We start from the raw sequence: 71,373 nt of genomic DNA, 5'->3' as shown, positions 1-71,373 counted from the left end.
CCAGTCCTGGGTGTCCCCATCCCTCCTCCATACCTCTCCAGCCATACTGCTCTATTAGATGTTGTCTTCCTCTTTGTGTGTCTCCAGTAGGAAAAGGCTATTTTAGAGCATTATAATCTGGTTGAATCCACCACAGCCCAGAGCAACTCTTTAGAGCTACCTCTGCAAATCCACTTTAACTCTGGTTGGGACAATCCCAATGGGTTGTAATCTGCACATGTTTGGATAGTATATGATCTGCACATACATACTCCTTGCATGAACTAGAAACAGTTTCTTCTGCTCCCCAGCATCCTGTGGGGAGAGCACTCCCCTGGACTTTCGGGCTTCTGTGTAGGGGGAAGGGAACAGGGGAGAATGTAATTGGCAATTCTCAGACCCTTCCTCCCTTTCCAAGTCCAGAGCCATGCTGTCTGGTCTGCCACCCCCTGCTGGCAGGAGGTATTAGTACCATCACAGTCCAGGAGTCTAGCCTAGGAGCACTGAGACCCTGATAGCTCAAACATCTCTTCCACTTCTGCCTGTTTTTAAAGGTGTATGAGACACTAAAGAGAGTCTGATATACTAGGCTGGTAGTTTATATTAATTTCTTAGGTGTTTGATTATATTTTTAGCCAATGCTCAAAGTTTTGGAAAAAGTTACTTTGTTAAATCCATAAATAGCATGGGAATGTTCATTCAGAGGTATCTTGGCCATTTGCCTTTTTAGAATTATTATTATTAAGCTGAAAATGTCCTTAAACTGGAGAAGAAAATAGACACCCAACTCCAAGGAGCACAGAGTTTCAAACAAGATTAACCCAAGGAGGTCCACAACACTACACATAATAATTAAAATGCCAAAGGTTAAAGACAAAGAGAATCTAAAATCAGTAATAGAGAAATAGAAAATTACCTATAAGTGAAATCCTATAAGGCTATCAGCAGAAACTTTGCAGGCCAGAAGAGAGTGGCCTGATAAATTCAAAGTGCTAAAAGGAAAAAGTCTACAACCAAGAATATTCTTGGTTGATAGAATATTCTTAGAAGATAGAAGATAGAATATTCTTATCCAGCGGTTATCATTCAGATTTGAAGAAGAGATTAAAATTTTCCCAGACAAATGAAAAATAAAGGAGTTTATCACCACCAAACCAGCCTTATGAGAAACGCTGAAGGGACTTCTTTAAGTGGAGAGAAAATGACCATAATTAAGCATAAGAAAGTAATGAATAAAAAGAAGTACTATGTGATAATATATACATAAAATGTGGAGGGAAAAGAGAAGGGAAAAAGAAAAAGAAGGGTTTTTTCTTCTTTTAAAAATGTATTTGAACTTAAATAACCATCAAATTAATACAGACTGCTACTAACATAGGATTACATATGAACCTCATTGTAACCACAAACCCAAAACCTATGATAGATACACAAAAAAATAAAGAGAAAGAAAGCAAAACCTAACACTATATAAACTCATCAATCACAAAAAAAAAAGAGCAAAAAAAAAGGAAAGGAACACAAAAGAACTATACAAACAACCAGAAAACAAATAGCAAAATGGAAATAAAATACATCGGAATAAACCTAACAAAAGAAGTGAAAAACCTGTACTCTGGAAACTATAAAACACTGATGAGAGAACTGAAAATGACATAACAAATGGAAAGATATTCTATGTTCATAGACTGGAAGAATTAATATTGTTAAAACATCCATGTTACCTAAAACAATCTACAGATGCAGTGCAACCCCTATCACAATACCAACGGGGTTTTTCACAAAATACTAAGATTTGTATGGAACCACAGAAGACCCTGAACAGCCACAGCTGTTCACTCTTTTTTTAAAGATTTTATTTATTTGACAGAGAGATCACAAGTAGGCAGAGAGGCAGGCAGAGAGAGAGAGGGGGAAGCATGCTCCCCGCTGAGCGGAGAGCCTGACAGGGGGCTCGATCTCAGGACCCTGAGATCATGACTTGAGCCAAAAGCAAAGGCTTAACCCTCTGAGCTAACCAGCTGCCCCAGCCACAGCACTCTTGAGAAAGAACGAAGCTGGAGGCATCACAATCCCAGATCTCAAGCTATACTACATAGCTATAGTAATAAAAACAGCATGGTACTTGCACAAAACCAGACATATAGGTCACTGGGACAGGATAGAGAGCCCAGAAATAAACCCACACTTATATGCTCAACTAATCTATGACAAAATAGTCAAGAATATGCAATGAAGAAAAGAGTCTCTTCAATAAATGGTGTGGGGAAAACTGGACAGCTACACATAAAGTGTGAAATAGGACAACTTTTTAACACCATGCACAAAAATAAACTTAAAATGGATTAAAGACCTAAATGTGAGACATGTAACAATACAACTCCTACAAGATTCTAGATATGTCTCTTAAGGCAAGGGAAACAAAAACAAAATTAAACTATTGGGATTCCATCAAAATAAAAAGCTTTTGTGCAGCAAAGGAAATCAACAACAAAACAACAAGATAATGTACTGAATGGGGTTAATATCCAAAAAATATAAAATATATAAAGAAGTTATAAAGTCAATAACCCCCAAAATAGTGCAATTAAAAATGGGAATTCCCCCCAAATAAAAATATTAGATCTGTGGATCTAAGCACGTTCATGGTTGCTTCTCGAAAGCTCCTAAGTCTGCTATGACCATCTATCTAATCTTTATAATTGGCTTACCAGGTGTTTATGGAAGTTGTGGCTCACACTTGAAAAATTAGATTTGGTCCTGTATGAGTTTTCTAGATATGCTTTAACAAATTACCACAAACTGGGTGGCATAAAACAGAAATTTATTCTACTACAGTTCTGGTGGACAGAAGTCTAAAATTAGTATCACTGGGATGAATCAAGTTTGGCAAGCCTAAGCTCTCTCTGGAGGCTGTAGAGGAGGATCCTTCCTTGCCTTCCAGCTTCTGTTGATTGCCAGCATTCCTTGGCTTCTGTTTACATCACTCCACTCACACAATTCAGTATTTTCTAGTTTCTACTCCTCCACATTACTTTCTTCCCCACTGCCCCCCACCGTGTGTGTGTGTGTGTGTGTGTGTGTGTGTGTGTGTGTGTGTAACATAGAGAGATCTCCTCTGCCTCTCTCTTATAAGGACAGTTGTGATTTAATTTGGCCCACCTGGATAACCCAGGATAATATTCCCATCTCAAAATCCTTTACTTAATCATATGTGCAAAATTCTTCTTCCCAGATCAAGTGATACTTACAAGTTCCAGGAATTAGAACCTACTTTCTTTTGAGGTCTTTATTCAGCCTGCTACAGGTCCAAATTTATGCCCCTGCTCTGGTCCAACCCACTAGGCCCACCCCTCCCTTCCCCTGGTATTTTTCTTGGAAACTTCTGCAGGTAATGGTCTAATAAACCCACACAATCAAAGCCTTGGCTTTCTTGTTGAAAAATTATTCTTGACCTTTATATACTTCTTCAATCTGGAGCTTATAGTACTTGACTCCAGCTTTATAGGGAAAGGGTGATTTCTACAGCTGTCAGTCAGACAGTCCTGCATAGGAATGGGCTTAGGTTTTTCACATGCTTCATAGTGGCACATGTGCAAGTCAAACAAGCTTCTTTCCTATTCCTATAGACCATTTCATATGACATAATCTCAATGTCATATCATGCTAATTTGGATATAATTTATGCAGGAGTGAGAATGGAGAGGAAGAAAGCACATAAAGGAGAGAGAGAGTTGGGGGTGTCTGGGTGGCTCAGTTGGTTAAGTATCTGGAATCAGGTCCTGGGATCGACCCTCACTCCCGCTGCTAAGGCTCCCACAGGGAGCCTGCTTCTCCTTCTCCCGCTGCTGCCACTCCCACCGCTTGTGCTCTGTCCTTCTGTCAAATAGATAAATAAGATCTTTATTTAAAAAGGAGACAGACTGTGATACTCTGTAATTCAATAAATAAATGAGTTGCCTGAGAAAGAAATATTTTGCACAGCAGTAAATGTATGCTTTAATATTTTGCTTCATCTTTTTTATTTTAATTTTTATTTTTTTAATTTGTTTTCAGTGTAACAGTATTCACTGTATTTGCACCACACCCAGTGCTCCATGCAATCCGTGCCCTCCCTAATACCCACCACCTGGTTCCCCCAACCTCCCACCCCCCGCCCCTTCAAGACCCTCAGGTTTTTTTTCAGAGTCCATAGTCTCTCATGGTTCACCTCCCCTTCCAATTTCTCCCAACTCCCTTCTCCTCTCCATCTCCCCATTTACTGCTGTGCAAAATATTTCTTTCTCAGGCATCTCATTTATTTATTGAATTACAGAATATCAGAGTCTATTTGTAAGGTGTATTTGTCAAGATGAAAGACTGATGACATGTTGGGGTTTTGTTAAATTATTTTCTGGTTTCTGGTTGAAATCTTCCAGTGCTTCATACAAGTATGACTGCTTCCATTTCTGTAAATGAAATATCTCCCACGATTTGAAATTGTGCCATAACCTCTAAAGGGACAGTGAATGAACAACATCATTATCATCCATTTTACATGATCTTCAAAAGCATAGGATGACTCACCAGCAACCCTGAGTTCCTGTTCTGCATGTGATTCAGACTCACAAGTTTTGTGCACACATAAGTGTTCCTCCAAGCTTACCATGTTACCTCTAAGGGACCTCAATGGAGTCATTTTTTAATTCAGTTACATGAGATAAACTTGAAGAACAGAGTAATCATGAAAGCTACATCGAAGTATCCCAAGAAATGCCTAGGAGAAAGATAATCAGATTATTACTACTCATTATTATTAATAATATTATTACAATTATTAATCATTATTATTATTCCTACTCAGCGGGAAGTCTGCTTCCCTCTTTCCCTCTGTCCCTACATCCCTCCTCACTCTGCTTTCTCTAGTTTGTTCTCACTCCCTCTCTCTCACTCAAGTAAATAAATAAAATCTTTAAAAATGAAAAAAAAAAGGAGACAGAGTCAAATCCTGCCATCTTCACCTCTGTATATAATATTCTGTCTACAGTTTTCATAGGTACATACCAAATGATAAGAATATTTACTTTTGGGAGAACAGTGAAGTCCGGGAAAGAGTCAAAGAGATTCTTTTGCTCTTTATTCAATGGTATCATTCAATGTTGTAAACATTGAATAAATGTTTTGTTTGTCCAAGTTACGAAAAAGATAAATATATGTGACTTACCATTCAAGAGGGAAAGCAAGAACCAAACAATAGTATAGAATGACCCCATTTAAATAAAATAATATCAAATTATATATGTATATATTTATATGTATAAATGTTAAGGGGATAGGCAGAGTTCTGGAAGGATGCTCACTGAGAGACTGACAGTGCTCACCTTTTCTGGAAGGAAGGGAATGGAGATGGGAGTATGACTTTGAGTATTTCTTCAATATGTTTTTTGTGGTTTTAATTCTTTACCATGAAATTATAGTCAGGGAATATGGTGGTCAATTTTATGTGACTAAGCTATAATTCCCAGTTCCTTGGTGAAACATCTATACAAATGTTGCTGTGAAGACATTTTTATATGTGATAAACATTTGAATTAGTGGACTTTGAATAAAGCAGATTACTCTCCATAATCTGAGTGGACCACATCTATATGGTTGAAGGCCTTAAGAGAGAAGACTGAGGTTCCTCAAAGAGGAAGAAAATTTTCACCAAACTGCCTTCAGACATCAGCTGCAACATTTACTCTTCCCTGGATCTCCAGCCTTTCTGCCTACACTAAAGATGTCAGACTCAGCAGCCCCCACCCTACAATTGTATGAGCCAATTCCTGTTTTTAAAAAATTTTAATTTTTAATTACTTTTCAGTGTACTAAAATTCATTGTTTATGGACCACACCCAGTGCTCCATGCGATACATGCTCTCCATAATACCCACCACCAGGCTCCCCCAACCTCCCACCTCCTGCCCCTTCAAAACCCTCAGATTGTTTTCAGAATCCATAGTCTCTGATGGTTCACCTCGCACTCCAATTTCTCTCAACTCCCTTCTCCTCTCCATCTCCCCATGTTCTCCGTGTTATTTGTTATGCTCCACGAATCAGTGAAACCATGTGATAACTGACTCTCTCTGCTTGAATTAATTCACTCAGCATAATCTCTTCCAGTCCCGTCCGTCCATGTTGATAAAAAAGTTGGGTATTCATCCTTTCTGATGGAGGCATAATACTCCATTGTATATATGGAGCACATCTTCCTTATCCATTCGTCCGTTGTAGGGCACCTTGGTTCTTTCCACAGTTTGGCGACCGTGGCCATTGTTGCTATGAACATTGGGGTACAGATGGCCCTTCTTTTCACTATATCTGGATCTTTGGGGTAAATACCCAGTAGTGCAATTGCAGAATCATAGGGAAGCTCTATTTTTAATTTCTTAAGGAATCTCCACACTGTTCTCCAAAGTGGCTGCACCTACTTGCATTCCCACCAACAGTGTAAGAGGGTTCCCCTTTCTCCACATCCTCTCCAACACACGTTGTTTCCTGTCTTGTTACTTTTGGCCACTCTAACTGGTGTAAGGTGGTATCTCAGTGTGGTTTTGATTTGAATCTCCCTGATGGCTAGCGATGAACATTTTTTCATGTGTGTGATAGCTATTTGTATGTCTTCATTGGAGAAGTGTCTGTTCATATCTTCTGCCCATTTTTTGACATGACTATCTGTTTCGTGTGTGTTCAGTTTGAGAAGTTCTTTATAAAGCCTGGATATCAGCCCTTTGTCTGTATTGTCACTTGAGAATATCTGCTCCCATTCCGTGGGTTGCCTCTTTGTTTTGTTGACTGTTTCCTTTGCTGTGCAGAAGCTTTTGATCTTGATGAAGTGTCGAAAATTCATTTTCGCTTTTGTTTCCTTTGCCTTTGGAGATATATATTGAAAGAAGTTGCTGTGCCTGATATCGAAGAGATTACTGCCTATGTTCTCCTCTAGTATTCTGATGGATTCTTGCCTCATGTTGAGGTCTTTTATCCATTTTGTGTTTATCTTTGTGTACGGTGTAAGAGAATGGTCGAGTTTCATTCTTCTACACATAGCTATCCAATTTTCCCAGCACCATTTACTGAAGAGACTGTCTTTTTTTTCCAGTTCCTTTTTATCTATATGTCTATGTTCCCTATTGGGAATACTAGAGGAGGAACAGAGATGAAAATATAGAAAATAAGTCATTTCACTCAGGACTCTCTGTTTCAAAGACATACTCTGTAGCTGAAAAGGCCCCAGCCTGGAATTCCAGATTCACCACTTTTAAATGTGTCATTCAGCAATTACATTAGACCTTACAGATTTCTGCTTACCCATCACTATAAACAAGAAAAATAATGGAAGTGAAATAATCATTTGCAACACTGTGAAAGTCAAATGATGTAGTGCCCGATACATTGAGCATTACCACAATTCAGCAAATGCCATTTATTGTTACTAACAATGTTTTTCATTCTAAGAAAGCAGTGGGAAGCAATTGAAGGGTTTTGGGCAGGGAAGGAACATAATCTGATTTGTATTTAAAAAATAATTCTGGCTGCTATATGAAGAATGCATAAGAATGAGGCAAAGTGGATGCAAAATCAATTTAGAAAGCTATTGACATATGGGAGTTATTGTCATAAATTAGACTAGGATGATGATAGAAGAAATGAGGATAAGTGGTACGGTAATATATGGCTAAAAAATGCTCCTATGGAGAACAAGAAAATCACATCAAAATATGACCGTGTTTCCATCACAAAAAAGAAATGACAATTATGTGGAATGATAGAGGTTTAGCAAAGGCTAAGGTGGTAGCATATTGCAATATATAAATGTATCAAATCAACACTTTTTTAGAGATTTTTTGTGTTTTTATGATTTTTATTATGTTATATTTATTTATTTTAGAGAGAGGGAGAGAGCTACAGGCAGGATGAGGGACAGAGAATCTTAAACAGGTTTCTTGCTGAGAACTGAGTCCAACACAGGGCTTGATCTTACAACCCTAAGATCATGACCCAAGCTGAAACCAAGAGTCAGACACTCAACTGACTGCACCACCTAGGTACCCTTCAAATCAACACTTTTTATACCTTAAACTTACACACTGTTATATGTCAATATGTCAATTATATCTCAATTTAAATGAGTTTTTAGAAGTTACAGTGATGTAGGATAGTGTCATGAGTGTGGCCTAGAACAGAATATAAATGAAGAGGGTCAAGGGAGTTCCATACCTGAAGCTTACCTGAATGATGGATTCATGGGTGTTTAATATTCCATTAGTTTTTAAAGAGTTGATATGCATATATCATATTTATTTTGTATACATGCTATATTTAACAATAAAAACATTTATTTATTTATTTTGATGGGAAGTTATCAGAGAGGGAGTAAAACCATGAGAGACTATTAATTATACGAAAACTATTTTTTTTTTAATTTTTAAAATTTCTTTTAAAGAGAGAGACAGCATGTCCACACAAGCAGAGGGAGAGGGAGAAGGGAGCCTGATGCAGAGCTCAATCCCAGGACCCTGGGATCGTGACTGAGCCAAAGACAGATGTTTAACCCACTGAGCCACCTAGGTGCCCCAAATATTGTTTATTTTTAATTGAAGTATAATTGTCATGCAATAATATGTTAGTTTAAGTGTACAACATTTTGATTTAACAATTCTAGACATTACACAGTGCTCACCATGATAAATGTAGTTACAATCTGGTACCATACAAGGCTATTACCATATTATTAGCTATATTTGCTATGCTGAACTTTTCATCCCTGTGAATTATTTTATAACTGGAAGTTTGTACCTCTTAATCCCCTTCAAAATAATCTTGAGAAAGAACAGCAAAGCTGGAGGTGTCACCATTCCAGATTTCAAACTATATTATGAAGCTATAGAATCATAATAGTAAGATACTGGCACAAAGGTAGACACTGGAACAGAAGAGAGAGTCCAGAAATAAACCAATGCTTATATGATAAATTAATCTATGACAAAGGAAGATGAATATACAATGGGGGAAAGACAGTCTCTTCAATAAATGGTGCTAGAAAAACAGGATGGCTACATGCAATAGAATAAAACTGAACCATTTTCTAACACCATACACAAAAATAAACTCAAAATGGATTAAGACCTAAATGTAGGACCCAAAACCATAAAAATCCTAAGAGAAAACATAGGCAATAAACTCTGGGACATTGGTATCAGCAATATTTTTCTGGATCTGTCTCTTCAGGCAAGGAAAACAAAAACAAAAATAAACAATTCAGACGACATGAAAATAATAGGCTTTTGCACAGCGAAGGAAACCACCAACAAAATTTTTTTTAAAAACCTACTGAATGGGAGAAGATATTTGCAAATCATATATCCAATAAGGGGTTAACATCCAAAAATATATAAAGAACTCCTACAACTCAATAACAAACCAAACAATCTGATTTAAAAATGAGGGATGCCTAGGTGGCTTGGTTGTTAAGCGTCATTATTAAACTCGGGTCGTGGTCTCAGGGTCCTGGGATCGAGTCTTCCATCAGGCTCCTACTCGATGAGGGGCCTGCCTCTCTCTCTGCCCTCCCCACTGCTTGTGTACATTATCTCTCTCTCTCTCTCTCTCTCTCTCTCTTAAACAAATAAATAAATAAAAATTAGCAGAGGTAAGGAAATGTTGAAAAAGAAACACAAAAACTGTGGTCATCACGTTGCCTGATTTCAAGCTTTACTACAAAGCTGTGATCACCAAGACAGCATGGTACTGGCATAAAAACAGACACATAGACCAATGGAACAGAGAAGAGAGCCCAGATACAGACCCTCAACTCTGGTCAAATAATCTTCAACAAAGCAGGAAAAAATATACAGTGGAAAAAAGACAGTCTCTTCAGTAAATGGTGCTGGGAAAATTGGATAGCTATGTGTAGAAGAATGAAACTCGACCATTCTCTTACACCGTACACAAAGATAAACACAAAATGGATAAAAGACCTCAACATGAGGCAAGAATCCATCAGAATACTAGAGGAGAACATAGGCAGTAATCTCTTCGATATCAGGCACAGCAACTTCTTTCAATATATATCTCCAAAGGCAAAGGAAACAAAAGCGAAAATGAATTTTCGACACTTCATCAAGATCAAAAGCTTCTGCACAGCAAAGGAAACAGTCAACAAAACAAAGAGGCAACCCACGGAATGGGAGCAGATATTCTCAAGTGACAATACAGACAAAGGGCTGATATCCAGGCTTTATAAAGAACTTCTCAAACTGAACACACACGAAACAGATAGTCATGTCAAAAAATGGGCAGAAGATATGAACAGACACTTCTCCAATGAAGACATACAAATAGCTATCACACACATGAAAAAATGTTCATCGCTAGCCATCAGGGAGATTCAAATCAAAACCACACTGAGATACCACCTTACACCAGTTAGAGTGGCCAAAAGTAACAAGACAGGAAACAACGTGTGTTGGAGAGGATGTGGAGAAAGGGGAACCCTCTTACACTGTTGGTGGGAATGCAAGTAGGTGCAGCCACTTTGGAGAACAGTGTGGAGATTCCTTAAGAAATTAAAAATAGAGCTTCCCTATGATTCTGCAATTGCACTACTGGGTATTTACCCCAAAGATCCAGATATAGTGAAAAGAAGGGCCATCTGTACCCCAATGTTCATAGCAACAATGGCCACGGTCGCCAAACTGTGGAAAGAACCAAGGTGCCCTACAACGGACGAATGGATAAGGAAGATGTGCTCCATATATACAATGGAGTATTATGCCTCCATCAGAAAGGATGAATACCCAACTTTTTTATCAACATGGACGGACGGGACTGGAAGAGATTATGCTGAGTGAATTAATTCAAGCAGAGAGAGTCAGTTATCACATGGTTTCACTGATTCGTGGAGCATAACAAATAACACGGAGGACATGGGGAAATGGAGAGGAGAAGCAGTTGAGGGAAATTGGAGTGCGAGGTGAACCATGAGAGACTATGGACTCTGAAAAACAATCTGAGGGTTTTGAAGGGGCGGAGGGTGGGAGGTTGGGGTACCAGGTGGTGGGTACTATGGAGGGTAAGTATTGCATGGAGCACTGGTTGTGGCGCATAAACAATGAATTCTGTTACACTGAAAAGAAATTAAATTTAAAATAAAATAATAATAATAATAATAATAATAATAATAAAGAAAATCCAGAGGATTCAATGTGTGAAGGCCCCGAAGAAGTTAGAAAATGATCACAGTGGGGCAAGGGTCGGTGGTCAGAGAGTGGGATGACTGAATCACTGATTCTCAAGGTGAGGCAGTTACAGGAGATGACAAAACCTGGGGTGTGACAGTGGGAGAGAGTAGCTAAGGTTGAGGTCACTTTTGTTCTCATTGCATATTCTGTTCTTTTTGCCAGAGCATGATCTCCCTCGCCTGTTGATAACTCCCACTCATTCTTCCGGTTTCACCATTTATGTTTCTGCACTAAGGGTGCCTGACCTGGTGCCCCTGCCCCCATCTGACTTAGGTCCATCTCTAACATACTCTTGTAGTACTTACCCTTCCTAAGTACTTAACACAGTGAATACATATGCATTTGTACAATTCCTTAGCAATTCAAGGTTCTGTGACTGCAGGGACCAAAATTGGTTTTGTTAACCACTGTATCCCTATCATCTGGAGCAAGGAATGAAGAGCATAGTTATTCAGTATTTACTGATAATGTAACAATATTACAGGGAATGTTGCCTATTTCCACAGGATTTTAGCCCAAATCTGAGGAAAGGAGGTGCTAAGTCCCTGCACAGGCTCCAGTCTCAGTGAAAATACAACACAATGCTTGTTATGTGAATTAGCCTGAGACAGCCTCTGTGTATTGGCTTCCATGTTTTTTATTTTTTCACTGCAGGCTGAGACCTGTCAGGCCAAAAGCCCACTTGTGCCAAACTCTAATTTTTACACAATTAATTATTTTTAGCCAGTTAGGGCCTGCCTGCTTTGTATAGCCCAGGGTGCCTTACTTCACATCTGCTATTCATTGATAAAATAGAGGTTTGTTGTTATAAGATCTCAAAGCAATGCTGCCCTTTAAAATGGTGTGATTCCAAAGACCTGCCATCACCAAGACACTTATGCCCTCTCTGTGATCCCTTATTCCTTGGAAGTTACCTTGGCCTCCTCCCTTTCTGGGTAGTGTCCCCTGCCCACCCATAAGCCTCTGGATGGTCTCATGCTATGAAGGGTGTGCAAACTTGTCCACGTGCAGCCATAGCTATACCCAAGTATAGCCTGTGTGTAACTGCCTCTCATGGTCATGTATTTTTCCTTTATCAGCCCCCAAATCCCTCAAACGAACAACCTATCATGCTGAATCTACTAAAAGATGGCAAAGCCACTTCAATAAGCACCATCCTATCAAGGCTAATTGAAGGAAGATCACATATTTCCAAGGTGATTTTTAAAGAAAATTTGTGGGAGAAAAGAGTATGTTGGGTTTTCTCCTACTTTCTCCATGAAAGAAGAAAAATGTGTCAGCTTGGGTCTTCCAGAAAGCCAAAATGGAGTTAGAAGTACAAAAGATTTACTGATAGATATAAAGGGGAGAGGCCACATGAGAGAGCAGGAAGAGCCTTAAGACCACAGTGAAGAAAGGGAGGATGGAAGACAAGGGAGATGGAAAAGGATTTGAAGAGAGAACCTCAGACTGTGGTGCTACTTTAAGAAAGTCTTGGCCAGCCCAACTGGGAGATCTCGTGCAAAGATGACCCATAGAGGAGTCTCATATTGAGCAGTGACTCTAGTAGCCCTGCTGTGCTAAGCCGTTGACAGGGAACTGCCTGGGAATAGCATGGCCTCTGCTGAAATGCTTCAGTGGATCTTGAAAGCATGTACCTTGATGCAGTCATTTGACTACACGCCTCTTACAGGTGGTCCACATGTTGTGCCACACAGACTCACTATTCCCTATGTTCAGGGAGCAGTTTTTACATGGTTCCCATGGGCTTCTCTTCCTGAGGGCAAACTTAGAAGAAAGAAGTTGGTGGGACAAAGTACAACCCCATTGATGCAGCTCATTATTTCCCTCCTCCACTCTCCATTCTAGGTTTTACTCATTGTCGGCCATCACCTCTTCCGTCTGGTGACATTTCTTTATCTCTGGGGGGTCGGAGTACCTGGTATCCACACTGATCTCTGGCCAGAATTGTTGCATTTGCCCATTCACAGTCATAATTGGGCAAGGGGGTACCAAGAGTCAACCAAGGAGATCATCTGGGTTCCTCACATATTCCTCTCTGCCCCCCATCATAATAGCAGTTCTACCTCATTCTTGATAAATACCAATTACCCCTGCCAAAATAGTGACTTCCTGCCTGCTGGTTTCTGGACAGAGCAGTCATATCTAAAGCACAACAGGACTCTGATTGTGTGACCTAGTAAGAGTGCACTCTCTTTAGGGACTAGAACCTCTACCCCTGCAGAGTTCAGAGCTCAGGAGATGGGAAGGTCCACCTCTGAATAGGTCACTGGGAAAGATAGAAAGTGGGGCCAATCTAGCTTCTACTCCTTAATTTCCAGATCCATGTATTCTTCCTAAGGGGGACAGAGCACCATATAGAGGTCTTAGATTTAATGCATATACTGTACCCTGGAGGATGGTACTCCACCCTTGCATAATATTACTTCTAATTTTGTGCTTCAGCTGCATATTCAGCAGTACATTCTGACACTCTATCAAGCTAGTAGCTTCTGGATAATGCAATGGGTGATACCAGAGGATCCCATGCTTATGGGCCTAATCACACACATTTTTCATTCTGAAGTATATCCCCTGACAGTATATTATCTTGTGTGGGATTCTAGGCCCGCAGAATCCCTTGGATAGTGATGTTGGCTGAAGCTCTTCCAGAAGGATAAGTAACCATTCTCAGAATAGGTGTCTATTCTTATAAGAAAGAAACAATGTTTCTTCCAAGATAGAAGGGGCACACAGGTAGTTGACATGGAAGAATGGTACCATAGTGGGGTCTCAACACTGGTCTTTGTTGCTGGAAGACTGGATATTCAGAGCCAGCAGTGGCAATGCAGGCCTTGGTAACTAGGATTAAACAATGCTGGACTCAAGAGTAGTGTCCATCTGTCCTACTGTGGCTACTCCATTCATGTACCCATTGTGTCAGTTCCAGAATGGATAATGATGAAAGGTGGCTAACATCAACCTGAAAAGTCATTTTTTTCTTTTTAAATATTTTTATTTATTTATTTGTCAGAGAGAGAGAGAGAGAGCAAGCACAAGTGTGGGGGCAGCAGGCAGAGAAGCAGGCCCCCCCCATGAACAAGGAGGATGATGTGGGACTCGATCCAGGACCACGGGATCATGACTTGAGTCAAAGGCAGATGCTCAACTGACTGAGCCGCCCAGGAGCCCCCAAAAGTCATTTTTTTCTCATCAGCTGTTAAGTTCCTCTTTAATTGTTGTTGCTTTCTGGTGGGCATTAATATGTGATATAAAATCACTCTCCTTCCATGCCTACTTTCACACACACACACACACACACACACACACACACACACACACATATTCATAGGCCTCAACCTCAGACCTTCCTGTCTCCAATCTTCCAGGTCTTTTCCCTCTAGGCCCTCAGTTAGGTATTGGTCACTGCCCAGGAATATGTATATCATCTAATCCTGGGCTACTTACAAAAAAATGATGAAGTACTTCCCTTTTACCTCCAGTCATTGGGAAAATCTTCTTTCTCCATTGTCTTTCAGGGACATCCCTGGGTATACCTGGAATGTAGCAGCTATTCACTTTCAACTGCTACCTAAATAGCAGGCCAATAGGGGATCATGTGATCATAGGTGTGAGCTGAGAGAGAGGTTATAGTGTAACTGTGATGGATAACATAAGTGTTTGGGCTAATGTTCATAGAGTTTACTCTTACCTCTCTTTGTGCCCAGGCTATACTCCATATATACCTATACCATTTACATCCTACAGTGAATTGCTGATGGACCATCTGAATTTGACTTCATGACTCTGATAGGACCCAGCTCATAATGGGAAGTCCCAGACACACAGTCAGTTGGTGTCCCATAGTCAAGAATTCTGTCTCTACCATGGCCCAGAAACACAGCAGAAACTGTTTACAGAAAGGCATATAATTCTCTGAGATGCATGGCATGGTCCTGTTCTGGAGCCCTATGGTCCAGGGTGGTGATTCTCCTACAAAGGCAGGTCTCAAACTCTATACTGTATCCCTGCCCACCACTGACACTTCTGATGCCATGGAGTCTGTCAGATGAGATGGTCCGAGTGGCTCCTTGCCCAGTAGCCTGCATCTGCTGCAGATTAATGTCCTGCACCACACCTCTCTCAAAGCTCTCAGTCTTCTATGTCACCTGATATATGGCCAGAGCAATAATCCTGGGGGTGGGATGTTTTGTCCCCAGAACCCAAAGAGACCTACCAGGTACACTACTTCCTTCTTTGTGGTGGAGGATCCCAGACATGATTTGTCTTTTACTTTGGAGGTGGAATCCTGATATGCCCCCTGACTACTAGACTCCTAAAAATTTCACTGAATTGATAACTTCCTGAGTCTTCGCAGGGTTTATTGCCTACCCTGGGGAGCATGTTGTGTCTTATGGAAGCCTTTTACTCATCCTGTCCAATCAGTATGATGGTGTCAGTGTAATAGAGATGACTGATGTTCAGATGTTCTATAGGCTGTCCAGTTGGTTGATGTCTCTGACTAAATTATGAGAGGGTAAGTGTGACATAGGGCAGTAGAATTAATATGGCCCTGGAAAAAAACTGTAAATAAATAGTTTTGTCTGTATGCATGATTGACAACTGCTTCTTATCCTTTTCTTAATTGCTTGGGATACACATAATTGCATTTATCAGGTCAGTAGCTATATACTATGTACCTAAGGTGTTATTTTTAAAGACAAAACTTTAAATAAATTTACTTTATTTTAATTAAGACCTTTTACTTGAAAGTGTATAAGTCATTTGATAAAAGCTCACATATGGGTCTTAAAATATTCCTTGGGTGCTTAGTTATGTCTTTTTGCTTTCCAGAATTAAAATAAAGCTATCATTCCACAAATATTTTGTAGTAACAGTTGAACCAAGAGGAACAAAAATCTTAACCACTATTACCGGCACCAAAAATAGCCACCAACAGATTCATTCCTGAGGCAGAGACATGCCATACTTTCATGAGAGATAGAGGGGATTCAACATCTGTTGCTGTGTTTTTAAGAGAATGCTCATATGTGGGTTGGGGAGGGGTGGAGAGAGAGGGAGAGAGGAAATCCCAAGCAGGCTCCATACCCTGATTCCAAGCTAGATGTGGGGCTGGATCCCACAACCTGAGATCATTAACTGAGCTGAAATGCAAAGTCCAAGGCTTAACTTCCTGAGCCATCCAGGTGCTCCAACATCTGATTTTATTCTATTTTTTTTAAAGATTTTATTTATTTGAGGGAGAGAGAGAGAATGAATGAGCGAACCGAGGGAGCAGCAGAAGGAGAGGGAGAATCAGGCTCCCCGCTCAGCAGAGAGCCGATGCGGGGCTCGATCTCAGGACCCTGGGATCATGACCTGAGCTGAAGGCAGACGCTTAACTCACTGAGCCACCCAGGCGACCCTTGATTTGTTTTTTAAAAAACATTTTATTTAACCATGTTTGAGAGAGAGAGCGCGCAAATGAATAAGAGGGTGGGAGAGGAACAGAGGGGGAGGTAGAGAAAATCAGAAGCAGATTGTGAGCTGAGCATAGAGCCCCTCACAGGGCTCAATCCCACTACTACCGAAAGATCCTAACCAGAGCTGAAACCAAGAATCCAGCACTTATTCAATTGAGCCACTCAGGCACTCCTCAACATCTGCTTTAATACTTGATTCTTTTGGTACCTAAGGCCTTATTAATCTGGTTGGGCAATTATTTTTTTTTTATTATTTTTTTTTAAAGATTTTTATTTATTTGACAGACAGAGGTCACAAGTAGGCAGAGAGGCAGGCAGAGAGAGAGAGAGGAGGAAGCAGGCTCCCTGCTGAGCAGAGAGCCCGATGCGGGGCTCGATCCCAGGACGCTGGGATCATGACCTGAGCCGAAGGCAGAGGCTTTAACCCACTGAGCTACCCAGGCGCCCCTGGTTGGGCAATTATACCATGTCCAGCATACAGCATCTAACTGGAACTACTAGTCGGTGAAGTTCTGGGTAGTAGAGTCATTAAGACTGGCAAAGATGATGGTACCCATCATCTCTCCATCCTTTAGATCTTTAAGAGTCGCTCTAATCTTGTGACACTGTAATTCACTTTCTTGGCTGTGTGTGCATGACAGGGGGTGCAGTAGTACAGACAGTACAGTAGTACTGTACAGTACAGTACTGTACGGTACAGTAGTACAAACATACTTTCATATGGCTTTTAACAATGGTATGGTTTCCAAGAACATAGATAGATGCCCCCACCCACAGATTTGCTTTGTATGCCGAGACTGATGACATAAAACACGAAGGCACACACCTACACACAAATGTTCTTTACTTACATAATTGAAGAGCCCCTTTCGGTTCCTTGCGGGCACGCAGCCCGCCCGCTTTCTGCCGCCTCTGCCTGGAGTGCGGCCCTGGCCCACACGGGGTCCGAGGGGCCTGCGACAACCCCAAGGCCGGTGACGCCGCCGGCTTCCTCCAGGCCCGCGGCGGCCCCGACGGAGCACCCGGCCCATTTCTGATCCTCGCGCGCCATCTAGCGCCCGCAACCAGCACGGCAGAAGGACAAGCTGCACCGGGGCCTTCGCAGCCTTGGACAGCCATTTCGCTTTCGGGATGGTCGCATTTCCCGATAGGCACTGCGACCCGAGCACCCCATGCAGGAAATGGCGGTGCGCGCAGGCGCACACAAGACGGTGTCGCCCTCCACTAGGGGCCAATTAGGCGTGAACGCGGGAAGCCGAAGGCTTTGTGTTCGTGCTGCCCAGACCCCTGGAAAGCTGGTGGAATCTCACCCTTTTTCCTTTCCAATCGACAATCTCTGGTTTTCCCACAAATATCTTGGAACCTCTACAACAGTAGCTGTACTAACTGAATAGATATGAAAATAAACTGAGGAGCTATTAAATATGTATCTGTACTGCAACATCAATCCAAGACTCCATCCGCACGCTGTCCCTGAACTTTGGCCTACCCCCAGCCTAAATCCCTTCTGAGAATAGGCTGGCCTCAGGGAAAAATATTCTCAAATATACTATGTGATCATGTCACGTTTCAGCCCACTTTTCCACATTCGGTTCTTCCTAGCCTTTCTTTCTCTTCTTTATAACAGAAAAACACTTTTTGCATAATCCAAATGCTTTCAGACCTTATGGTCACAGCACAGCAGTCTCCCTATTGCAATAATCCCTCTCCCCTCTAGTAGTTATTATTCTAAATAAAAGCTCTTCTTCCTAAGTCTATATTTTTTATTTGACAATACTTAACATACAATAACACACACCCAATTTAAGTGTACAGTCCAGTGAATTTTGATAAATGTACGCACATACACAATCACCATCCCAATCAAGATTCAGAATGTTTCCATCACTGCATCAAAGAGTGCGTACTGTATAATTCCACTTATGTAAAACCCTAAAAAATGCGAACTAATCCATAGTACAGAGAGATTACAAAAAGGCACAAGGAAAGAGGATGTATGCATTCACTATTTTAATGGGGTGATGGGTTAACAGATGTATACATATGTGAAAACTAACTGAGTACATACTCTTTAAACATGCTGTTTCTTATATATTAAATATCTATTAACAAAATTAAACACATACACTTTTTAAATATGCCTCACTTCTTATGTGTTAAATATCCATTAATAAAGCTGTTAAAAATAGGAATATGAATGGATCCCTCTTGCACTGTTGGTGGGAATGCAAACTGATGCAGCCAATCTGAAAAACAGTATGGACATTCCTCAAAAACTTAAAAATAGAGCTACCCTATAACCCAGCAATTGCAGTCCTAGGTATTTATCCAAAGGATCCAAACATCATGATCTGAAGTGGCACATACACCCCAATGTTCATAGCAGCAATGTCCACAATAGCCAAACTGTGGAAAGAGCCCTGATGTCTATTGACAGATGAATGGATAAAGAAGATGTGGTATATATATACAATAGAATATTCCTCAACCATCAGAAAAAATGAAATCTTTGCATTTGCAACAATGTGGATGGAACTAGAGGATATTATGCTGAGCAAAATAAGTCAGTCAGAGAAAGACAAATACCATATGATTTCACTCATATGTGAAATTTAAAAAACAAAACAGATGAACATAGGGGAAGGAAAGGAAAAATAAAATGAGATGAAAATTGAGAGGGAGGCAAAGCATGAGAGACTCTTAACTCTAGAGAACAAACTGACGGTTGCTAGACAGAATGTGGAGATGATGGAGTAACTGGCAGATGGGCATTAAGGAGGGCACTTGATGGTATGAGCACTGGGTGTTACAGGCAACTAAATATAAATAAATATAAATAAAAATATGAATCTTCAAACAGTATTCAGAGAAAGTGCCCTATAGTCATCTCTCACAGCCAGAAAAAACTTTACAGAGAGACATACACATTTCCAAGGAGAAAGTAGGTACAGAAGGCACCCAGAGGAAGAGATTGTGCTGATCACATTACAAAGAATGCAGCAGACAAAAGGAGTACCTGGGATCACAGACAGCATCCATTGGCAGGGCCCAATTTTTGGAAGATATTCAGAGGGAACAGAATCCTACAGATGGTATCAGATAATATTAGATAACAGGCCTGGCACACAAGTTACTCCCTGGAAGACAGCACTGTGCTGAAAGTGTTCAAAAACAGTGCATAATGAGGAGGGCCTGGAGAATGGGTCTTTCACAGAACAGATGGCGTGGTAGAAAACATTCACAGGCAGAGAGCATGTTGCAGAGGCCATTCGTGTAGAAGAAGGCTGGGTAAAGATAGTGTTAACAGGGAAGCTCATCAGGAAAGCAGTGCCAGTCTTTCTCAAGCAGAAAGGCTTGAAAACAGGGAATTAGTTGTTTACACAATGAATATAAGGCTGAAGATGCAAAGATCAAGGAGGCTGCCACTGGCACACAAGAGGAAAAAAATTAATGATTGCAGCATACCAAAGGAATGTCATGGATGATCTTCAGCAAGTTTCCCAGAAGCCACTGGGAAAAAACATGTGCACCCTATTTTTGACACCCCAGTGTCCATTGGTGCTGCCAGAGAAAAAGGGCTTCTTCTCTTCTGCCTTCCAAATTTGGTAAAAGTATCTCTCAGAGTACTTGAGTATCTGGAGGACTGAGCCCAGAAACATGCTGATGATGTATTCTAGGATGCATATTTCTTAGGATTTCCCTTATATTGAGGAAGGAATGTACAAAGAGGAAAGCATTCTGCCTAGTTGCTAACAGTCAGTCTAACATGGCTCACCTCTTTGACCACCCATCACCCATAATACTCTTCTATCCATATTTTTCTCTTAAATGATCAATAGCAACACTATGCTTCATATAGGTAACTATGACTTCACCTTCTCCAAGAACGGGTGTCAAAAATCCCACTGGGCACACTCTCATTTTCTGGGGGACGTCTGTTCCTTTTCTAGTTCTGTTACAATTACACTTTTATATGCTGTAATCCATAGACTACATTATAAGATTAAGCATCATCCACACAATTTAAATGAAGATTAATAATTATTACTAATAATTATAACGTCCTTCTTCCACCAGTGTTTCAAGTTCCCTATGACCTCATTCAGGTGGTTGTGGTTGTTTACCTGGTAGGAAGATACAAATCTTCATTATTGACCCTTAGTGGTCCTCCCTGCATGAGTCACTATAGTTTTCCATTAACTTATACTCTCAGAGGATCAGTCTCCTAGGTTGCAGACATGGTCCTTCCTGCCCCCACTGTGTAGCAGCAATCCTATTTCCCCTTGATAATCAGGAGCAATCAACCACCCAGTAACCCTCTTGTTTGTTCAGTAGAATGAGGAGCCCCAAATTGCCAGGTGGCAGTATAACTTTCTATTCAATGAAACCAGTGTTGGTTCCCCTGGTGAAAGCCTTCCTTCCTTGGGACCTTCACAGAAAGACGATATTGTACAAAGAAGCTTCACAAAAGTAATGCATTCCATGGAGACTCACAGGGAGAAGACATTCATAAGCAGAGTCCTTACAGGGCACATGAGTATGAATGGCTTTGGGGCCCTCACAAGTGTAGATCTATGGGGGAGGACACCAGTACTGAGATCAACCTGCTTGATAGAAACCTGATATGCTAAGTGATTTTTTAAAATAACACTACTGTATTTCTCTTTAAGGTATTCGTGTTTTATACTGTCACCAAGAGAGTCCTAGAAATATCTGGTTAGGAGCTACTGATGTAGTCCTTGTCTTTTGAAGTAGTAAAACCTCTTTTCCCTTTCCCAATTGTGTTCCTGTAGCTAAGGCAGTGCCTGAGGTTGGGGTGAGATACTAGCTCCAGGGACACTAGTTCAATAGCTAGTGAACATTGGTTCCAAGGTCCCTGCTCAGCAGTGGAAGGAATCCTCTGTCATGTCTGCTATCTTTGGATAGACTTTAAGGAAAAAAAAAAAAAAAGTTTTATGTATTTGACAGAGAGAGACAGAGAGCATGCACACAAGCAGGGGGAGCAGTAGGCAGAGGGAGAAGCAGGCTCCCCACTGAGCATTGAGCCTGACACAGGGCTCAATCCCAGGACCCCGAGATCATGACCTGAGGTGAAGGCAGACACTTAACCCAACTGAGCCACCCAGGCACTTGCAGACTGACATTTTGATTGCCTTTTGGGGGGGGGGGGTCCCTTGGCTGGATCAAGGCATAGATAGCATGCAAATTGTATTTTTGGATACAAAACTCAGAAGCATGGATCACTTGACAGATAGAATGACAATTCAGCAGGATTCTATAGCACTGGCCTTAGTGAGCAAGATGAAAATCTTGACTACTGGAACAAATCTGGACCAATGGATTTGGATGTGTGTGCGTGTGTGTGGGCACCTTTGAGAGGTGTTTGAGAGATGCATATATTTAGAATTACTGTCAAAGAAGAGTTGGTGGGGCCAGGGGTGTTGAAATAGGAGAAGACTTGATGAAGGGAGAGCCTAATAAGCATTGTAATCTAATTTAGGGGTTGGCATATAGGAGAGGGATGATTACCAGTGGGCAATAGTTAAAGGGAAACAGATTCTAACTCAACTGAAAAATGCATTTTCTTTTTTTTAGAAAAGATTTTATTTATTTACTTGAAAGACAGAGAGCATGAGAAGGGAGTGGAAGAGGGAGAAGCAGACTCCCTGCTGAGCTAGGAGCCCGATGTGGGACTCAATCCCGGGACTCCAGGGTCATGACATGAGCCGAAGGCAGTCGCTCAACCAACTGAGCCACCCAGGCACCCAAGAATGCATTTTCTGAAACTGGTCCTGTCCACAGGCAGAATGGGCTTTTCCTTCTGCCTCCTCCTCACCAGCTTGTGCTCTCTCTTGATCACTCTTTCTCTCTCATAAACAAACAAACAAGCAAATAAAATCTTTAAAGAGAAAAAGAAGAATGGCTTCAGGTAATAGGAGAAAACAAATTACACCGGCAAATATACCAAGTTAGTACACTCAAAGAAAGGAAACCTTAACATTGACAACATAGACACTTGTAATATCTCAACATTTATTTTAATTGTGTACATTAATCTGGGTTAAGCAAATATGATTAAAACACTAGACAATTAAAAAGAAGCAAAAATATAATGCAACCACATCTCTTAAATCTGCAGAATTCTGTGCCTTTTTAGACATGAAAGAGGCTGTTCTGAATAGAAAATTAATGTTGATTTTACAAGCTTTCTTTCAATTTCTTGCATATTGACTCTAAAACCCCTTTAAAGGCTAAGTGTATCTTAAAGGTGGAGAAGTCAGCCTATTTGGGACCTCTTTATCCTGTACTCCATCAACTGACTCAGGGTTGGTCCCACAATACGGAGCAGCCTTTCTTTCTCTTTTATTCATTCACTCAGCACCTGTGTATCAGTGCCTCCTAAGAGCCAAGTCCTACACTTGAGGAACACCAGCTCACATTTCGTGTTGGTACATGACATATTGTACAACGTTTCCCCTCCAATGCAAATCTAATGCACAGCTATGCAAATCAATGGGGCATTCCCCTCTGATCATCTGGTGGGAAGACAAATCCACCACCCAGTGTGCACAGGACTCACAAAGTGGAGAGAGATGGAGACATTTTCTAATCAAACCAAGAGAAGAGACCTTCATTTTTTCATCCGAAAAACTCGCAGGTTGTTCCTTCTCTCGAGGACCTTACACAGGGATGTTGGTCCCAAGGGCAGAGAAACTTAGAGTCATGGATGGGCCTGCAATCTGTTTAGACAACCAACATGTTTCTGCGTTCCAGGCACCTGGGACCCAGTAGCTGCTACTATCTTGGGATAGTCTGTAGTGAAAAATAAGTTACTGAAGGCCCTGGGCTCAGATCAGTTAGCTTACTGGGGTTTCCCTGCGTTGACAAGCTCTTCTTTGGGAAGGTCTGTGAGTCAAATCTCTATCCAGTAGAGAAATCTGAGTTCAGAAGAGCATGTTAGTTCAGAGTTGTTTTCATGGAAACGGGAAGAGAGGGAGGGAGGGCCGATTGGCATTTGTGGTACTTTATGGGGAGACCTAGGATGCCCAGAGGAGAAGCATGATTTAATACTTTTCTGTCTTTGTAAGAAGAGTATGCCTCAGGGGAGGCCTGTGGAGGGCAGTGCTACCTGGTAAAATGAGATACACATAGTGCCCAATACACAGTCACTACTAAATCAATGCTTGGTATTGTGCTCACTGTTACTGAAGAGAACATGGGTTCTGGAGAGAGACAGCAATGGATCCAAACAATGCAATGACCACCTTCTGAGCCTCAATATCTTCATCTGTAAATTGGGAACAAGAATACCCTCTGCATAGGATTAGTATGAGAATTAATGCCATCCCTTTGTGACAATGCCTGGTATGTAGTAAGGCCTTGAGAAATGTTAACCACTTTCCTCCTTTCTTGATCCGGCTGGAGTCTATACCCCTAAAACCTACTCTAGAAGATTTCCCTGTAACTATTGGGAATCGAGGGCAAAGGTATTAATCAATTATGAATATTCAGACACAGAGGTTTCTTTGGCCAGTGGCCTCCTAAGAATCACACCCTATGGAATTTAAACTTAACTGTGTAGGTTGTCTAATACATGTCCACATGCCTATAGGAAAAGAAAAAAACCTCAATTTATAGTGAAAAGGAGGAAGGAGAAGATAATTAAAATCTGCTGTATAATTCACTCAAAAGCAACTAGCTACTTTTAAATGTGTATGGAAAGTTAAAAAAACTATATATATATATATATATATATATATATATATATGCCAATCCCTAGCATTCAACGTCTGCAAATTACCCACCAGACATCATCAAAGATCTTCAACCTGGCCCCTCAGAAGCTTCAAGGGATCTCCTGCTTTCGAGTCCCAAAGATATACTTAGAGCTGTGACATAGAATGTGGGTTTGCTCTCTGTCCCAAAAGTCAGGACACACTGAAACCCATGCTCCCACCTACTGTACCAGGCCACCTTAACTCATCAGGAGGCCAACCTGTCTTAGGAAAGCTAAGATTAAATTCTTGTTCAATCCTTTTTTTCTTGGGCCTGAAATAAGACCATGGACATAAAGTGCTTTCTAAGTTATAAAAAGCTACACACGTAAGTAATTATCATAGCATCATTAAGACACTCTACTGGATGTAAGCAGTTCAACTTGAGAGAGAGGCAAAAGCACGAAGAAATCAAATGGGGAGGAAGAAAGTGAGGGAAGAGGAGCCAGCAACTTGGGGCAACTGGGAACAGCCAGACTTGTCCAGGACTCATCAGCTTCTTCTCAGCTTGGAAGAGCTAAAAGAAAATAGTAGCAGCCATGAGATTGGAAATACACATCCAAGCCAATAACCAGTCTTTGGGTGGTTCTTCAGGTGGTTGATGTTTCTAGGCATTAGGAGTAACAGTCCAGGTTAATGCAGAACAGGCCTAGAGAGAAGGCAGAAGGTAGAGAGCCTGACTGCTACCCATTCCCATTGCCTTCAAGGTAGATATTCTAGCTGAGGAGGTGCTAAGGAGAAGGGGTTGCCAGGATCTGGACAGGCAGCGTCCTACGGGCTCCAGGCCCCATGCAGCTCAGACACTGAGGTCAATTCTGCTGGCTTTTGCATGCAAACCTGTCTTCAGGCTGTGTTGAAAATGCAGTCTGGAGGCTGCCCAAGCAGCCCTTCCTGATTAGGCCAGCCACAGGATGGCACCATCCCTGCCCACACATGCACTATCCTGCTGCTGGTCCCCCACCTGTATCTTGTTTTATTGAACACCTTGGATTTTGAGTCCTGATCTGATGTTGTACAAGCAAGAGTGGAGGCAGCCCAAGGGAAGGTAGCAGAGATCCCTGGATTTGAATTCAAAGTCCTGGGTGAGGTCCTGATTCTGTCATCCAGTAGCTAGGTGTTTCCCCAGGCCCTTCTCCTTTTTAGGTCTTTATCTGCTTGCCCTCAAATGAGGTTAACAACACAGGCCTGGCCAGCATCCCAAGATAGCTGGAGGGCTCACCTGAGGTGGTTCATGGAAGGTGCTTCTTGAGAGGAAGAGACCATGACCCCTGCAACTTAGAAGTATATGTGGGGAGGGTATTTATCTGTGCCACCTAAAGCTTCAAAGTCTCATAGGGCTTCCCTAAACATAAAGGTTAAGAGAGATAAGAATATTCTGGGTTGAGACTCGAGGAGAGACCAGGGCACATTTCTTTCCCCTAATAAATTTTCTGGCTCCTTGGCACCCACCTAGAAGAGCTTCTCATAGCATTTCCCGCAATGGACGGTGTCACGGTGGATGAAGATCTGATCCAGGAGCTCCCCCATTGGTTTACTGCAAACCCCACACTGGAAGAGAGAACAAGCTGGATGTCAACATGTAAATGAAGCAATGGCAATGGGATCACACAGGAGCTAGGAGCTAGGAGCCCAGGTTTCAGAAATGGGCCTGAGTTTGAGCCCTAAATCCACTCCTTATTAGCTGGATGAGCTTGGGGAAGTTGCTGAGTGTCTCTTTCTTCATATACAAAATAAGCACAGTGGCAGGTTAGCATGCGGATATAGTGAGGTACTCAAACTGGGGTCATACACCAAGGAAGTCATTGCTGTTATAGGAGGGCTGTGGGAATTTAGTTGTGACATTTAAGGTCCAAAGAAGGTGATCTGAAAATCTAATAAAAGGGAAGGCTATCATAGGGGTATAGCTCTGCCGTCCTCATGACTCTTACACCTGCCACTCTAGTGGCCACCTACAGAACAAGAGTGGCCAGCTATCTGCAGCAGGCCTTCTTGCAGTCGGGTCTTGAAGAAGAGGAATCATGAGTCTCCAGGTGTCTGGGTCTCCAGTGATCTCCAAGGCTACCCTGCACTGAGCCTTCTGCTCGTTCAGCTCCGAGTCCTGCCACACCTCTGACATGGAGCACAACCACACAGAGAACAAGCCTTCTTTTCACTCTTTGATCCAGAAGGCTCCCTAACTCTGGACCATGCTAGCAGTACCACCCTTCTTCCTTACCTTAAAGCAATAGTCATGGCAGCAGATGCCAAGATGCTCTAGGGTAATCTTCGGACAGTCTCTGATCTCCTGGTTGCAGTAAGTACAGATCCTTCCACTTATTCTGTGAGATTAAAAACAAGACCTTGGCAGTCAGGCTGGCACGCAGACTACTGACGTGACTAGATGCCCAGATACTCAGCCTGCCCTCTTTGTCTGTAGTGTGCAGTTGGTTGCATATCCCTGGGCTGGACTGGATCTCAGCCCACAATAGACCCTAATGATATTTCCAGAAGGTGGTCATGTATCTTTGCCCTATTTGCAATCATATGACGACCAGAAGACTTCCTGGTATGATTCCTACTCCAGGCAGCTTGCCTCTCCCTGACCCCTTGCTTAGCATCCTGGGGGCACGAACCCCCTCTAGAACAGGAAGACCCATGTCTTCCTCTATAGGAGACATGCCCTTGTATGCCGTACCTGGCCCTGCCTTGATGGCCCTTCTCTCCATGCCTGTGACCAGTAAACCCTGCTTCTCAGATCCTATACTCTTGAACCTACCCTGCCGCATGATACTCCAAGGACCATCACAAAGACAGTATGGCTGCAGAGCCTGCTGGGAGCTCATGTTGAAGTTCTAGATACTAACCTCTAGGTCGCATGTCTCCCCACTTTGAGGATCCCTGCCTTTGTCCTTGAGAGTCACCCCTGCCTTTCTTCCCAGAGAGAGCCTGATCAAAGTACCTGCCTGCCCTGATCCTTCAGGTGTAAACTGGGAATGCTTTCTTTTAGAGATTTGAGTATGCTTTTGATGGGAACTAGGGGTGGTGCTACCGACCTGAAGCCACATAGGCTCCTCCCTTCAAGGGCCCAGAATTACTGTGAGCATCTCAGTTTTGGTCCCTCTTTATGCTCCTGGACCAGGGCTCAGTCTCTTGACAGTGTTGTTAGGGACTCCTTCTTTCCTCAAGGCCCTGTTCCCGCCATGTATTTTGACATTACCAGTTTCAGCTCACAGGCGGATAATACAGTAGAAACATCTCTGACCTAGGAGTAGTCGCGGACCTGGGGTTTTGTCCTGGCTCTGCCACTAACTCACTGTGTAACATATGGCACATTACTTATTCCTTCCAGTCTTGCTTCCTCCACTGTGACCTGAGTGAACTGCATCTCTAAGAGTCCTTTCTCTTCCGTTTCAAGAATTTTAAAATAGGACTTCTTTATCATTAAGACCATCCTGTGACCACTGTTATCCAGTGACAGCTTTTGAAACTCCTCAATGGGACACTTTCTGCAGCTTCATTCAATTCAAATGAATGGTTCTGTCTGGCTTCTTGATGACAGCAACCCAGTTTTCTTAATTTTCCACCCACCACTCCCTTTTGTAGGTTAGCTTTTTTAAATATGTGGTCATATGTGCATGTTTCTTAAGTGATCATTTATGTTCTAATCCCAAGGGCCTTTCCTGCTGACATGAGCTCCCTGGCCTTTCAGACACCACCATCTGCCTTCAGTACCCTTTGAGTTTGCCTTCTGGTCTTAGCTGGGTTTAAAGGTCACCAAGAATGCCACGAATGTGACATCCCAGTAAGGGAAGCACCATCCAAGGAGTGGTGTGAGAGATCTGCAAGTGGACCAGAAGCAGCCAAGCGGAAGACAAAAGCAAATGGACTTAGTGTGGAAATGTCCCTCAGTTGTTTCTTCTCTAGAGACCTGAGAGCTCCCTGATAAGATAGTAGACTTACCTTTCAGAGTACAGAGAGCTGTCACATGCAGGTTTCTTCTCCATGTCACATGAGTCTCCAGTGTTTCTAATACTGCAGAGAGTGTGATGGGGAAGAGGAGGGAAGAAGATGGGAGCCAGTCATGAGAGGAAAGGCTTTGCTGATATTATTAACCTTGTGGCCACAAGCTGAGACATGACTCTACGTGACCTGCCATCATCTGTTATGCTGAGTGGCAGCGGAAGCTTTGAACTTCATGCCAGGGAGGCATAATTCTCTTGGAGAAGAGCCTTTCCAGTGGGGGACAAAGGACACCTGCCATGCTGAAGAAGATGACAAGAGGAATGGCTGCAATTCATTGACCAGCTGGATGGGATCAGGGCTTTTCTTCCCACATACGTGACTACCTTATAACGTGACAGTCACCAGGAGTCCACTCACAGCAGAAACCAGGCATTAGGAATGGGAACAAATAAAAGAAGTAAACATTCTAACATACTACCTATGCTTGAGTTACAGGGGGGATTGAGAAGAAGGTTTTTTTTTCCTTTTTGTATCTTCATTTTTCAATAATGTGACTTTTGATAATAAACACACATGGTTTTTGGTTTTTTTTTTTTAAAGCCCTATTGCCAGGAAAGTGTGACTAGCTACAAGCCATAGGACACACTTTAGTGATACTGCCTTTCTCACAGGACTCATGTGGTGCCCTTAAGAGGTAGCCAGAAAAAGGGCTGTGCAGAGGTTAAGTGACCTGGAGTAAGCCATGAGCTAGAATTTCATCCCAGGTTCTGTTTTGTTTTTGATTTTAGCATTAAGTTTATCTCTAAGCTTCCTGGAAGGTAAAGCAAAAGAGGAAATCACACTAGACTATACAATCTTCCAATAAAGAAACTCTACTGTTTTTTTCATAAGATACAACATTTTAACTGACTGTAAAATTCAATTTTAAAATAAATTTAATTGTCAGACTGTGTAAGAATTAAATCTAACAGAGTGGTGCCAATGGGAAAAGAAAAACCAAGAGTACAGTCAAGTGACACTCACAGATGCAAATGCTAGATGGCAAGGAGAGCTCCCTGAAAAAAATTTTAAAAAGGCCGTAGAGACAGAAAACAGATCCATGGTGCCCAGGAGCTGTGGATGGTGGTATGGGGGGGTTGCTAATGGGTATGGGGTTTCCTTTTGCAGTGGTGAAAATGTTCTGGAATTGGATGGTGTTTATGGTTGCAAACATGGTGAATGTACCAAACACCACTGAATTATATACTTAAAGAGTGAATTTTATGAGATAGGAGTTGTATTTCAAAAAAGTTATTGATAAAAACCACCCTAAGGAGTTACAGATGAAGAAACTAAGGTTCAGGAAGACAGAGCATCAAAAATGACCCAACCAATGGGGTCAAGCTGGGGCTTGAACTTGACACCTATGGTCATTATTCCACAGTACCAGTGAAAGCTGGTTCAGAATCCCCAGAGGCCCAATCCTGAAATGAGGCCATGATGTTCCTCTCTGTTACTAAAATCTTCATCGTAGCAGTGAGATGATGTGTCATAAAAAAAAAAAAAAAAAAGACATTCCCAGAGGAATGCTGTCTCAATGCGGATTACTTTTTAACTGAAGGTGGCATGAAGATATCTTTCAGATGATGAGTGAAAAGTTGTGCATATAGCAGGACCTGCAGTCAAGCATGTCAAATGTGAGGCGTCCCGGCATGCTGGAAAAAGCATGGGAGCTTGAGAGAGGAGCCCTGAAATACAATGGAATTAACTAGGTAAAAAGTCCCTAAGGGCCTCACCAACTCTGTAAAGAGCAATGCTTTCAGAATTTTACTACAGAAAGCTTGTCTGCCAAGAAACAAAGCCAGATGGAAAGAGATGGCACTGGAAGTGGGGTATAGGATGAATTAACAATAGAGGGGGGACACAAAGGCACGGATTCAGGTAAAACAGCTTGAAATTCATAAATCATGACTGTGGGCGATTACAGCATTCACCCACTCAACAAATGATTACACAGAAACAACCCTGGGCCAAGCCCCAGAAGAGGTACTGAGGATTCAGGACAATGGAAGGATTTGGGACTCGCTCTTACCTGCTGAAGCATGAAGACACTGGCTTCCCGGAGGATACCTCACTAGCATTCATGTATTCCTTCACAAAGAGAATCCCTTTGCTGTAGAAGGAGCACAGTAGAACAGAAAGAGGTATACTGAGAGATGCCAGGGGACAGGGCCTGGCCCAAAGGAGGGGTCCAGGGCTGGGAGGGTTCCCACCTGGTTTGAAGGTAGGGAAGACACTTCTGGTCAATCCTGGGGATGGAAGTGCTGATGGGTTCTAGCCACCACCAGGCAAGGAAAATGGCAAACAGGAGCTGTTGCCCTGCTGAGCCCACCGTGGACTGGGCTGAAACTGAAGCCTGTGGGTTCAGCTTTCTATGTGAAGATTTGAGAACCCTATAAAAAAGCTCCTGGAATCAATGTCAATATGCTTTCCTTCTTCATGCGGATCTCTACGCTATGGGAGGCTTGTGCCCCACATCCCCAGACTCCAGTACAGTGAACTTTCCATCCTTCTGACTGCATTTTCTTTCCCTTTTATCTGGCGCAGGAGAGCCTCAAAGCTGCAGACATAGACGGTTGGTCCTTGCCATGGTGTGTGAATCTCCACCAACAATCTAATCTCTCCCTTCTCAGTCCTAGATAGGTCCCTGGCAACACTGGACATCTGCCTCATGTTGGGCTCACCATGGCCCTGAATTTGGCCTTTATCAAGCTGGCTTGATGTTGTCACAAGGACCTCGGATTTCGCTGCCCCGCCCTCCACCTCCTCAGTCTCCCTGCAATAATGGGATAAAACCCCAGTTCTTTAGCTCTAGGGAGGGTATAGCCCAGAGAACACTTTGCAGGTTGTCTCTTCTTACCTGGATGAACTGGAGTCCAATGCACTTGGAGAGGCTGGGACATAAACATGAGGCTGCTCAGGAGAGGCAGTGACGGTAACAGCGACCATACCGTCTGAGGGGTTGCTTATCCTGAAGGAAGGAAATGGAGGGTGAGTGTGTAAACATCGAGAGCTGACATCTTCCAGCATCAAACGGGGTTTGGGGGGCCTCCCCCTGAGACTGCCACTTCAAGGAGTTTAAAAATATACTAATGTGTTTAAACAACCCGTGCAAATCACTGAGCTTGTGTTTTATAAGGTTCCTGAGATAGTGGGTGGAACCCCTTACTTTACAGATAAGAAAACCCAGGCGAAGTGACCAGGTAACATTGAGAGTCAGTGGCAAGACTTTAATTTTAGAGTATCCTTCCCCAGTACAGCCAAAGGCCTTGACCTGTAACTCACTTGATTTGAAGAGAGTATGAGGACTACCAGGGCCTTGACAGACACAGTCCAGCTCACCTTACTGCTGGATGGGACAGCCCCTTCATAGTATCAAGCTCTACCCCCTCATACTCCAGAGAACTCTTTGGAGAATAGAACACCAAGGGAGAGAGGAATATATACAATTAGGCAGCACTAAAGAACAGACTTGGATGCCCCTCACTCTAGAAGGCATCTGCCGTGGACAGAGGCAAGAAATTGACAGGTGTGATGGTTTGCCTGACTTTCCCTCCCTTGGCTGTACACACAGCTGTTGGCCTGAGATCTGACCTCCTAGCTAACTCACAAGGTTTTTTTTTTTCTGACCAGGCCTTTACCTGCTCTCATTCTGCCCTCTGTAGGTCAGGGTATTCTGGCGGGCACTGCCACTGTCCCCCCTCGCCACTGTATGCCATCCCCTTTACATATACCCACTCTTCAGTGGCCTTGGGACAGCTCTATGGGCACACACTGTCCTGGGCTGAATTTGGCTTCTTTCCAACATGTTGCTGCTCAGACCAACCTCTGGCCTGGGCTCTGGGGCCACTGGAGCCACTCCCTTGCTAGAGAATCCAGTGTCCAAGAACACAACTAGTTCAAGGGTTGGGGGCGGGTAACAAGCCTAGCTCCCCAGTCTCATCTTTGCAAACTGAATCGCTAGACATACTGACTGATCTGTCTCGTACCTTTGCACATACCACCACCTTCTTCTCCTCTGGGACGCCCTTCTGGACTAGTTGCTCTCTCACCCTGTTTGTGCCCAGTCACCCTGTGCCTATTCCTAGGTCACCTCATGGTATAGGAATGAGCCATAGAAACTCGAGGAGGTGGGTTATCTGGGAGGAGAGGCCCCATGGGAACCTGGAAAGACAGATAGGAGATAAAATACAAAGCCAGAGGGTTAGAGAAAAAGACTTCGAGAGGAAGGCACAACTAGCAAGTGTCTGGCATCCTGTGGTCCACACCCAGCACAAGAGTTGAAGGGGCAGTAGAACCGAGCAGGCAAGGTAAGAAAACATCCCCTGGGGATCCTTCTATGACTGCAATGTAAGAAGTGACGGACTTCCACCAGGTCAGGTGACATCCCATCTCCCTCTCATGGTCTCCTCCTTCTAGTCTACGAGCCTAGGCCCGCCCGCCTGGTCCCCTCTCCATCCTTACCTCACTTCCTCCCCTCCAACCACAGAGCCCTTTCAGTCTTCTCCTCAACGCCCTCTCCCATCTTGGTCTCTGTACATGCTGCCCACTGTGTCTTCCCAGGTCCCTTCCAGTCTGGCTCCTCCCTAGGCTTCAGGTCCCGACTGCACTCTCCCCTTCTTAGCAGAAAAGCTCTCCCCAACCATCCTAGCTACAATACCCCCTGTCCTGGCCTATCTCCATTAGAGGACCCAGTTTCTTTCTTTTCTGGACTTATCACAAACAGAGAGGCAACAGATACAGCACAGTGCTAAGTAGTAAAGGCTCTGGACTCTGCTTTCTAATCCCTGTTAAGCCACTGCCTGGCTGAATGACTGTTGGCAAGCTAGTCAACCTTCCTCTACTTCTGTTTGTGTTCTTTAGATCTGAGATAATAATACTACCTCCACTGTATGGTTGGCCTGATAATCACGTGCACAAGAACAGTGCCTGCAAAGCCATGATGGTTATCATTATGGTGTTACTGCCATTGTGTTTATTCGTTGGTGCACCATGTGCTCCCTGAGGGTGAATGGGCAGGGCCTTTCTTTACCTTCTTGTTCAATGTGTGTGTGGATGCTACCTACAACTGGCTCACAGGAGATACTCATACAGTCTCTAGGCCCATAGCTCTTGGTTATTTCCAAACTCATGGCCACCTTGTGGAAAGATCTCCAGAGAGGAAAGGGAGCACCCAAATGTTGCCATGCAAGCCGCGCTGGCTGTCAGTGATGGCAGAGGAAGAGTTCATCTCACATCTTTTATCTCCTGGGAGCTCCCATTCACAGAGCAACACATCTTCCTCAGAGATCTTCCATCTCCATTAATGGCAGAGGCACTCCATATCCTCTCCCGACCCAGATTTTCATGCTCTGAATGGCTGCCAGAAAGCATGGTACTCTGTGCACTTTCTTTGTTCCAGGCTTGGTCTAACAGATAGGACGCAATAGCTCCAGATTGAAGCCCAATAAGACCTATCCCTGGGGCATTCATTGCTGGTCACCTTCCCACTACCTCTTAGCCACTCACACCTGCAGAGAGTAACAGATTTGCCAAACATGTTAGAGTTTGTTCTGCATGGCGGCACATCAAAAAAAAAAAAAAAAAAAAAAAAAATCCCTGGGCTATAGCAGGGGCCCAGCACAGCATAACCCTTACCTGCTGGCCTGGCTGTCCAGTTCCACAAGCTGCTCAGGTCTTCTGGGGCTGCTCTGTGGCTCTGGCGTCCTGGGGGATGCAGGCTGCTGGGAGGGTGCAGCTGGGTCTCCCTGGCCACCTCTCAGGGCTGTGGGCTTCTCCGGCCAGGTCTCTCCCACCTTGGCAGCCACATTCTTCTCTTCAGAACCAGCCAAGGTGCTGAGGAAGAATAAATATCTTTATGGAGCAAGTGCTTTGGGACCAGTCCTCCTCTACCCAATGCTTGTTGATGGTACCTCCTGTGGCCACAGTGGGCTCTTCTTCCAGAAGATGGGGAAGAGAAGAGCCTAGTACGGCCCCCACCACACAGACAGTCTGTGTCCTCTTTGGAACGACCCCAGCACTACTTCTCCCCCTGCCACTGATAAAAGCAGTCCCCACTCACAGTAGACAAAGCCTGAACCTTTGATGTTTTTGCATCCCCTGAATCTGGCAAGGAGAAAGTGGCTTCTTGGCTATCCTGTACTTTGAGCTCTTTGGGAGATCTTTCTTCCTCCCTGGCCTCATGTCACACCTACACTCGAACACCCTTACCAACACCATCCCCATCTGAGATCCTTCCAGGGACACTGTTCTTTCTCCTGGTGCCTTCTGCATGCCTTCTTCATGACCTCTATGTGTGATGGTACTGTTACCTGAGGCCTCAAAGATATATGCTCAGTAGACCAAGGACACTGAGTCGGGTTATTGAGCATATAAGCCCAGCGTTCTAGAAAATAAAAATCTAGTTCATCATTACTTGGGCCCTGGCTTAATCTGAACTCAAGCCTCACAACATCAGCAGCATGCCTGCAATTACTGGCAGGACTACCAAGGGTCAAGAAGATAACACTACCAGTTTCCTCTAACCCTGAGACTCTTCATTCATAGAAGTTAATCCCATAATAGCTATGCTCCATGCCTTCAAGCTGAAATAACACAGGGAGCAATGTGATTCTTCAGCCTCAAGTGACATGAGCCAAAATACCATTATCAGCTGCCCAGGAAAATCTGCAGGCAAGTAGATGTTGTCCCTTTCTGTGCTGCTTAACCTGATTTTCTGTTCCAGTCCAACCAGATGTCAAAAGTAGTCTTCTCAGATAATGCCAGTCCCTTAGCCAGTAGGATACCCTGATGCACCCACCACACCCCTACTTGCAACATACATGCTTGAATGAAAGACAAACCTAGAAGGCCTAGAGAGCTTGTTTCCTGCCTCTGTAAGCCCTGAACTCGTTTTGGAGTCAATCAGAATCCTGTCCCATCTCCTGTCCTTCATAAAATTATGGTAATAGGGATTGACATCATCAATTTGTGACTTACGTCCAAGATTGTTTGCAAAGAGTAATTTGGGGGTCCATTATAACACAAAGACAAGGGGATGAATATGGTTTCTTTGCCTTAGGCTTCAGTGCAAAGTCACTACAATTATAGGAGCTGTAATCCATCTGGCCTATAAAAAGGAAATCCTAGTAAAACAGTCCCAGGAGGGATGTCCCCTATGCCCCTAATAAACTGCCTGGAAGTCAAGATTTTAGAGATCAGCAAAATAATACTTCTAGCTGTAACTAGATTAAAGATTCAGTAGCGTAATAGAGCTTCTGTCTATTGCACACAATTGCACTCCCACATGGAAGATAACACTCCCTTCCACTCTTACACTACCTCCAAAATACTCCTCTGCTGGTAGATAATGGTTGTTCACAGCGAATACATGTGCTTAAGGTTTACCTATTCCTTGTACAGAAAGAACATAAATGTGGAAACCCCAGGCTTGCAACATAACAAAGAGGAATACTCTATGTTTTAGATGTAAAAATACCAGAAGTTTGGTGGGGAGGGGATGAACTACTCTGTGTCTTATTAAAAGTAATCAGTTCAATAAAACTGTATAAGGAGCAACAGCCAGCGTTCCCAGTATTTTTTAAATAGTTCTAGTAAAAGGGGGTATTCCTCTGGGGCTGCTTTATTTAACTCGAAGTGTTTATAAAAGGGAAATTTGACATAGTACTTTGTGCCAGTGAATGTCCTACATACTTTACACAAACAAACTCACTTAACCGTCACGACAGCCCCGAGAGGTAGCTACTACCACTATTCTATAGGTAAGGAAATTCACAGAGTGTAATAGGAACAAACTTTGCATGTTTGACTCCATATTGCTTCCCATTTTCCCTGCTACTATGACCTATAACTTAGACCTATGCATGTAGGCATGCCACAGCTATGTTTTTCAAAAACCACTCTTTACCCAAAACTTACCTCACCAAGGAGATAAGTAGGCATGATCAGAATGACTATGTTAAGATTTACAGGAACAACATGACCAGATTCCTGTGAACAAAGATAAACTGACCAAGTACATAGAAATTACACAACCTTGCACTGGGATGCCTACGGATGCTAGTTACCTTTTAATTCCACCCCTCCTTGCCCTTCAGCTAACTTTCTTTTGACTTTTTTTAGAAGCTCAAATTTCATGCCAAGAGAGACAGTTCGTTAGATAACAGTCCTCCATCTCCTTGGTTTGCTGGCTTTCTGGATAAAGTCACTTTCCTTACGCTAACATCTTGCCTGTCCACTTACCGGCCTGTCCCGCAGTGAGCAGAATGAACTTGGAGAAACACACCCAAGGCCACATAGCGAGTAAGTGGTAGAGCTTCTGCAGGATCTCCTTGCCCAACTCCAACACTCTTCCCCACACAATTCTTGAAAATTAAGCTGCCAGAACCCCAGAGCCCTACAGACAGATCCGCCCAGTTGGTCCCTCATGGATGGAGGATTGGCTGCCCTCCCGTGTGTCCACACAGCCTGCCTCCAGACAGCTCTGAAGATCAGTGGCCGGAGACAACCAAGGCACCCCGGCAAACAGGCTGGGGCCACAGGAGCCCCTTTCGGTTCCTTGCGGGCACGCAGCCCGCCCGCTTTCTGCCGCCTCTGCCTGGAGTGCGGCCCTGGCCCACACGGGGTCCGAGGGGCCTGCGACAACCCCAAGGCCGGTGACGCCGCCGGCTTCCTCCAGGCCCGCGGCGGCCCCGACGGAGCACCCGGCCCATTTCTGATCCTCGCGCGCCATCTAGCGCCCGCAACCAGCACGGCAGAAGGACAAGCTGCACCGGGGCCTTCGCAGCCTTGGACAGCCATTTCGCTTTCGGGATGGTCGCATTTCCCGATAGGCACTGCGACCCGAGCACCCCATGCAGGAAATGGCGGTGCGCGCAGGCGCACACAAATGCGGCGCGCTCGCCCCGCCGCGCAGGCGCACACAAGACGGTGTCGTCCGGCACTATGGTGGGCACGCGCCAATCAGAAGAGCACGCGCGAAGCCGGCAATGATTTTCAGCCCAGACTGCACATGAAAATAAACTGTAGGATTTTTAAGATTTGGGTGCTGTAAGCCACCATACAACAATTAAAGCTAGGGGCGCCTAGATACCTCAGTTGGTTAAGCAACTGTCTTCAGCTCAGGTCACGATCCTGGAGTCCTGAGACTGACTGCACCCTGGAGCTCCGTGCCCAGCGGAGAGTCTGCTTCTCCCTCTGACCCTCTCCCCTCTCATTCCCTCTCAAATAAATACATAAAATCTTTTAAAAACCAATTAAATCTAAACCTCTGCATAGGGCTCAGAAAGTTTTGTTTTGTTTTGTTTTTTTAAACTTTCCTGGTGATTCTCAAGTGCAGCCAGAATTTTCTCTGTTGTCATATTGCATAATAAAAAGAGAGATCCTGCCCCAAGTCTGTGAAAAATTGGATGAGATGACGCAGACAGGGTGCTTTACACTTTAACTACCTAACACTTACTAGTTCTGTATCTTGAAAATCTGTTTCACACAACAGATTTCATAAAATAACTTCTTGAAGTTATTCCTGAAGTGTTGTTTTTAGAGGCTCTTGCACTGGAACTCTGCTTTGCCACTTGTAAGCCCTTACACAAGTTACTTAACCTTTCTCTGCCTCAGTTTTCCTAGGTTATTCATTTTGTGGAATTGCTGGAAATATTGTAAAGCATCCACCAGAGCACACTATAGGTGTCAGTTACTGTGTTCACTGTGTTAACTGTCAACACAATTTGAACCCAAAAAAACCACATAATAGGGCTTCATGCCTGATAGCTTACCAAATCCCTGCTCTATCTATGGTCCCTGTCATTGGCTAGGCTCCAGCCACTCTAGTGTATTCCACTGCAAGGTTTGTCTACAGTTCTTTATCTGCAACTCTTTTCTCATTCATATTCCTAGAATTGGTTCCTTTTCCTCTTTACAGGAACTTGCCCAAGTTACCCCATGTAAGTAATAAACTTCTTCACTGCCACCACTCTGTATCAGCACCCTATTTCTTTCAGAGCACTGTTCTTCCCAGGGGGCACAGATACCTAGGATCCAGACCTTTGTTCTTCCTTCTAATTACGTACAAACCTCACAGGATTGTGGGGAGCACTGTATAAGACACAGTGAGTTGAGGACTGTGCACACAGTAGGTGACCCAAAGTTAAATGGTGGTTGTGATCATTAACAATATCTGGTATTAAATGCCAATCAGCCCCTTCTATTCCACCAGTCCCTGACAAGGACCCTCAGTACTAGCCACACTCAACTACATATAGTGCCCAGGAAATAGCCAGCTGTTTGGAATCCTTTGCATATCCTGTTTCCTTTGCTTGAAAGACCTCTATTCACCTTTCAATATTTGGCCCAAAAGCCACCTAACCCATGAAGCTGTCCCCCATTTCCCTGCTTCCACATAATGTATAGTTGCACTGTGGGCCAGGCTTTGCCTCCCTTCAGCCATATCTGTTTTCTCCAGCCTCCAGCACAGGGTAGGTGCCATTTCAGTGACTGTTGATTGAAAGAGTGGGTGACTTCCTGATTATGGAACACTTCCTGGCTGGAGGCAACAAGATGTAGTGAAAACCTTTGTGGCCCCAGAGGCAGAGGCCAGAGGGCTCTAGCTGGGGCTTCAGCTCCTGCCACATGCTCACTGGACTTGCTGGCCTCACCCTCCAGACCAAAGGCTGACACATACCTGACTTGCTCTCTCTACCTAAGAAGCTCAGCACTGTTGCCGGATGCCTTACCCCTTCAGGTGTGCCTCTCTGTCCTCCAGGTTGGCTGGACTGTCACTCTTCTGATCAGCTGGTCCAGCAGAGGCCAGAGTAGTACTGGAACTGCAGGAGAAAGCACACATGCCTACTGAGGCCTCAGACCAAAGGAGAATGGAGTCCCTTCCCAGCTGTCTTCTCACAGGAAAGGGGGAGCAATATCTGTCAGTAAAGAATGGCATCTCTCTAACCCTTAGCACCTGAGTTCAAGATCAAGCACTGCTCCTGATCAGCTCTTGGTTTGGGGTTCCAGTATCCTTGCCTGACCTACATCTCCTGGGGCTGTGTGGGAGTACAGGAAGATTGCTCCTTAGTGAATGTTCCACACACCCACAGCAAACTAGCCACTCCTACTGGTGGACTGATAGATGAAATAGGTCAAAAGCCTGCTGTGTAGGGATGCACAACCCCTTCCCATTGCCCCTTAGCACCCCGGGACCCATATGCCCTCCTCAACCACTTCCATTTGCTGAGTACTGAGCCTCCTAGTACTGGTTGACTGTCCCTGGGATTCCTCCTCCTGACTTCTGCTTGCTGGGTTGAGCTTCAGTCCCTACAGGATGGTCTCTTCCTTAGCTCTGTCTCCCAGTGCCATCCCTTCTGCTACCTCAGCTTGGATCCTTGTGAGTAGGTACTAGGCTTACAAGGCTGAGAGTTGGCACTACACACATACATCCTGATCATTCAGGAAATGGGGGAAGCCAGCAGCTAAGCAGAGTCTATGAAGTAGTCCAAACTTGGTCTCGGTTCAGGACTTTGTGTCTGTATGTCTATTCCCTCTCCAAACAATGGCTTCCATCTCCAACAGATGATGAGAGCTGAAGGGCTGTTCAAATAGATGCTCAGGGCATAATACTCACTTAGAGACCACAGCTGCCTGACACTGGGGCAGTATATTGCCTACATTCAAATCAGCACTTTGCTACCTCCCAGCTGTGTGATCTTAGGCATATCACTGGACTCCTCTGGACCTCAGTTTGGTCATCAGTGAAATGGGGATAAGTTTTTGCCTCATAAGTTTTCCAAGAATAATACATGAATTAATATATGCCAAGTACTTAGAATAATGCCTAATCCATATCATGTGCTAAATTGCTTCTGTTATTATTACTGGGGCCTGGGGCCACTTATAGAAGCAGCATCCCTTATCAGTCCATCTGTATCCATCAGCTTGTTACAGACTGAGTGAGTGGGTTGCTAAATTGCCCAGTCTTCCCAGAGGTAGGTTGCATTCTTTGCCTCTGTAAATCCGGCAGATCGATGCTCACAGCATGCTGAGCAGTCACAGCTCACCTCACACCTATGCAAGGCTACACTCATGTTTGTTCTCAAATCCGTTTATCCCAGTTGTACTTACAACCATAATTACTAAATTCAATTATTCATAAAAGTGAATGGGGGAGAAAAGTGAATGGAAAAGGAGTGGTTCTTTTCTGCATAAGAAATAACATTTTCTGGGATGCCTGGGTGGCTCAGTGGGTTAAGCATCTGCCTTCAGCTTAGGTCATGATCCCAGGGTCCTGGGATCGAGTCCCACATCAGGCTCCTCACTCAGCAGGGAGCCTGTTTCTCCCTCTGCCTGCCACTTCCCTTGCTTGTATGCATGCACACACACACACACACCCCCGACAAATAAATAAATGAAATCTTTAAATGAAAAGAAAGAAAGAACATTTTCTGGAGTGCCTGGCTGGCTTAGTTGGTAGAACATACAACTCTTATCTCATGGTTGTAAGTTCAAGCCCCACATTAGGTGTAGAGATCACTTAAAAATAAAATCTTAAAAAAAGAAACAACATTTTCCTTGGAAATATAATAACAGGAAGTTTCTTAAAAATCATAGTCAAAATAAGGATAGGTAAAACAACATAAAAAACTCTTGAATCTTGAAAGGTTAAAAGGCATAAAAGTCTAGACGATTCTTCAGATATTTTGTAAGGTAACTTGATATTTGGCTTCACTTTAAGGAAAATGAAAGCAGAATGCAAAGATTTCATTTTATGAAGGTGTGTAAGTAAGAAGGGTGATCTAGATGAATATTCAAACATGAAGCAGAAGTCTACAACAGCAACGAGCAAATTCATTTAATAACACAACCATGCTGGCCAGCACACAGTGATGCAGTCTGTAAGTACTGGGCTCTCAGAGAGCCCTCCCCACTAGTGGCACCTCAAAGAGCCAAGGCCCCAGCACAGCAATCTTTCCTTGCAACTGCTGAAGCACAGTGGTAGGGCAGATCCTGGCTTTGTCATTCCTCTTTGTTCATTTGCTCTGAACCATAAGGGAGCTAGCACAACTTGGAATTGAACAAACTGGGCCAACATCATCATTCCCATCCTTTGTCTCCAAGGATGACTCATGCTTGGCTTGAAATCACTTGGGGACAGGTGGGACCTTGCCATTTCCTGAATCACCTGAGAAAGCCGCTCCTGACTCCACCCAGGTCTAGGAATTTGAGCCCAGGCAGACATGCCTGTCTTCTCACAGGGGCTACTGCTTTTCCTCTCACTGAACCACAAAGCATAACTGGCCAGGAAAGGCGGGTAGGGCAGGAAAAGGAGATATGGAGCTTCTGGAAGGGAATGGAGAAAGCAGCGGTGAAGGACCTTCTTCAGCTTTAGCCCTCAGAGCTCAGCCAAGAAGAAACAAATGACCATCATTTGGTCATTATTTTGTTTAGTTTGTCCCTTCATTCATTCCCCACACGTTCATCCTACCTTCTGAGGCCTGCCCAAGAAGGAGCTGGGCCTCCAGCTGCAAGGGAGCCCTTGTGTCTGCTCTGGAGGATCTTGAGGGGGCCAATGGCAGAAGGTAGACAGAACAAAACTCAAGCATGGGCAATTCCCTTAAGTGGAAAGCCCAGGGACAAAGGATGTGGTGGCAGCAGCTGGAGAAGCAAGCTATAAAGGACTATGGGAAATAACGGGGCCCAGTCTGAGCAACCCCAGCAGTTCTGGCAGCTTGACCCTGGCTTGTCACCAAAGACATGAGAGAATCAATAAGTTGGGGCCATCTGTCTCCCCCAGGCAGCTTACCTTCCTCTCTCAGAGCCAATGTCTGCTCCAGTCAAGACTTCAGGTAGGAAGCCCATGGCTCTGGATCCCACATTGCCATCACTTGACTGTGCACTTGACCTGTTTTGGGAAGAGAACCATTTGCTGACTCTGATTAGGTTTTGATCTAATATAACTAAGATGTCTTGAGAGCAAGCCTCAAGGACTAGAAACCCCGGCTCTCGGCTGCCACCCTGTGCTGCTCTAACTAGAGCCAACCTGACATTAGCAAGTATTTCTGCTTTTCTTCCAAACCTGATGGACTGGGAGCAAGAGTGGAGCCAAAAAACAAAAACAAAAACAAAAACAGAACAAAGTGACAACTCAGGAGGAGGCTGGCACAATGGAGGGATCAATGACTAACAGAACAAGGGGCAAGACATTTGGGGTCACTAATAAACCACAGAGCCCAGGGCAGAAACAAGATCCGCAAGACATCCGGATTCCCTTCCCTTGTTTCCATGGCTGAGTCTCCACTGGGGGTCCAGAACTCCACATTGAGAAAATGGTGGCAGGCAGGCAAGGTTGTGGCTCTTATCCATTGCTGGCTACTAGCATCTCATTGAAGAAATGTCTAACTCTCAGCCACTGCTCACCACACCCAGGCTTCCCTGGTCTGTCTTAGAGGACAACTCAATGAGATGGTCACAGGACGGCTGGGCACAACCACCCCTTCTGGACTCACCGTCCCCAACTAGCTCTGCCTCCCATCTTTGCCAGCCTCTACCATGTCTCCCTTTAGCCATAGGTCATCCTGGAAGTCCATGCTAGATGTTCTGTTGAGGCCCATGTACTCTTCAGTCACTGACTACCTTAAACCAATCACTTGGCAGCCTTGTTTGCCCTGGCCATCAGCAGGACTGCTTTCAGTGGGGACAAAGCCACAGTGAAGATAGGCCAAGAGCTGAGGTGGGGGTGGTCTGGCCTAGAGATTTGTCCAGCTCTGCAACTGGCTCCCTGAGGGAGGGGCCTGCCCTTCTCCAGGCCTCATGCATTCCTTCATTTATTCTTTCAACAAATATTCACTGAGGACCTGCACTGCCTCAGACACTGGGGACACAATGGGGAACTGGACAGTCCTGGTCCTAGCTCTACCCATTGACCTTAGACCAAAGGCTACATGGGCTCTACGTCCCTACACCAAATTACCTTTCAGGGTCTAGACTGGGGCTCTTGCGGGCCTCCTCACCAACCAAGTCTCTCTTGGCCTCTCTAGGGCTGGGGGCCTCTTTGTCTTTGGAGCCTGGGGAAGAACTATGGAGGAAAGAAACATAAGTCAACCACCCAGTAGCCACCCACACTCAGATGAAGGCAGTTAGCTCATCCCTAAATGCCAACTGTCTCCAAGGAACTCAAAATTTGATATTGTGGGGCACCTGGGTGGCTCAGTGGGTTAAGCCTCTGCCTTGGGCTCAGGTCGTGATCTCAGGGTCCTGGGATCGAGGCCCACATCGGGCTCTCTGCTCAGCAGGGAGCCTGCTCCCCTCCCCACTTCTCTGCCTGCCTCTCTGCCTACTTGTGATCTCTCTTTCTGTCAATAAATAAAATCTTTAAAAAAAAATTTGATATTGTGGGACTGGCCAATTCTCAAATTCTCATTAGTAATAGTGACTGTTGACTGAAGGTCAGACTCCATTCTCATGATTCTGCATGCATTAATCCTCCAGGTAAACCCCAGTATATGCACACTGTATTTGTCCATGTCTACTTTCTAGATGAGTGAATGAGGGCACAGAGAGCCCAAGCAATGTGCCCCAAGTTCCTCAGGTAACAAGGGGAAGAGCTAGGATTCTAACCCAAATGGTTCAAATTAGTCCAGAACTTTGGTTGCAGAGTTCTGGGCTGTAATTCTCTATGATGTTAAGACTGCTCCTAACCTCCTAATTCAACCTCCCTCTGTTCTCTCTGACCTAGTGGGACACCTCTGGCTTGCTTCCTCCGTCTGTCTGTTCTAAGTCTTTGACACCAGCCCCTACCTCCCTTCCTCCCTTCCCAGTCTCCCTCACCTTTTCTCCTCTTCTGCCCTGAGACTTGGGTCTTCTCAGCATCCCTTTCCATGCCCATGCCCATGCTCCACCATGGAAAGGCATAGAGCAGGAGTCAAGCAGCCTCAGTGGGAGTCCTGAATCTGCCTGTTCTTGGCCATGCTACCTTGAGCACGCTACTTGACCATTCAGGGTCTCAATTTCCACATCTATTAAATGGACACAGTGACTGCGTTTACATCCTGCATGGGGACACCTGCTAGGCTGCTGGGGCAAGGTAGGGCTTGGTGAATTCTAGCTTTCCCTCTTTCTTCTTCCCCCAGTTTGATTATCCCATTGACAAGTGGGAGATCAATGGGTTGTTGTAGCTTCGCCGTTCCCAGACAAAGTACCAGAAGCCTTGTGGGCTCTGAAGACAGGAGACACACCAGGAATGTTCACTGGAGGCGGCCTGACTTCCTCCTACATCCCTTGGGGTCATTTTGCCCTTGTTTCTCAGAGATTGGTCACCTTAGGGAAATCAATGAAGCAGCTTTCGATATCGCCTTATTAAAGAAATCATTCCAGTAACAAACACTCCTGAATTTCTGTTCTGGTCCAAAGGGAATGTATGGAACACTTAACTGCAGGTGCTCAGAGTTCTTGGGGAACAATGATCTATGAGTGGACAACTGTGCACTGGCAGGATTTTCCCCAGTGTGCTGGCTTAACTACTTCTGCCTTTTAGAAATCTCACGCAGGTAGAGATGTGGAGAGTCTAGGGATGGGGCAATAGAAGAATAAGAGGAAACATCCCTAAAGTAAAATGGGCAGGACTCAGTGCCTGACTGGGGTGGGGATGTGGAGGAGGAGTCAGAGAGTAAAGGGAACTAGAGATCCACCAGGCCTCATCTTGGATGCCACTTCTCCAAGGGAGCCTTCCCTTAACCATCCCCACCTCTAGCTGGTGACGGGCCCCTACTTGGAGCTCCTACTGCTCTAGTGGGCAAACACTCTGGCCTCCCTCCCCAGACTCTGGGCTTCATGAGGCAGGGACTCGGGGGTCAGGTGTGCATCAGGAACTCAGTAAACGGTAGCTGACTGAATAGCTAAATGAATAGAAGACGGATCCCACCTGTCACTTGTCCCTTCAGAGAGAACTGGCACCTCCCTGCTCAGATCTCCCCTTGCCCCCACCCCATCTTCCCTGGGTCCCAGCCCCTAGCAAACCCTGCCGGCTCCCCCCCCCCCGCCCGCCCAGCGCACCCTCCTGCCTGCCTGTTGCATGACTCTCTCCCTCCTATCTCAGGGCAAGGACTAGGCCCTCTGTGATCCCTGCTGGTTGTGGTCCCCCTGTCACTCACCTTCCCCAGCACCGTGTACATCAGATGGTTAACATTTCCGGCCAGGGGGCAGTCACCCCTGGGGTGGAAAGAATGAGATGGGGGTAGGGGACCCAGGTTGACCATGTCTCTCACCAACCAGCCCCTTGCCCTGACCATTTGTATCCCTTCCCTACTGACCCCACCTCTAAAATGCCACGGAAGGAGCCCAGCAGGGCCCCCATACCTCATTCCCTCCAGGTCTGGGGCCATCAGGCGGAGTCCTGCTCCAGGTGTCAAGATCTGCAGGCGGACAATCTCCTCGCCTCTTGTACTGCAGCCAAGGAAGAGAGCCAGGGAGTTGCTGGTAAGACAAGCCTTCCTGTTTCCCAACTGTGGCAGGGGTCCAAGGGCATTCTCCCTCAGGAGCTTCCTGGCTAATGCCGTGGGACACCCAGACCCATTGCCTTTTTTCTCCTCTTTGTCTCCTCTTTGGCCTTAAGTTTTCTTGGTGCTACAGCTGAGTGTGGGCCACTGACCTCCAGGCCCCAGAGGAAGGAGAGTGAAACAAACACCCGTTTACCAATCTCCCACCCACAAGCCCAGACCCCCTGAGGCACAGCAAAGGGCCTTCTGGGCGGCAGTGCGACCACCCAGCTCCAATGCTCTGTCTGTAGCTGCTGCCATGATGCTGCTATCCACTTGCGGAGGTGATCCCTGGATGTGGTCCCTCTGGAAAGTCCAAAATGGCTATTTGTGAGGCCAGTGGGAATTCTGTATACATGGACTGATGAGGACTGATCCCCAACCAGATTCTCTGGAAACCTACAGACCGAATTTGGAGTGTGAGCTGGTGGGTGTAGGATATCAGGGACTTGGGGCCTGAAAGCAAGTGACCAGGTGCCTGTGAGCTAGAGGTGGGGGAGGAAGAGGCAGAGGCTGCCAGGGAGAGGGCTGGGAGGCAGATGGTCTTCACTTCGGGTCAACTAGGGTGACTTGGCTGCTCTCCTTTGAAAGTCACCTTAGAGTTGATTCTGACGTCTAGCTCCAACCTAAACAAGGAGGCCTTAAGAGGACTGGGTCAGTGGGCTGCTTGTTTATGTCCCTCCTGGGACTTGGAGATGACATGAGTGAAATGGAAGGGCTTCCAGGGACAGGGTACCTGGTGCACAAGGGCAGCTCTGATCTCTTTGTCCTCCCATGATAGCAATGATGACAGCATAAAGCACGTGGCTGGGACACACCCCACTTGAGAACATCATAGGCAAATAAAAACATACTTGTTCACCGGTGTTGTCATGTCAGAGAGGAAAGAGGAACAAAGTATGACCCAAGCCTGTCCAAGCCTCCTTCTTTGTCATCCCCTTGAGCAATTCCTTCCTGAAGACCCCACTCAAAGGGCACCCCTTCCAGGGAGGCTGTTATGGGTTGTATTGTTGCTCCTAAAAGATGTGCTGAAGTCCTCTCCGGTATCTGAGAATGTGCCTTTATTTGGAAATTGGGCCCCTGCAGATGTAATTACGTTAAGGTAAGATCATACTGGAAAACAGTGAGTCCTAATCCGATACGACTGGGACGTTTGTACTCAGACACATGGAAGGAATACAGCCAGGTGAGAATGGACACCTACAAATTAAGAACCAACAAGGATTGCCAGCAATACCGGAGGCTAAGAGAAAGGTCTGGAACAGATTCTCCTCCAGAGCCTTTGCAGGAAACATACAGCCATACTGACACCTTGGTTTAGGACCCCTGGCCTCCGGAGCTGTGAGAGGATAAGTTTCTGTTGTTCATGGTAATTGGTTACAATAGCCTCAGCCCCACCCCCCTACCAGAGCTTCAGCCAGAGATCGCTCTAGTTCAGTCTTAGGTCCTCAGCTAGGCTGAGAACCGCTGGAGGTCACGGGCACTCATCTAGTGGGGCCCCAGCTGCTTGTGGCATTTAGAACTTGGGGCAGCCTCAGGAGGTTGGTATCACTACTCACTGTCGTATACACGAGGACGCTGAGGCACAGGGGGTTAAAGTACAAAGCCTTGTGCCGGAAGCTGTGCTGTTACTGTTCTCCAGTTTGTCTGCCGGGCAGCACGCTGGGGCACAGCCTACAGGCCCTGCCATGATCCGGTGAGGCAGAAAGCCAAGGAATCTTGACTAGTGCTGTGATGGGGACAGCAGCCACTTTCTCTGGAATAATGGAGACAGGCAGGGGCGCTCGAACTGTGCATGGCACAGCGGGCACAGCAGCGGGTGGCCGCTCGCCGCGTCCAGGGCACCCAGGCCCTCCAGACAAGATGAACTCAAGAAATCAAGCCCCAGGGTGCACAGAGGGAAGACCCCTTCCATGGTTGAGCAGGGGGAGGTAGACGGGGTAGCTAGAAACAAGGAGTTCAGATGAACTTGGAGCTGAGAGGCCTTTGGGATGCCGGGCAGGTCTGGTATCTGATGGAAGGAAAGTGACAGCTGGACAGCCCCAAGGACACAGCCTGCAGGTCCCAAAGTTTCAGCCCTCCCTGAAGTCCCTGAAGGCTTTGGCACCTAAAACAAGGCCTTCCCTCCTAGGAACTTACTGCGGCAGCCTCAGCAGGGCCATAGCTGGGGACAAGGCTGTGATGTTCTCCTGCCCCACTCTGCCATAAGCCAGCTTGTTCTGAAGTGTTACAGAACCCAGGATTTGGTTAAGTCACTGCTCCCCACAGGGTGTGGTTCCTTCAAGGCCACATCCAGGCCTGGAATTTTCAAATAACCAGGCAGAGCGAAGCTGCCTGACCCGACCAGTGCAGGACCTTCCTGACGCAGCAGGGTCGGAAAGGAAGACAACCCAGGACCAGCCAGCAGCTCACGGGGAAGCTGTCGGGGATTGCAGACATTTTGCGACTGCAGAATCTGAGGGTAGCATCACACGGAGCCTCCCTGACCCTAACCTGACCCTGACCAGCCCCTGTTGCCTCCTTCCTCCCCCTGGGGCCTCACAGGCAAGTTTAATCTTCGACTTCTGGCCCCCAGAACTGTGACACAGAATATTTCTGTTGTTCAAGTCACCAGTTTGGGGGACTTTTCTACCGGTGTCAATGAAACCATTCATTGCTTTTTTTTTTCTTTTCTTTTACACAAAACACAAATAAGGAGAAATCAGAGATGTACACTGTTTGGGGATGAATTATGCCCACTTCCAAATTTATATGTTGAAGTTCTAACCTCTAGTGCCTTAGATTGGAGCCTTATTTGGAAACAGGGTCATTGCAGATGGTATTTGTTAAGATGAGGTTCTTCGGGAGTAGGACAGGCCCCTGATCTAAACTGATCGATGTCCTTATGAGGAGAGGAGATCAGAACACAGACACACACAGGGAGGAGCCTGTGAAGACACACAGGCAGAGGTGGCGATCTACAGACCAAGGACAGGCCTCCCTCCCAGGCCTCAGAAAGAACCAACCCTGCTTACACCTTGATTTTGGACTTCCAGCCTCCAGAACCAGGAGACAAGATATTTCTGTTCTTTAAGTCCCCCACAATCTGTGCTACTTTGTTCTGGCAGCCCTAGCAAACCAAGACAGCCCCCAAGTCCCATCAATGCTGCCTTGTGAAGAGCTCTCAAATCTTCCACTTGTTTAAAAGTTCTTACGGATGAGAGTTCACACAAACAAGGGAGTATCGGGGCGCCTGGGTGGCTCGGTCATTAAGGGTCTGCCTTCAACTCATGTCATGATCCCAGGGTCCTGGGATCTAGCCCTGCATGGGGCTCCCTGCTCAGTGGAGAACCTGCTTCCCCCTCCCCCACTCCCCCTGCTTGTGTTCCCTGTCCCACCATCTCTCTGTCAAATAAATACATAAAATCTTTAAAAAAAAAAAAAAAAACACCAAAAAACAGAAAAGCAAAGGAGTATCCGGAGAGGAAGGGAGTGAAGCGGAGGAGCCGCTGCTAGGCGGTGACCTCAGCTCCCTCAGGGCACAGAAGGTCTGCAGCGCTGCTCGCCCCCACGGTCTGTCTACGGCAGGTGGACACACACAGATGGCTGTGGCACTTGAACTGGGGAGGGGAGTAGGGGCTTGCCGGCAAGTGGACTAGGCTCAGTTCACTGCAAAGTACAAGGAACTATTGCTTGCTCTCTGTTTGTGGACAAGCGAGCACCGTCATGTGCGCAGATGCTCAGAAATCAGAGCAAATCAGGGCCCCCTCTGTAGTGACATCCCCAGTGCTCAGCCTGCTCTTGCCCTGGCGTTCCAGTCCCAGACCCTCCCATATGACTGGCTCACAGGCCAGAGCCAGCACACAGCACCCACCTGGGCTCCCAGCTCCCTGCAGGGCTGGGCAGACTCAGCATGCACTCAGCTCCACCTCCAGCGGGGCTGTCAGAGAAGGCAGCTGTGAGCGGGGCTGGGGACTGTGGAGCCTCCTTCTCCAGAGGAGGCGGTGGGCACGGTTGGCAGGTTGAACTTGGACAACTTACAATAGAGGTCTAAACAAGCCCAAGAATGACAGGGCTAAGACCATGATGGTAGACCCTGTCAAACCCTAAAGCTCGTGCTTTTTTCTAAGATGTTGTGGCTGCCCTTAGGTTAAGTTAACACAGATAAGCATCGAACAGACAAGAGTGATATGCTGTCCCTGGACATCAGGCTGTTGTGCTCCATTCAGCCCTAGAGCATCCAACCACACAGGCTCTTACTGATTTCTGTGCCCATCTTGTCACTGGGCACATGGGGACACTGACCCTGAGGCCCTGCAAGGTGGCGACCCAGCAGAAGTCCCACCGTGACACGGGCAAGGCAAGCCGGCAAGCCCCCAGCCCCAGGCAGAGATGAGTGGTTCATTACCTGCTTGAGCCAGGAGGGAAACGTGCTAGAGCAGGTGGGTCGTGGCTCTTCTCAGAAGGCCTGTCCTCATCCACCACCTCAACCCTGGGGACAAGAAGAGAAACAGATGCACTGCTTGTCCCCTGTGGTGTGCTCAGCTGAATAGTGCGCCTCCAAAATTCATGTCTGCCTTGAACCTGAGAACGTCAAGGGTTGCCTGTGGTCACCAGAAGCTGGGAAAGAAGCCTGTGACATAACATCCCGATCATTCCCTGTGGGCCCTGTTCACCCTGTAGGCCCCATCTCCAGCATCACTGTCACTTCCAAGGGCCTGGCCAGGCAGAGGCTCCCAGTGACAAACCTCTGGACCCCAGCCCAATAAGCCCTCCTGCCACGGCATTGTCCAGCCTATCCCTGGCTTCAAAACTTCAGAGGCCCTTGGAAACTCTATGACTCTGTTAGGGGTCAGGGCCCTAGCCCTGTTAGCAAATGGAAGTTTCCAGCCACAAGCTACATTCTGCTGGCCAGATCCTGCTTACACAGAACTGGCCGTTGAAGCCCCCAAGTGCCACCGCAGCCACCTAGTTGCTCACCGGGCCTTTCGACAGAAGCCACCAGCCCCTCACAACTTCCCACTCTAGGCCTGCCTTCCACAGAGCTCATACTCCACCCCGGCTGGCAGGAGACCTTCTCTGCAGCCAGCCAGAAGCTTCCAAGTCTTCCCTTGCTGGCATTTACCTCTTCGCAATGAACGGGGCCTGCATCTCCTGGGGAGGGCTGCTGAAAAGCGAGCAGAAAAGGCAACGTGTTGGACAGAGCCCGTGGACAGGTGACATCATGACCACTCTGCTTTACAGGGACCTGGTCTCTGTCACTAGTCCTGCTGGCAGGAGCCGGCCCTCTCCATTTTCCAGAAAGTACATCGAGAATCCCAGAAGGTCTGGATAGGAGGGTTCTCTCAACCAACCCCTCCCTAGCCAAAGGAACCCTGGAGCCCTAAGGGGAGGGAAGCCGGTCGGTACGTGGGCCGGCCCAGAGCCAGGCCCCGCCGTGTCTCCCGCTGTGTGACTAACCTGGTGCTCTTCTTGGCTGCTGACAGAACATAGGAGTGCTCGCGGGGAGCCGTCTTCCTCACCACACTGCTTGCAGCCTCCGACCTGGGGTGGCACAGGGTTAGGGTTAGACTCACTGTGCCAGCATAGCCAAATTAGCACCTGCTCCCAGAATTTACAGATGAGGAAACTGAGGCACAGGGAGCTTTCGTGACTGTACAGACCTCCCAGGGGCAGGGCCTATTTTGGTCCAATTTGCGCAGGACCCTTTCTAACAAATTGATATAAACTCCCAAAGCACCTTCCTCCCTCCAGCCTGTCTGCCCACAGTGGAGGCTTCTCACAGACCCTCATCTCCTAGGTTTTGCTCCATAAAAGGTTCATAAGAGGGTTTTCTGAGCTGGCCCAGCCCTGAGTCGGTGGTTCTGGGACTCAGTAAATGACACCTGCTGCTGGTCAGCCACTTCTCCAGTATGATCCCGTACATGCTGTGCATTTCGTCGCCTCAACTGGCGCAATTCCTATGTCACTGGTCCACGCAAACTTGGGCCTCTGCCCTGCCCGTGGGATGTCGGGTGGGCACCGTTACCTCCGTTTCTGCTCATCAGATGAGAAGGGTATCTCCTCCTCTTCAGCGGCCCCCGAGGCTGAGCTACGCCGAACGTTGTAGGGTGCCCTGGGGGAGGGGAGGGGCGGAGGTGACGGTCGGTTGTGGCCCCTCCTCCCCCACCTCTGCCCATGCTCTTCTCTCTCCTCGGGCCAGCCCTAACCATCCCTCAAGACCCAGCTGAAGCCTCTCAACTCTCACATCTCCTTCTCCAGAGAGATTTCTGGAGAAATTTCTTAGAGAAATCTGTCCACAATCCCCCCTCCCTGGGCACATTGTGGGGGGCTTCTTTGACAGGGGCCAGAAGGGGAGCCCAGAAGATTTATATCCAAGAAGCCACTCAGATTTCTGCACAAAATGCCAATAACTGATAGGCTTCCAGGACCATGAGCATGCTTGGGGTCATCAGGCCCCAGTCCAGCCTAGCCTGAACTCCAGAGGGGTGCAGAGGCATGTCCAGAATACAGAGCCAACCAGCAGCGGCCACAGCCATGAGCCATGACCCCTTCCGCAGACCCACTGGTCCCTTCAATAAGCTTCTTTACAATCCTTGCTTTGCCTCCGATCGGAAGTGCAATGTGTACAGCTGTCCAGCTTTCTGGGGTTTGTCACTCTGTTGGTAAGCTCCAGGTCACAGTGGCAGCCGGCAGCGATGTCAGGGGCCATGCGGAGATGCGAGCAACCAGCTGCCCTCAGCAGACCCGGTGTTTGGCATTTGGGAAGCCGAGCTAGGTCTGCAGTTACATACTTACAGCTTCTTGTAATCCTCAGTGGTCATCTTATAGCCAGAGGAGGACGGGCGGGGAGGTCCAGCAGGAGTGGCTCTGAGCAGACCGGTTGCACTGGAGAGGAAAGAAGTTTCCATGTGCCCACTCCCAGGTCCCGTCTTGCTTCCAAATCTGCCCACATGGCCCAGGAGACATGTGGTTAGGGGCCTTTCCTCTTTTCTCTCACCACCCTGAGCAGGGCAGCCCTCCGGCCATAGGTAGGCCCAAGCCCCTTAGCCCTGCCTCTCTGACGGAGTCCAGGTTCACCTTTTTGGAGACACACACCTTTTTGGAGCTCCGTTGGCCTTGGGGTAGTGCTGCTGGGGCTGGCACGAGCTGTCTATGGGCCTGGTGAACACTCCCCTAAAAGAAAGGCCAGAAGAAGTCCAGTGAGTCCCTGTGAGAAGCCAGGGAGTAGTGCGGGCAGGCATGGGGAAGTGGGCAGGGTCCTGTGGTCACCTACCGGATGATATAGCCAGTGGGAGCCCTTGTGCTTGGAGGCCTGCCAAGGGAAAGGAAGGTATGAGGTGAAGCAAAGATGCCCTACTTTGTCCTGCACCCAGAGAAAGCAGAGTGGATTGGCCACTGGGTGTCCCAGTGCGGTCAGAGTGAGGACAGCACGAGGGGCAGCCACCCGTTCACCCACGCCAGGGTGCCTGTTCCGCTCTGCCCATTTCTCATGCTCCCGCGGGAAAGGTACTTATGGCTGATTCTTCCAGAACTGGCCCAGAACGGTCCTGGCTCACACCAAGTGAAGGTGTATTTCATGGCTGAGCGTTTCCTGAAGAGGGCTCCCCTCCAAACTCCAACTTTTCCCTGGCTTGCCAGGGCCCAACAATCCCATGAGAAAGAGGTCATTTGGGAGTGCTGACAGAGCCCGCTCACCCTCTATTGTCAGAACTGGAGGCTCCATGGCCAGAGGCCACAGTCCTTGGCCTGACATCTCTGCGCAGCCTCCTTTGGGGAGGCTCGTGAGGGCCCCAGGGGTAGAACTGAAGCCAGATGCCCCTCCCTTCCTGCTCCTTGGGGCTTCCCTCCTCCAGCCCCCGAGATGCCCACATCACAGTCTGGATGCTAGTCTGGGGTTGGAGGGCGCGACTGGAAAACAAGCAGCGCGCGTGCTGGGTGCCTCCTCCGTGGGAGCAACTGAGAGGCAGGGACAGAGGACAAGGATTCGGCAGAGGAGCTTAGTGCTGGAGCAGGGGTGGGGCAGTGGGTCTAGGGGAACCCCATGCAAGCAGGGGGGAAGGGCGGCACGGACCCTGTCCTCGGTAGGGACAGCCTCCTGGAAGTGACAAAGTTGCAAGGACACTTGGGGTGGGACCTGAGAAAGAAAGGTCATTTGTCCCCCATGTAGCCACACGTACATTTTTGGTTGAAATACCCATGCCTTGGAGAGAACGAGAGCCAAAGTTTAATAGACTTTCAGGTACCCCTGCTCTAGGCCCTGAATCATAGTCCCAGGATATGCTTTCCAAATAGACCTCCAAACAGAAGCCCTGGGCGAGACCTGCACCTCCCAAAGTGAGCAAGTGCCCCAGTGAGGAGACCGTCTTCGAACCGTCCTCAGGCCTTCACCAACCTTGCCGATGGCAGCGGTCACAATTCATAATTCTCTTTTATAGTCTTCTCTCTCCTTGGGTCATGCCTGTGTTCCCTGCTAAGATGTCAGTTCCCTGAAGGGAGAGCTGTGTCCTCTGTGGTTACCGACTCAGTGAACAGGGGTGATGGGCAAGTCCATAGTTATCAGGGGCAGCCCTGGGACTCAGGACCAAATGTGTGCATCTCCTCTCACGTGCTGATTTCCAAGTGTCCTCAGCAATCTGGGCTCCAGATGGGAGAGAGTCATGTGTGACTCTCAGCTGCCTGATCCCCTGAGAGATGTTGTCTCACCGCCTACGGGGGCTTCTCAGTGTCCAGTAGACAGCCGGAACCATGGAGGCCCATGAGGCAGCCAGCTTCAAGGTCACACAGTAAGGCCAGGCACCTGAACCCAGTGACTCCTGCATTCCCTCTCCCAAAAGGAAAGAGAGCAGAAGAGCCTGTCCTTCCTGTGGAGTTGAAATGACTCTGACATCTCTTCTGAGCTTGGGCTCCTCCTTCTCCCCTGAAGACTGCAGCATGAGGTCCCCCCCACCAGCCATCTAGGCGCCCCCTCTTACCTGGCCTTCGGGCCTTCCCCAGCTGATGAAAAGGATGTGGCACGACTCCGACCAGAGGGCAGCTCTCTGAGGAAACAGGAGTTGTGAAAAGGGGGCGCCCGACCATCCCAGAGGCTGCCTGTTACGTCAGTAACCTGGCCCACCATTCGCACCTCACCTTCACCTGCCCTGGCCTGCCTCCGCCTGCCGCAGGCCTGCATGGACACGCCCACGCAGCAGCCAGGGCTTTCCCGCCCTGTGACTTCGCTCAGGTCTGGCCTCAGCGGCATTGCTTTCCCATGCTCCGCCCTCCCCAGCTGGCCTGTGGCCACAGGGCCAGGCCGGGGTCGGCGTGGTCGGAGTCCCTCAGCAGCCCTGGATGCTGACAGGCCCCAGCCCAGCCCACGTTTGCCGGCTTACAGGGTGCGGCCCTCCGAGTTGCCCTCCGAGTCGTCCTGCTTGGTGATCCAGCTCTTGTCCCCCTTGAGCGTGGTTCGAACCTTCATCTGCTTGAGGACGTTGTTGCGTTCCTCCTCGCCAGGTGGTAGGGGCTTCCCTGGAAGAGGCGAGGCCAGGCAGCCTCAGAAGAGGAGCCCAGCCCCGGAACCGTGAGGCCTCCCTCCCAGTTCCCCCAGTCTGCTGCTCTCACCCTTAGCGCCGCCTCCGAGAGCTGAGATACTCATGGTGCTTGCTCTGCAGATCCCGTCTCGGCTGATTCGACTGGGCTCCTGGGGGCAAAGGCAAGCACACAGTCTGTCACTTCATCATGCGGTCCCTGACACACCAGGGCCGTCCAGACTCCTTTTGGCCCTGGGAAGCAAGAGCTGACGGAGCTCTGGGTGGTGAGCAGAGGTCAGGGAGTGACCCTGTCAGGTCTGCCCGGAGCTGCTTCCTCTCTCCAGTCTGCCTCAGTGCCCTCATTTGTAAAAAAGTCTACCCTTCAGTACTGCTATGAACGCAGAATGTTTCTGCAAATGCCTGGCACCACCTGGCACAGCAAAGATCTCAGGGCAGTTGGACAGGAGCCAAGCAGCAGGGACTGTCAGCCTGTCCTTGCTGGGCGAGAGGACTCTCAGTGGTCTTCAACCAGCACAAGCCCAACCTGAGAGTGTGCTGCTTTCTTTCTCTTCCTCTCTGTATTCGCGCCCTGCTTCCCTCCTTGCCTCTTCTCTGCCCTCTCGCCGTTGCTTCCCTCATGTGGCCAGTGAGGGGTGGACCACGGTGGTCGCTCTCTGAGGCCTTCACAGCACCATGAAGGTCTTTGCCCCAGAACGGGCTGGGGTGAGGAAGCTGCCTCTCCAGGCAGGGACTAGCGCTGTGCTTCAGGGAGAGTTTAATCCCTGCCCCAGCCTGCCACAGTTGGCACAGTTGGACCTGCCACAGTTGGCACAGTTGGACCTGCCACAGTTGCACAGTTGCAAGCGGGCATGATGAGAAGGAGGGGCTGTGGCTCTGCCAGAAGAGCCCTGAAGCCGGGACTCTCTCCTCTTAGGAGTCTGCCACCCTCTGGGCCTCACCAGGGCCAGGCCCAGAGAGGCCGGACCCTGCTGCCAGCTGGCAAGCCCTCGACGTGTTTCCTTAGAGGTCAGGGGCGCACTAAAATAGGTAAGGCAAGGGCCAAGAGCAAACCAAATTTGCCGCATCAGCAAGAGCTGGCTTTCCCATAAACCACACTGGATGAGCAGTCCAGGAGGCCCAAGCCTGCTGAGTGCCAGGAATGGCACCTCATCACAGTGAATGGCAGCCCCACTGCCCAGCCCCTGACCAAAGTTGCCACGTCAGAGTTCTGCTGAGCAGAACTCATTCCAGAGGTGATCCTTGGACCTCAGAGGTCCAACTCTCCCATCCCAGCAGCCCGTGGAGTAACCCTACTGGGCAGGACACACAGACAGAGTTGCCACCTGGGATCTCAGCCCCTCAGTGTGCTGGTGCCTCTGACTGACTGTGAGACCCTGAGCAAGTCCCTCACCTTCTCTGGGCCCCAGCTCAGGGCCTCCTACTGCTGATTCTTTAGGTTCCTTCAGGAAGTTCTCAGTTTCCCCTTGACAGACCTGTGGCCCACATTGCCTAGAAGTTTTCTGCCCAAATCAGAACAAACCAGGCACCTCCAAAATTAGGACACATGTACACACATGCAGGATGACAGAGACAGAGGGCCCACAGAAACTCACTGGCCAAAGGGACAGAGACATGTGTAAGAGTCCATAGCAAGGCGGAGTGGAGTTGCTTCGGGTCCCATCTTTACAGCTAAGACCCCAATCAGAAGACTCAAGACTTATTGCTCCCACTTCACCATGCAAAGAGCGGGGCTGGTGTTGCATCTCAGAAGTCAAATGTCCTTCTTTGATAGGACAATAAAACTGAAAGAGGGAGGAAATGAGTCTTCCCATGGGACTGAAGAAGGCAGCTCCTTGGACCAAGGAGCCTTTAAAATGGACAGATGGACACATGAGGTTTGAATTCATGTCCCAGCTACAGAGCTGGTTTTTCCCTCACCTCACCACTCCCACCTTCCCCCTCCCCACACAGCCCTGGACCCCTTTCATCTGTTCCCAGACTAGACCTGCTCCCTCTACCAGCCTCAGCAAGGGCAGAGCCGAGGCACCCCACCTCACACGCCAACACACACCCTGCACTGAATACCAGCACTGGAAGCTGGCAGGAGCCATTCTTCTGACTAACCCAACACTCCTCCCAGACCTACCATCCCCTTCATCCCCAATCAATGGACAGTCAGAAAAACCCTCACTACAGACAGGCATCTCTCATGCACTGTTGGTGCATGGGTCAATGGACACATCTTTTCATAGGATACATCTCTATATGTATTGAATACCTTAGCAGGGTAAGACCACTGGGCCTTCAGCTCTCCATCACAACAATCTCTCCTAAGGACACAAATGAGTAAGCAGAATAAAGTATACTAGAGGGGTGGCATCCCAGCGTTGAGTAAAATAGTGAAAATCAGGCAATAATACAAATTCGCAACAGTCATGTTTAAATATATTCTGATCCATTCATCATTCAAGCAAATACTAGGTAGTCATTACAAATGATACTGACATATAATGATATTTAACATGCCTTCATGTTTCCTTATATCAATAAGTGAAAGAAGCTTAAAAAAAAAAAAAAAAAGACATGTAGGGAGCGACTGCGTGGCTTAGTGGATTAAGCGTCCGATTCTCGGTTTCAGCTCAGGTCATGATCTTAGGGTTGTGAGACTGAACCCTACATCGGGCGCCAGGCTCAGAGTGGAGTCTGCTTGAGATTCTGTCTCTCCCTCTCCCTCTTCCTCTCCCCACACTCTAAATAAATAAATAAATAAATAAATAAATAAATAAATAAGATCTTTAAAGAAAGTCCATTACAGTGCACAGGGAAAGAAACACCTGAATGGATATATACCAAAATACTTTGCTCTCCTGTGTATTCTACTTTTCCTATAATGAATGTGCATTGCCTGTGTGATAAAGACTAAACAAACAGTGGTTTAAGCAAGTGACATGGGAGCTGGGACCGCTTGGATAGCCAATGATGGATCTCAAAAGCTGATGCCACGTGAGCAGTGCTGAGGAAGGACTGGGAAGTGAGGAGAGTCACGGATGCAGCGGGGAGTTCTCTCCCTCCCTCAGGGTAGACATCCTGGGTAGGGGCGGTGTGCCCTGAGCCTATAGGGACCCTCTGTGCGGCTCTGAGCCGAGCCTTGTCACCTGAAGGCACACACATGACCTCCTCTAGGATCCTGGGTCCTCTTGGCCCATAGCTCACATAGGAGGGAGAACAGGCAGGTCCCCACACCCACTTCCAGTTTTCCTCTTCTTCTGGGTACTTGGGCTTCTTTCAAACCCTTCTAGGCCCCCCGGGCATATGATACCTGCCATCCAGAAGGGCCAGCTGGCCTGACAGCTCACATCTTTGCTTCTCATCCCTAAGTGGCTTCACATGGCTGTGGCATCGTCCTACTGTCTGGGCCTCCATTTTCTCATCTGTAAAGTGGTGTCAAGCCACCAAGCACATGGATCTACTCATTGGGTCTCATACTGGTAGGATACATCTAAGCCAGAGCATGTGTCGTTGCCTAGAATGTGGTGCCAGCTCTTTTCCATCCCATAGTTTGGGCGTTACAATGCTAGTGGCTGTTGTCATCTCCTAAATGGCCCTTGTGAGTGCATTTCTAGTCAGGACAGCCAGTCTGTGTACGCTTCTAGTACTACAGCTCCTGTTTCGACCTTGATATGGAGAAGTCTCCCGGTACCGTAGGACCTGCCATCTTGCCCTGCTTAGGAACAGTGGCTTATCTGCCACTTTTCACCCTTGCTTTCCCTCATAGAGCAACTCCTTGTGCCAACTCCAAGCAAGGTGCCACAGTCAGACCACACCAGCCTGTCCCAAGGCAGCTCAGGACCAGGTCCACATCCCCTGAGCAGTCCAGGCCACCTCAGACACCAGATGGCCTCCAGCCCTCCCTCTTGGCCCTTGGCAGCCTTCTCTCTACGCTCCCAGTGCCTGCAGATGCTTACTGGGACCACCAGGGGGGGCCTCCTTAGCAAGAAGGAGTGGGGGAGATGGGGACAGGCCCTTCCTGACAGAGATGGCCTCCAGATGTACCTTCCTCCCTACTGCTGAAGCCTCTCAAAGGCTTTCCCGCAACCTCCCAGGAAGGGGCCTCTGGCCCTGATTAGATAGAGAGAAGGAGCTTGCTCTCCCCAGGCCACAGCCAGCCTGGTGTGGTCAGGGAGCGGAGGTGGAGCTGATGCAAGCAGGAGCTGATGCGGGCGGATCAGCAGGAGGGAGGGAGCCAAGTTGCTTGGCTGATGCACAGGAGACAGAGATGGCGAGAGAAGCGGCAGGAGGAGGGGCATCCCCTCACCCCACAAGGACAGGGCGTGCTCTGCCTCCAAGATGAGAAGACTAATTTAGAGAAAACGTTCTGGAATTGCCACCCTGCTTGATTTTCCATGTCGTACACGCCTCTTTTCTCAAGCAGGCTTTGGTGTCTTTGTGGCTACGTCCTTGCCAAATGGCCTCAAGCCCCAGCCCAGGCAGCATCTCCCAGAGGAGCCTTCAAGTGCCACGGCTCCTTGGCTGAAGAACACAGCCTGGTCCCAGTCTCCGCCGCGCTGCACTAAAAATGTCTGCGTTTCGCACTAGCCAGGAAGGAAAGGGAACCATAGGAGAGGAAGAAAGCGTAGAGAAACAGAGCCCACCTCAGTCAGACAGCACAGCATGTGCCCTGGTGGCTGTCTCTGGCCCCCAAGTGTCACCCTCCCTGGAGCCTTGCCAGGCTGCCCCAAAACTGACATGTCCTGTTCCCCCTCTGCCCCCCGTACAATGGGACAGGCTGGCTTCTTCCAGACAACTGGGCGAACACCAACAAGGGGGCAAGGCTGCTGGGCCTGCGAATGTACGCAGCCCGGCCCTTGGTCCCACCGGCCCACCCCAGCCCTGGGGACTGTGGCCTGGGATCTTTGTGCCAAGGGCCTGTGTGAAAGAAGACAGAAGACAATCTGAAAAGGTGGCTGGCTGGGGACTGGGGGAGTGCTGGACACCAGGCAGAGACCTCCTAGGCAAAGTGGAAGGGAAGAAGAACAAAACCCCTTAGCTTCACACGTGAAGGAGCCACAGCCAAAGGACACAGGTGTTGGGGCTTGTCTGAATGTGTGTGTGCCAGGTACTGGCCATGGTGAGCAAGCACGAGCGGGCACACCACAGACAGAAGAGCAAGGGGCAGGACTTCTTCCCCAGAGGTGAGTTTTGACAATCTGTAACCCAGAGGGCTGAGAGGGAGCCTGGCTGTTTTCCCTATGCATACCAACTTTTTGTGGGCCCCATCCTTGGCCAGCAGGAGTCACATGCAGTTCTGTCTTTTGGAACCCGAGCCCACAGCTCAACTCTGGGTTGACCCTTTAACTGTAACTCAGGGCTTGACTGAGGAAGCAGTGGGTTAGGACAAGAGGGTTGCCCACATAGTCAAGCGAGTGATCAAATACAGATGTGGCAAATGACATCTACACGAAGGTATCAAGGCCAACTTCAGGCCACATTTGAGTAAAATTCTCTCTGAGAACTTTCATGGGGCTCCAAAGCAGGGAGCCCTAATAGAGGGACAGCCCATAATCACTTCAGCAAAAATGTAAGTGCTCCTATCCGGTCATGAGGGAAGAGGTAAAATGATGAAAAGTCCCCTGTCGCTCAGCAACTTGTTCCTAAGACGGGTAAGATCAAGTTCATCATCAGTTCTGATGCCAGTTCTAAGATGCCAGTTCTGATCATTCCACTGGGCACTGTTAGGCAGTCTCCCAGAAGACAGCTGGCCTGGCAGGAAGGAGACTCCTTTCTCCCATGGAACCTTGGCTCCCCATCACTGGGTGAGAGAAAGGCCCGGAAAAAGAGATGAGCGGAGTGAGACCACAGGCTGGATATAGCATGGAGCGTGAAGGGGCCAGGGATGCCAAAAGTCAGGGAGTTTGACCCCCGCCCCCATACTGGGTGTGACCCTCACCCAATCCTTTCTGAAGGTACTTGGCCTAATGTCTACGTTTAGACCCAGGCCACCACTCGGGCAGCCAATGGCTGGAATGGTCAAATATTTTATGAAGCAGCCTCCTGTGGCCAGGTCTCACGATGGAGGACATCCTGATTCTCAGTCTCGGTGTCTGGCCAGACGACAGTACACAGACAGCTTGCTTTCCTCCAGCAGGGGCGGGCTTGTGCTGCCGCTCCAAGGATTCCCAGCAGCCCTCCAGGAGTAGGGGGCCCTTCGGAGGCCTGCCAGAGCGGTGGCTGCGTGGCTGGGTTGTGTCCGAGCTCCCTACCCCCAGCCTGCTGCTGAGCAGAGTACCCGGGGACTCCTGCATGGAGGCTAATAGGGCAGGAGGAAGGAAGCGCACCAGCCGGAGGAGACTTGGATCACGGAGGCAAAGATGTAATGTGGAAAAAGAATGTGTGTGGGGGGGGAGTATTTGTAAATGTGCTTTACAGGTAAATGACTTCTACATGAAAGTCTGGAATTTCACCTTCCCGCAGCCCACCCCCAACATCCCAGAATCTAGACTTCTCGGCGTCAGTGCTGGAGCGCCCTGGGAGGCAGCTGTCTGAGGGTCTGAGGGAAGCCAGCCCTCTCCAGAGACAATGAAGAATTCTAGCCCCAAAGGGGCGAAGGGAGCCCATGGCTGCCTGTTCCTCTTGCAGGCCTGGGATTTCTCCTGGCTCTCCTGTGCCCATTTTCTAGTTGTCTACAGGCTAGATACAATGACTGCTTGGGGTGACAGAGCCATTTCAGAGGTGGCTTAGCCTCAAGGGCCAGCTAGGGCTTCTGGGCAGGGCCCTCGGACATGCGCTGTGGAGGCCAGGGGCCTGGGCAGGGCCAAAATGGCGGGGAGAGCGGAGCCCATGAGGTCTCGCTCCAAACAGAACCCCTGGCTCCACCTCCCCTCCCACAGCGTGGGAAGGGGCCCAGCAAAACGGTGCGAGTCCTCCTTCGGGACCTGAGCAGCCTCTGTCCTCCACTCCCTGTACCCTCGTAGCCTGGGAACCAAGCCGGTCTTAAGCCTATCACAGTGGGGCAGAGATGCTATCCCTGTCTGCACACAGCCACAGGGGCCGAAAGGGACTCAGCGGTGATGGAGCCCAGCCCCAGCTCAACCAACTCCCCGCTCCCTGTACCGTCACTGCTGCCACCAAGTCAGCCTTTGCCAGAGCAGGCTTGGTGACAAGGAAGTCCCCCCCCACTTGCCCCTAACGTTGGCCAAAGAATTCCTTTTGTCCTCCTTACAGGTGAGTAAAGCTCACCCAGCCCCGCCTCCCACCCAGCAGAGCTCCAACCCTCCCCAGCTGTTTTCTCCCCTTCCTGTCCCGCCCACACCCAGTGTCCTGAACTCCACCCTCCCATTATCGATGTCCCCATTTTTGATAAGAATATGGAGACTCGGAGAGGAGAAAGCATTTGCCCAAGGCCACAGTTTCATTTATTCAACAACCATTTATGGAAAGTTGGCAGCCAGGCTGGGTGCTAGGCAGACAGACAGACAGCCAGCCAGGAACCTACAGCTGCCCTTCTAGGGCATTGCCAGAATGCTGCATGTCCCCAAGGAAGTGCCCATGGCTCAGGCCTTCCCCAAAGAATGAAAGAATGAGTAGGAACTCAGCAGGCAGAAGTAGTGAGACAAATCCTGGGTCTTTTGTTTTTTTAGTCTAAACCGGGCACAGCCTGATGTAAGCCTTTCCACCCATTCTCGTGATTAGAACCCCTTGTAACATCAAGCTCTCTGGAAAACTGACGTAGTCTTTAAAAAGTAGTGCGTGCGCTGAGCCAATGATCACAGGAACCAGATGAAGGGGTCCAAGGCCAGGACCATCAGTGACAATCTGTGGCAGCACGGGACCTGCCCACCACTGGCCCCAGAGGCCACGTCTCCTCTCTGACCCGGGACATGGCCACAGGGCCCCAGAGCCACCTCTACCATCACCACCAAAGGCTCCACTTCTTGGCTCTCTCTTGAAGTGGGAAGTGAGCATCCCATGGGAAAAACCTAGATGGTGCTCCAGAAAGTGACCTCTGGGTCCCTCTAGAATCCAAAACTCCTGGGACATGTGCTTAAGCTGTATGTTCCTGCCTCCCCACATTAAGAGTTTGACAATGGGCCTCTTAACTTTTCGTTTTTCAGAACCTTCTCTGCCCAGACCTGTCCCTCCTGCTTTCCTACCCCTCCACCTTCTCAGTTCTCAGTCACTGCTGTGCCCCAGCACCCAGCACAGGCAAGTAATCAGCAAACACCCAATGAGTCTCTAGCGAGTTCCCTTCCATGCCTCAGTTTCCCTTTCGGAAAAAAGACCTGACACTAGCCCTGCCCACTTTCTGACCTCTCCATGGCCACTCCTCAACGAATGTTACTGTCACACATGTGTCCCTAAAGAAAATCCTCAGAAGAGTTCACGACAAATAATTTGACTGTGGTAGACACTATACGCATCATTGGGACAGACTAGCATTGATTTTTTAAACCCTTTTTCTTTAGGTGGGGAGCCCACATGCCTCCCAGCCCGGCCCAACCTCCCCCCAGGGGACACTGTGGTCTTGGCTCCCTTCTGCAGCAGTGACAAAACCGAGGCCTCCCCAGAGGTTGTGTGATCTGCTCAGGTTTGTCCCACCGGACGGTGGCTGAACTGGGGTTCGAACCCAGACTGGCCTCTGAGCTGCTCTCTCACCACTAGGCTGTTCCAGCACACACTAGTGTGTTCCAGCACACACTCGACGACCATTCATCTCCTTGCTCCGCTTCCTGAGCTCCCGCCAGCTCAATGACTCTCAGAAGCAACGACGCCTACTTCCCCCAGGTGCGGTGCCCTTGTCCTGCCAGCCAGGTGCCTGCAGCCAGTGGAAATGGATGCGGAGGCCCTGATGATGTCCAAAAGTCTGGGCCACCACGAAGCTGCTCTTCAGAGCTCTGAAGTCCTGGGAAACAGCTCTCCTCTTCTCCAGCCAGGGTCCCAGCCCCTCCTAGGAGGGCCGGGCTGTGGGGGCAGCCTCGGGGCTCAGCAAGCAGAAAGCAGGCCGGCGCTATGCATGGGCTGTGGCTCGAAGCAAGATCCAGACGGAAGGGATCAGTCCCCGGGGGAGGCCAAGTGTGGAAGGAAGGAGGCAGGCTTCCAGCTTCCAGAGGACACTGAGCCAGATTTGGGACTTTTCTTGGCATGAGACAGGACGGTCCAGGGACCAGGGCTGCTACATGTTGGGAGGATGCTGGGGCACCAGGCAGAAGCACAAGGGGTGCCAGGCGTGCTGAGGGAGGCTGAGGTGAAACACGGGCCACCCCTGAGCTCACTGCCCTCAGGTGGGGGACGGTCTGAGATCAGGACTCTAACTGAGGAGGAAGTGAGGCAGACACTTTCGATGCCGGCGGTAGCTCCCTACTGAGTTGCTGTCCATCTTCCAAGCCAGACTGTCACTCCTTGGGGCAAGGCGGACATCTGATTCCTCTCCAGGCCGCCACTGCCCGGCTCTGGGTAGAACATATAGGGGCTTGGGAAGAACTGCCTTTGGTTTTTCAGGAATAAGAGAGAGGCTAGACTCATGCAACCTCAAAGGATATGGAGACCTTGACCTGGCAGCTGCTGATTTCCTCACCTTGCTTCCAAGCCCTCCTTCTCCAAGAAGCCTTCCCTGACCCTCCGAGTCAGAGTAGCTTGTGTTTACACCACTCAGAGCTGCAGCACCCAGTATGGTCATGGGCCACCCGTGTCACTGAGTTGTGAATAGCCAAAGGTTTGAAATGTACGCTGAGTGCTGCTCTGGGGACCTTCCACCAGTTTTCCACAGCTGCGTGTAGAGCCCCCAGGCAGGCCAGAGCATCTGAAGTCCTGGCCAGGAAGGCACAAGGGCCGAAGCCCATAACTGGTGGAAGGAGGGGGGAGGGCAAGTGAGGTGGATCTGCTCCTTCCCATCTGGGATGGCCCAGGGGTAATGAGACAAACAGCGCAGGTACCAAGGCCAGCCAGCAAGCTGGCCTCTGGTCTGTGCATCTGTGTCCTGGCTAGATGCTTCTAAGTGGCAAGCAGGGCGTCTGAGCCGGCCCCTGGGCTGCCCCTGATTTTTCAGATGGGGCAGTGGAGGCCTTGGAAAGGTAGGACCATCCCCTGCTCCCCCTTCCACCCAGACTTGCCCTGCAGCATTAGGTGAGCTGGTGAGGAGGGAGCAGGAACCCAGAGCCCTTCCCCGCTGCCCAGCCTAACCAATCAGCGCATGGGACCCTGCTTCCTGTCCCCAGCCAGGTACCGCGACCAGAAATCTAAAGGGCCATGAGACTGAAGCTAGAGTGGGTCCAGATGCGGGAGGGGGTGGGAGGGGGCTCCCTCAGGGTTCACAGAGTGTGATCCTAAGACGCACAGCCTTCCACAATGTCAAAGCTAAGGACAAACGGCTCAGGGAGAATACAATTCCTACCACACAGCAGATGTTCCAGAGCCCAGTCCCCAGTCACACTGAACTCATCTGGGCCCCCAGGAGGCCTGGGTGGGCGGAGGACTGATGTGTTCCTTCCTTGGACTGACCGAGCTGCCCAGGTGCCCCCAGCTCAGAAGTGGCAGGTATCATTCTGCCTTTCCAAAGAGGACAAGGCTCTTGGCTCCCCTGCTCCCCTCCAAACAATTCGGCCACAGAGCCTGTTGATAACACCCGGTGACACTTGATTCGGCGCCTTCTGTCTGGGACAGCTACCTTTCTGGTAGCCTTCCAGGAGGTTGCCCCGTGGCGAACGCATCCTCATGACAAGCAACCCCCCAGCCTCCGGCTCTCAGTGCTCTTACCTACGAAATGGACATGTGAACTAGCTGATCTGAAATGTCCTGATTCTTTTGCCTGCAGATCAACTCTCAGAGCACCCTGGCCCCAGGCCAATCCCTCTTTTCCAGAGATGACTTCTTTGCCTCTCTAGGTTAGTATCTTTGCTTACAGTGAAAAACCAGTAAACCAAGTGCCTTGCCTCCCTGGTGGAAGCCCAGGAGGACTGCGTGGAGCGGTTGAGGATTATGGAAGGGGAAACTGAGGCCCTGAGCCTTTCCTGCCACCTGGCTGGCTATGGGCCAGGCGCCCCCCCCCCCGTGCCCCCCCCCCCCGCTGCCTCTCCACGGGCCGCGCCAATGGCGACTCGACAGCCCTACCTGGCACAGGTGCCCAGCTCGCGGGGCGGGCAGAGGGTCGGGCGGGCAGGAGGCGCGGGCTCCCTCAGGTGGACAGCGCCCAGCCAGGCCGGGCCGGGCCGGGCCGGGGCGGCTGGTGCGGGGCAGCGGGCGGCGGGTGCAGCGAAGAGCGCGCAGGGCAGCGAGGAGGCGCGGACTGGGCTCCACCCGCAGGAGAACAAACAGGTTTGCACCGGCGCCCAGTGCCTCGCCCCTCGCCCCTCCCCTCGGCCGGCCCCCTTCCCCTGCCCTGTCTTGGGGTAGGTAGATGCGCCTGGCACATTCCGCACATTCTCCCGCCAGTGTCCTCGGCCGGCCCGCCCCTTCCCAGCCCCGCCCCGCGGGGCTGCTGGAGAAATCAAGGCCGGGGCTCCCCTCGCCGAGCCCAGAGCAAGCTCCAGAAGGCTCTGCCACGGTGGAGAACTTCAGACAAATTCCTTCGGGCTTGCGGCCCTAGGCCGGGAGGTCCCCGCCACACGAAGGGCCCCGGCGGCCTATTAGGCCTCTGCCCGCACCCGACGGGACCCGGCCCCCACTAGGGCGAATGACTTCCACAGATGCTGTGGGTTAATGCTGTTGAGAACTACTGTTCCTAGATCCATTTTACAGATGAAAATCCCAGACAGGGTCGGGGAGGGGGGGTCGGGGGCCCAGAGGCTGAGGTCATACAGGAAGTCCCAGAGGCTGGGAAGGAGAAGAGTGAGGGGGCCGGGCTCACCGGAGGCACCAGGGAAGTTCGCCCCCTGGAAGGCCATGCTTCGAGCACCCAGTCAGCAAGCAGGGCCACCTCACAGGGGGCACATCCAGACCCCTAGGGCCAGTGCAGTTTGATAAGTGCCATTCATTCATGACACTGAAAGACATTGACTCATGCTTAGGGAATTCTTGCTAAGTACAGGGCTCGGGGCTAGGGGCTAGGAAGGAGGAAGCATCAGAAGAAGCCCCAACCCTACCTATGGGTGCAGGCAATGCCTCCGATGCGACAGTTGGCCAATGTGGGCCTATCAGGATGACGGGCTCAAGGCTAGGTCCCCAATGGCCTCCAGTGCATAGACTCCCGTGCACACCCACTGCCACCACCTAGTCCAGACGCCTGCAACTCTCAATGGCTTCCCGTTGCTCTCAGGATAAAAGCCAAACTGTAAGGGGGCCCAAGGAGATGTGGTGCAGATCCAGCCACACTCCCCTCCTTCTGCCTTTTGAATCAATTGCAAGTCCTAGTCATCTGAGCCGTCACTGGGGCACAGAGACAAGCACAAGGGGTCAGAGAGGAATTGCAGAAGGCGGGGATTGAAGGGTGATTGAAACTCTGGAAGTATTCTCATTTTCTCTTCCTGGGTTTTGTCAGGTGGGGAGGAGATGACCCTGTGTCCGTGTGACGACGTGTGTGGGGATGGTGACAGGGGAATTATATATAAAGTCACTTTGGTTCCTCTGTCTCTTGCCAGTCAGCATTTTTCTGCTTCCAGTCTGGTGACCAGCATCGAACGCCTTCCCATCCCCCACCTTGGGCTGCTGGTGGCCATGGATTTTGCTTGGCATCGTAACTCTTAAATATACCCACTGTATGACCTAAGATGTGTCACATCCTCTTCCTGGGCCCCCTTCCCTTTCAAAAAGCCCTAGCTTAAAGATGTGGAATGTGGAGGGCAGAGTGATGGGATAGATCTAAGGGTGAAGGAGAGGGTGGCCCTTGCCTCCCAAGGCGCGGGCTCCCTCAGGTGGACAGCGCCCAGCCGGGCCGGGCAAAGGGCAAGTTTGGTCCAGAGCCTTAAGTGTGGGTGGCTCAGCTAGGAGCACCAGCACAAGTGGGGTCCAAAGACAGCAGTGGCCACTCAATGAGGGCTGTCCTTGGTTGGGCTGCCCTGGGGCCTTGAGCTCTTCCCATGTCCCAGGTGACTCAGCCCTTACCCAGGCCAGATATGCCACAACAGCACCAGCCTTTGGTCCACTCCTCCCTCCCTCGCGGGCTGCCAGGCCCTTCAGCTGATCTCGCCCACAAACGGGTTTGACTCGAATGGTAACTGCCTTGCCCTACCCTGCCCTGCCTTGCCCACCTGTTCACTGCCCCAACAGAACCCCCCCAACCCCTGCCAGGGCCACCCCCAGCCACCTCAGCCAGGCTTCAAGGCCCGGCCAACCTCATCAGCCTCTTCTTTGACTCCTTGTCCTCACAGACCGGGATCCAGACACACCAAGTACTTTCACAACACTGTACAAGATGTGTTATTTGTAGTGACCTTCTACCTACTCCTAGTCCCAATATTGGCTTCTTTATGAACTTCACCTTGGCCTACGACTTGAGGGCCAAGACCCTGTGGCTGTTGGCTGCCTCCAGACTGGGCTCTACCCCTGCTGGGCTTGCAAGGCAGAGGCAGGAGAGGACACGTGACAACCTCTCCGAAGCAGGGGGGGGGGGGCGGTCACAGCCCATGAGCAGGCAAGAAGACAGATTCTTCTAGGAGACTAGGTTGAAGGCGAGGAGGGGGATAAGTGGCTGTGTGGAAGCAACTGGCCAGCAGTACTCCTAAGCGCTAGGGAGGCTCCAGGGCCGGGAAAAAACTCCGGCAAGCCAGTGTAGCCAAAAAGTTCCCAGGCTCAGGAAGGGGGCTAATGGGTGGGGCTCTGAAAGCTGTCAGGCCCCAAAGCCCCAGCACAGCATCCTCATATTAGAGGGGACTGGAGACAAAACCCTGACCCAGACCCTGCCCAGACAGGGATGGCATCTAGCTGAGGCCACACAGACGGTCTGAAACCAATCTAGGACTAAAGCCAGGTCCCCAGTTACTCTGGATGGAGCCCCTGTCACTCAGGTTCACGTGTGGGGAGGCCCGGGCTCCTGTTTGCACCCCAATTCCCTTCTTCCCTCCCTCCTTCCAGGGCTCACCCTGCTGCCTCATCTTCCTAAGCTCTTCAACCAGTTTCCACTTGCTGGGTGACTCCGCCAGCTCCAAGCAGGGTGGGTCGCCTGAGGCCAGGGGTCCCCAGGCATGGCTGCACTCATAGTGGCCCCTACGGAGCTCTGAACCTGCAGGGCCAGACCTCTGAATCTGTAACCAGCTCTCCAGGTTCCTGGGAGCTGATCCAATCTGCCTGTGAGACCCCGCCTGCCCAGTCTTGCCTTTGAGGAGCCCCCGCCCTGCCCTCAGCCTGTATTCCCAGCTATAGGGCTGGTCCCCTTCCCTGGCACAGATGTATACTCTCACTCACCAAGTGTCCCCTTTGGGCCTCCTGTTCCCCACCACACTGCCACACCCTCCACCCACTTAGAGACCAGTCAGACCCAGTCCTGTCTTGGAGCAGCTCCGAGTCTGATGGGAAAGGCAGACCAGTTCAGTTCCAAGGGGAGGAATCTATGCCTTGGGATTTCTTGCTCTGTGGGCAGTGGCCCTACTGGGAGCAGGGAGATCAGGCCATGCAGGTCAGGGCCAACTTGACATCTCCCACCCCTATAGGCTGGACTGTCCAGTGCTTTTGACTAAGTCCAAGAAACACTCTGCCATCAGTTTTGGCCTATGTGACCTGATACCCCAGAACTCAGACTGCTTCTCGTCTCTGGCTCTGAAGCAGTCCCAGGCCAGGCCCCCAGAGCACGAGTGCACAGGCTGAGCCAAGGCCTCGCTGGCAGATAATCCTCGCATGCCCTGAAGAATGGCTTTTTGCTGCTTTAAGAATCATCCACAGATCGGAAAAAGAATGTTCTAATTGGAAAACCTCCCCGCCATGGTTTTCCGGAGTTTTAGTACAGTTGGCCGGCAAGGAGGCCCCAGGGATGAGGAGGAGACAGTGGGCTCCCTGCCCAGTGCCCCTTCATCCCCAAGCTCAGCTACTCTGGGCAAGGGGCCATGCTGAGGGTCCCAGCGACAGGGGAATTTGGAGGCTGTCTGGCCCTGCTGAGAGCCCCTCCCCCAAGCCAGCCCCAAGCCCTGCCCCTTAGAGGCCCTGCTAATGCCCCAGAAGCAGCCCAGACTCTCAGGACCCACTTGAAAGACTGATTTCCACTGCTCTGTGAGTACTGGCCCAGAAGAAAAATGGCGTGGAAGCTACCACCTGCTCAAAGAACAGGAAGGCCAGACTTGGTGTTGGGGTGTGTGGAGAGCCTCCGACATGACTGGTGTTCTGGGCTGGAAGACCTGGGGGGGGGGAGGGGCGTGGAGATGCAGGCTGCAAGGGAAAACTGACCTCGGAACAGCTAGGTCTGCGTGGCAGGGATCAGAACTCTCACTCAGGGACCCTGCTAAGCTTGGCCAGGTTAAACCACTGGCCAGTAGAGCTGAGCCCCCAGCAACCTGTGGGTCTGTCCAGCTCCAAGAGTTTCTGATTTGTTCTTTTTGGTTAAGCATTTCCTCGCACTTGGGAAATGCCTACCTGGGAAGGGGAAATGCAGGGGATTCTTGAAACTCTTTTACACAGGAAAGCCAGGTCACTGTGACTCACCTCTTTCAGGATGTATGCTTTCCTATTCGTCTTTTCTGGAAACCTCCCTGAGTGCTTAGCTGCCTTGATCTCCTCAAGAGAAATAGCCTTTGAGACACTGGATGGAAGAGTTCAGAGACTGCCTGAGCAGGGTCAAGGAGCGGCTGGCCAAAGCCCTCGTGGGTGGAAACTCACATCTCGGCATAGCAAGAAGGGTCTGGCTCTCATCACAAGGGATCAGGAAAGCCAGGATGTGGGGAGGAGACAGTGGGAGTGAGGAGGAGACAGGATCTGTGTCCTGTTCATTCCATTTGGCCCCAGTAACCTGTACCTGTACCTTGACCAAATGGCTCTAGGCTCCTTGGCATCCC

At 48.5% G+C, this 71,373-nt stretch overlaps 1 protein-coding gene across 8 annotated transcripts; it reads right to left on the bottom strand.

Moving 5' to 3' along the window:
- Nucleotides 1–22,710: 22,710 nt before the first annotated feature.
- ZNF185 (zinc finger protein 185 with LIM domain) lies at nt 22,711–66,736 on the bottom strand. Of its 8 annotated transcripts, none has more exons than XM_059157712.1 (23): nt 66,569–66,736; nt 55,557–55,635; nt 55,328–55,463; nt 54,929–54,994; nt 53,230–53,268; nt 53,052–53,129; nt 52,752–52,841; nt 51,982–52,068; nt 51,414–51,497; nt 51,079–51,120; nt 50,362–50,445; nt 49,828–49,893; nt 45,796–45,882; nt 43,412–43,516; nt 42,245–42,343; nt 39,186–39,275; nt 34,093–34,290; nt 31,316–31,426; nt 30,488–30,568; nt 28,414–28,485; nt 26,690–26,792; nt 25,924–26,022; nt 22,711–24,991 (listed from the first exon to the last, which is right to left on the bottom strand). In XM_059157712.1, the coding sequence occupies exons 2-22, from the start codon at nt 55,588–55,590 to the stop codon at nt 25,924–25,926; spliced, it is 1,851 nt and encodes a 616-aa protein (XP_059013695.1). In that variant the 5' UTR covers nt 55,591–55,635; nt 66,569–66,736; the 3' UTR covers nt 22,711–24,991. The 8 variants fall into 8 exon arrangements, with proteins under 8 accessions (XP_059013695.1, XP_059013696.1, XP_059013700.1 ...); XM_059157713.1 differs by having other exon boundaries at nt 51,079–51,117; XM_059157717.1 differs by lacking the exon at nt 43,412–43,516 and having other exon boundaries at nt 66,569–66,735.
- Between the last annotated feature and the right edge of the window lie 4,637 nt (nt 66,737–71,373).

This window comes from Mustela lutreola, chromosome X (genome assembly GCF_030435805.1).
Source record: "Mustela lutreola isolate mMusLut2 chromosome X, mMusLut2.pri, whole genome shotgun sequence".
NCBI classification, from domain to species: domain Eukaryota; kingdom Metazoa; phylum Chordata; class Mammalia; order Carnivora; family Mustelidae; genus Mustela; species Mustela lutreola.
Note: the sequence above shows the minus strand (reverse complement) of the source record. Positions and strands in the feature narration are given on the sequence as shown.

What these genes read in the sequence shown, in the direction of transcription:
- ZNF185 (XM_059157712.1), bottom strand. Translation starts at nt 55,590, where the DNA reads ATGAGTATCTCAGCTCTCGGAGGCGGCGCTAAGG. An exon ending in CCAGACCTGGAGGGAATGAG is followed by an intron (nt 43,517 to 45,795) that starts GTATGGGGGCCC and finishes TTTCCTCCATAG; the next exon opens with TTCTTCCCCAGGCTCCAAAG. An exon ending in AGCTCTCTGTACTCTGAAAG is followed by an intron (nt 26,793 to 28,413) that starts GTAAGTCTACTA and finishes TTAATCTCACAG; the next exon opens with AATAAGTGGAAGGATCTGTA.